Source organism: Raphanus sativus, chromosome 3, assembly GCF_000801105.2.
Source record: "Raphanus sativus cultivar WK10039 chromosome 3, ASM80110v3, whole genome shotgun sequence".
Taxonomy (NCBI): Eukaryota; Viridiplantae; Streptophyta; class Magnoliopsida; order Brassicales; family Brassicaceae; genus Raphanus; species Raphanus sativus.
Genome location: NC_079513.1, coordinates 748069 through 814703, shown reverse-complemented (window position 1 = coordinate 814703; position 66635 = coordinate 748069). Strand labels below are relative to the sequence as shown.

At 36.4% G+C, this 66635-nt stretch overlaps 14 protein-coding genes, 2 long non-coding RNA genes and 1 other non-coding gene across 30 annotated transcripts in view; 4 read left to right on the top strand and 13 right to left on the bottom strand.

The window, feature by feature from the left end:
• LOC130509784 (NAC domain-containing protein 74-like) overlaps positions 1 to 556 on the bottom strand; it is a gene marked incomplete at its 3' end in the record, with an annotated part of 4190 nt that extends 3634 nt beyond the window's left edge. Inside the window, exon 1 of the mRNA XM_057005976.1 lies at positions 523 to 556. Within this exon, the coding sequence (XP_056861956.1) occupies positions 523 to 556 (34 nt within the window). The remainder of the gene's footprint in view (positions 1 to 522) is intronic.
• A 10192-nt stretch (positions 557 to 10748) lies between these two features.
• LOC108845767 (uncharacterized) lies at positions 10749 to 11749 on the top strand. Its single transcript, XM_018618942.2, has 5 exons — positions 10749 to 10878; positions 10963 to 11010; positions 11086 to 11146; positions 11221 to 11316; positions 11398 to 11749. Exons 1-5 carry the CDS (start codon positions 10802 to 10804, stop codon positions 11626 to 11628), a joined length of 513 nt encoding a protein of 170 aa, XP_018474444.1. The 5' UTR covers positions 10749 to 10801; the 3' UTR covers positions 11629 to 11749.
• On the bottom strand, positions 11568 to 17315 carry LOC108845755 (protein translocase subunit SECA1, chloroplastic). The gene is made up of 20 exons (XM_057006023.1): positions 16780 to 17315; positions 16614 to 16686; positions 15915 to 16121; positions 15737 to 15839; positions 15463 to 15643; positions 15138 to 15356; positions 14957 to 15070; positions 14766 to 14879; positions 14370 to 14537; positions 13992 to 14167; positions 13750 to 13816; positions 13518 to 13664; positions 13341 to 13436; positions 13187 to 13255; positions 13011 to 13112; positions 12683 to 12934; positions 12463 to 12530; positions 12268 to 12385; positions 11950 to 12189; positions 11568 to 11876 (listed from the first exon to the last, which is right to left on the bottom strand). Exons 1-20 carry the CDS (start codon positions 17200 to 17202, stop codon positions 11751 to 11753), a joined length of 3063 nt encoding a protein of 1020 aa, XP_056862003.1. The 5' UTR covers positions 17203 to 17315; the 3' UTR covers positions 11568 to 11750.
• Positions 17316 to 18267: 952 nt separating this feature from the next.
• On the bottom strand, positions 18268 to 20516 carry LOC108845760 (S-adenosylmethionine synthase). The gene is made up of 2 exons (XM_018618936.2): positions 20359 to 20516; positions 18268 to 19612 (listed from the first exon to the last, which is right to left on the bottom strand). Exon 2 carries the CDS (start codon positions 19599 to 19601, stop codon positions 18420 to 18422), a length of 1182 nt encoding a protein of 393 aa, XP_018474438.1. The 5' UTR covers positions 19602 to 19612; positions 20359 to 20516; the 3' UTR covers positions 18268 to 18419.
• Positions 20517 to 25948: 5432 nt separating this feature from the next.
• LOC108810372 (uncharacterized) lies at positions 25949 to 28463 on the bottom strand. Of its 14 annotated transcripts, none has more exons than XR_008943756.1 (5): positions 28326 to 28463; positions 27960 to 28095; positions 27627 to 27836; positions 27477 to 27548; positions 25949 to 27369 (listed from the first exon to the last, which is right to left on the bottom strand). It is a non-coding gene; the product is annotated as an uncharacterized LOC108810372 (long non-coding RNA). The 14 variants fall into 14 exon arrangements; XR_008943759.1 differs by having other exon boundaries at positions 25949 to 26424; positions 26497 to 27369; positions 27960 to 28417; XR_008943754.1 differs by having other exon boundaries at positions 28259 to 28416.
• Positions 28464 to 31137: 2674 nt separating this feature from the next.
• Positions 31138 to 31210, bottom strand: TRNAF-GAA (transfer RNA phenylalanine (anticodon GAA)). Its single transcript has one exon. It is a non-coding gene; the product is annotated as a tRNA-Phe (tRNA).
• A 50-nt stretch (positions 31211 to 31260) lies between these two features.
• On the bottom strand, positions 31261 to 33521 carry LOC108845756 (uncharacterized). Its single transcript, XM_018618931.2, has one exon. It carries the CDS (start codon positions 33379 to 33381, stop codon positions 31426 to 31428), a length of 1956 nt encoding a protein of 651 aa, XP_018474433.2. The 5' UTR covers positions 33382 to 33521; the 3' UTR covers positions 31261 to 31425.
• Positions 33522 to 34464: 943 nt separating this feature from the next.
• LOC108845758 (uncharacterized) lies at positions 34465 to 36622 on the bottom strand. Its single transcript, XM_018618934.2, has 9 exons — positions 36493 to 36622; positions 36356 to 36421; positions 35977 to 36282; positions 35663 to 35897; positions 35527 to 35584; positions 35361 to 35447; positions 35160 to 35270; positions 34944 to 35079; positions 34465 to 34856 (listed from the first exon to the last, which is right to left on the bottom strand). Exons 1-9 carry the CDS (start codon positions 36576 to 36578, stop codon positions 34604 to 34606), a joined length of 1338 nt encoding a protein of 445 aa, XP_018474436.2. The 5' UTR covers positions 36579 to 36622; the 3' UTR covers positions 34465 to 34603.
• Positions 36623 to 40055: 3433 nt separating this feature from the next.
• On the top strand, positions 40056 to 42059 carry LOC108844809 (polygalacturonase At1g48100-like). Its single transcript, XM_018618103.1, has 6 exons — positions 40056 to 40493; positions 40593 to 40760; positions 40958 to 41005; positions 41092 to 41302; positions 41385 to 41469; positions 41549 to 42059. Exons 1-6 carry the CDS (start codon positions 40056 to 40058, stop codon positions 42057 to 42059), a joined length of 1461 nt encoding a protein of 486 aa, XP_018473605.1.
• A 1215-nt stretch (positions 42060 to 43274) lies between these two features.
• On the top strand, positions 43275 to 43993 carry LOC130509076 (protein NIM1-INTERACTING 1-like). Its single transcript, XM_057004646.1, has one exon. The coding sequence runs from the start codon at positions 43332 to 43334 to the stop codon at positions 43722 to 43724; it is 393 nt and encodes a 130-aa protein (XP_056860626.1). The 5' UTR covers positions 43275 to 43331; the 3' UTR covers positions 43725 to 43993.
• Positions 43994 to 44040: 47 nt separating this feature from the next.
• On the bottom strand, positions 44041 to 44470 carry LOC130509077 (uncharacterized). The gene is made up of 3 exons (XR_008943218.1): positions 44348 to 44470; positions 44164 to 44247; positions 44041 to 44096 (listed from the first exon to the last, which is right to left on the bottom strand). It is a non-coding gene; the product is annotated as an uncharacterized LOC130509077 (long non-coding RNA).
• A 98-nt stretch (positions 44471 to 44568) lies between these two features.
• On the bottom strand, positions 44569 to 45316 carry LOC108845762 (plant UBX domain-containing protein 9). Its single transcript, XM_018618938.2, has 3 exons — positions 45066 to 45316; positions 44884 to 44945; positions 44569 to 44806 (listed from the first exon to the last, which is right to left on the bottom strand). Exons 1-3 carry the CDS (start codon positions 45147 to 45149, stop codon positions 44668 to 44670), a joined length of 285 nt encoding a protein of 94 aa, XP_018474440.2. The 5' UTR covers positions 45150 to 45316; the 3' UTR covers positions 44569 to 44667.
• A 251-nt stretch (positions 45317 to 45567) lies between these two features.
• On the bottom strand, positions 45568 to 46658 carry LOC108845769 (uncharacterized). The gene is made up of 3 exons (XM_018618945.2): positions 46411 to 46658; positions 46252 to 46326; positions 45568 to 45850 (listed from the first exon to the last, which is right to left on the bottom strand). The coding sequence occupies exons 1-3, from the start codon at positions 46540 to 46542 to the stop codon at positions 45689 to 45691; spliced, it is 369 nt and encodes a 122-aa protein (XP_018474447.1). The 5' UTR covers positions 46543 to 46658; the 3' UTR covers positions 45568 to 45688.
• Positions 46659 to 53179: 6521 nt separating this feature from the next.
• On the top strand, positions 53180 to 55183 carry LOC108845766 (nitrogen regulatory protein P-II homolog). Its single transcript, XM_018618941.2, has 7 exons — positions 53180 to 53451; positions 53528 to 53573; positions 53661 to 53688; positions 54441 to 54528; positions 54610 to 54677; positions 54750 to 54819; positions 54900 to 55183. The coding sequence occupies exons 1-7, from the start codon at positions 53253 to 53255 to the stop codon at positions 54989 to 54991; spliced, it is 591 nt and encodes a 196-aa protein (XP_018474443.1). The 5' UTR covers positions 53180 to 53252; the 3' UTR covers positions 54992 to 55183.
• LOC108844810 (UDP-D-xylose:L-fucose alpha-1,3-D-xylosyltransferase MGP4-like) lies at positions 55042 to 57010 on the bottom strand. The gene is made up of 4 exons (XM_018618104.2): positions 56573 to 57010; positions 55910 to 56071; positions 55608 to 55823; positions 55042 to 55542 (listed from the first exon to the last, which is right to left on the bottom strand). Exons 1-4 carry the CDS (start codon positions 57008 to 57010, stop codon positions 55330 to 55332), a joined length of 1029 nt encoding a protein of 342 aa, XP_018473606.1. The 3' UTR covers positions 55042 to 55329.
• Positions 57011 to 59481: 2471 nt separating this feature from the next.
• On the bottom strand, positions 59482 to 61285 carry LOC130509165 (UDP-D-xylose:L-fucose alpha-1,3-D-xylosyltransferase 1-like). The gene is made up of 4 exons (XM_057004868.1): positions 60747 to 61285; positions 60401 to 60562; positions 60118 to 60324; positions 59482 to 59932 (listed from the first exon to the last, which is right to left on the bottom strand). Exons 1-4 carry the CDS (start codon positions 61245 to 61247, stop codon positions 59720 to 59722), a joined length of 1083 nt encoding a protein of 360 aa, XP_056860848.1. The 5' UTR covers positions 61248 to 61285; the 3' UTR covers positions 59482 to 59719.
• A 1908-nt stretch (positions 61286 to 63193) lies between these two features.
• LOC108845771 (nifU-like protein 1, chloroplastic) lies at positions 63194 to 64709 on the bottom strand. The gene is made up of 3 exons (XM_018618947.2): positions 64268 to 64709; positions 63658 to 63794; positions 63194 to 63568 (listed from the first exon to the last, which is right to left on the bottom strand). The coding sequence occupies exons 1-3, from the start codon at positions 64626 to 64628 to the stop codon at positions 63380 to 63382; spliced, it is 687 nt and encodes a 228-aa protein (XP_018474449.1). The 5' UTR covers positions 64629 to 64709; the 3' UTR covers positions 63194 to 63379.
• Between the last annotated feature and the right edge of the window lie 1926 nt (positions 64710 to 66635).

Below are 66635 nucleotides of genomic sequence, written 5' to 3'. Positions count from 1 at the left end.
AACCACCACATAAACAAAATTAGCATTCTAATTGTGTGACAATTCAGCAGTGTACTTTTTAATTAGTACAAATTACATATTATAAAATTTTAAATGTTTCTCTATTAATATATAGGGGATTAGCTACTAAATTGTTATTACTTTTTTCTTCGGTTTAATTCGCGGTGATGAAAAATATTGGTAGCATTCATACATGGCAGATCTGATCACAATCCATAGAAAAATTAATTTTGACTTCTAAATTTTTTGGAAGTTATATATATAGACATAGGTCTCTAAATTATGGAAAAACTCTTTATCATTTTTTTAATAAATATTTATGACTCCAAAATTTCAAATATTGTCTTGCATTCATACAATGGTACTGGTGACGCAACCAATGGGTTAAAAGAATGTTCTTGATGATGAACATTGAAATATAACATTGGAACCATGTCTTATCTCGTATATTGATGAGCCAAGGATGGGGACCAAAGTACTTATTCTACTCCTCATTCAAGGTTTGATTTAGTATATTAGAACCTTCTGAGTTCCGAATACCAACTGTCAACGCCATAATTGATGGTTTTGACTTCATAGTATTATTTTGGATGCCATATAATTTTGTTACATAACTACAAATAATGAGACGATTACATATTAGCACACATTATGAGTTTCTCTTACACTATAACACACATATGACATGAGAGATACTTTCTCTTGTCTTTTTCTGTGTGATATGACATTAGTGTCCCTACTGTCGGTTTTGGTTACTAATGTTGCTTAAAGCTAAACCGGTTTGGATGAAAAGCAAAAAGCTAAACCGTTTGTCGTATAAAATACATGAGCTATATTTGATGGATGTGTTTAATTGTAGACCATTGGATGAAAAAGGTGAGCTTTCAATCGTAAGGTCGAAAACAAAACTTGTGTAGTAGGTCAGTAAGACAAGGACGTACCTTTATTATGCTGTGTTTTGGGGAGCTAGCTAAAGAACTCATTTTTCTTCCATTGACGGAGGTGTTTTGAGAGGAAACTGTAGGTAAAATTTGTTCCTTTTGTTGTGTTAGACAGTAGTAGATCCATATCGTTTTTGACTGTCTGTATGGTGGTGTTGCAGGTGGATGCGATGGAGGACCAGTGCATGGTAATGTGCGGCGAGTGGGTTTTGGGGAACGGAGGGAAGTGGGATTTTGTGCTTGACAAGAGTCAGATGGTGCGACTTGTACCTCTGTACGAAGGAATCAGCCTGAGGGAGCTTCAATGCAATGTCTTGCGAGAGTTTGGCGTGGAGGAAGATTTGTTTGGAGCTGCTTTAAGCTACTGGCCTCCGACGAGTTTAGAGCTTGCTACAGGGGTAAGAACTCCTCCGGTCCTACTAACAAGTGATGGATCCATACGGTACTTTCTGCAGCACTTGAGGGTGAAAGGGGCTATGAATTTGTTTGTTAGATTTGAGAGGAAGAGTTCAGAGAACACCGACTATATAGATGATTCGGGGATGGGATTTGTAACTCCTGCTAGCGCTAAGAAAAGAGCATCTCCAAACGTTTGTTCTGGCTCGTCTAGGATTGGTAACTTCTCAGGAAAGGGGTTTGTAACTCCTGCTAGTTCGAAGCCGAGTGCATTTTCAAACGCTGGGTCTGGGTCGTCTAGGAGTGGTTTCGTGTCGACAGAGACTGCTGAAGATCCTGTTTTGAATCTGGAGGATGTTGAGTTCGTGCGTGAGGTTGAGAGAGTTGAGGAAGAAATAAAAGATGGGAACTTGTCCACAAAGGAAGGAGCTTTAGGTGAAGATGATGTGGACGACATAGACGTGACACCTCGAGTTGATGATGAGGTTGATGTGAGAGACGTAAGACCTCGAGGTTATGACAAAGACTTTTGGAGTCATCTCCTTAAGGGCGACTATGGTGGTTCAAATGCTGTCAATCTTTGTTATAATGAAGATGAAATTGTGGCCAACTTAATGAAGAAGAATGGTTCATACCGTTACACTGAAGTGGGTGGTTCTAGTAACGTGAAGACGGACTATGGCATCCACAAAGAGCAGCTGGTTGGTGGGAGCACTAGCAATCCGTGGACGGGGGTAGCGCGCAGAATCCGTGGACGGGTGGCATCCACGATAATAAAACTGTGAACGAGGGACGCTCTGTTCCAACAAGAAAGCTCGATGAGGTGGATGATGAAGAGTTCGATATTCCACCGCTTTTCGATGACACCAGCTATGCTGCAGCGGAGATACCAGACATGGATTTGGACGAAGGTGATGGAAGGATCTATGTTGGGAAGGTGTTTGGTAACAAAGAAGACTGCCAAATCTCTCTAGCTATATACGCTATAAGGAATCAGTTTAGATTCAAGCAAACAAGGACAAAAGTCGATTCTTTTGTTGTCGACTGCCCTGATCCAAGATGTGATTGGCGTGTGACAGCCCATGAGATAAAAGGGTGTGGCTATTACGAGATCCGAAAAGCACAACTAGAACATAGCTGTCCAATTGAGTTTAGGCAAGGTTATAAGAGTAAGGCAACATCACGGGTGATTGCAGGTGTTTACAGATCGAAGTTTGGTGATCCTGGGAGAGGGCCAGTGCCTTCGGAATTGCAGCAGCTAGTGCTAGAGGATCTTTGTGTAAGTGCTTCATACATGAAATGCTATAGGGCTAAAGAGAAGGCTTTAGTTGATGTTCATGGGTCTGAAGAAGATTCATATTTGAAACTGCCTGAGTATTTGCATATGCTAAAACTTGCAAATCTTGGGACTGTAGCTGATATTGAAACAGAGGCGGATGATGATGGTGATCAGCGGTTCCTTTATCTATTTCTGGCCTTTGGGGCGTCTATCAGTGGTTTTAAGAAGCTTCGTCGTGTGTTGGTTGTAGATGGTACACATTTAGGAGGGAAGTACAAAGGTGTATTACTCACCACAAGTGGACAAGATGCAAATTTCCTGATTTTTCCTCTTGCTTATGCTATTGTGGACAGCGAGGATGAGGAATCTTGGACTTGGTTCTTGATGAAGGTGGAGAGGATATTAGGTGATTCCCCTACGCTTGCAATCATATCGGACCGTGCAGTTTCCATTGCCACAGCGATGAAACGAGTGTACCCATCTGCTAATCACGGGTGTTGCATTGTTCATTTGGCCCGAAACGTCAACTCTCGCTACTCAAGCAAAAATTTGGCAAAAATGGTAACTTCAACTGCAATGGCTTACCGTCAACGAGACTATAGGGATCTGTACAGCAAAGTAAGGGCTCAGAAAAGTGAGTGTGGAGAGTATCTAGGCAGGATTGGTTCAGCTCATTGGTCTAGGGCAAATTTTCCTGGTGATCGCTATAACATAATGACTAGTAATATAGCGGAGCAGCTCAACAATGCTCTCTCGCAAGGGAGAACGTCCCCTATTATGGAGTTGGTAATTTTTATTCAGAGGATGATGACAAGGTGGTTCAATGCCAGAAGGAAGAAAGCTGAGAAACATAGGGGTATGGTTAGTGTGGAGGTAGACAAGGAGATGACGAAAAACATGGCCGCAATGAAGGGGAGTAAAGTGAATTCTTCAACTGAGTGGAGATGTGAAATCATTGGGAAGTTTGGTGGAAAAGAACGTGTGCACCTTGCGGATAAGCAGTGTAGTTGTAAGTACTTTGATAAAATCAAAATACCATGTGGCCACGCTCTCATGGCTGCTGACAGTTTGGGAGTGCCTTATGAGACTTTGGTGGGTCACTGCTACAAGACAACGACCTGGAGGGAGACGTATGCGGGCGTAATCAGTCCAGACGGAGATCCTCGTGATGTGGACGTCCCTGAGGAAGTGAAGAATATGGTGTTGTACCCCCCTGTAACCAAAAGACTGCCTCGTCGCCGAAAGCAAGCGAGGTTTCCCTCTGTTGGTGAATTTCCGGTGAGGTTAAGCAATACACTAATATCTGTGGGATAATGCAGAGTTGCTAATAACTTGTGTTTGGTTTCAGGTAACAAAGAAAACAAAGCTGGTTAAGAACAGGTGTGGGAGGTGTCGTCAGGTTGGGCATAACCGCACCAATTGCACAGTCCCAATATAGCTCAGGTTGCACGTTATCTTACGAGCTTCTTGAAGAGAAGGCATGCGGGGAAGTTCGTTTTTTGAGATAAAAGATATTGATCGGATTAGTGTTTTTCGGATTAGTGTTTTGTTTTTATTCAGAAGACCTATTTGTTTTGTTGGATGCTTTGTTGGAGATTGTTTTGGTTGTTTGCAGTTGCTACTTTGATTTGGCTTGAAGTTGCTATTTTGATCTTCGTTTTGTTAAGTGCTAGTAAACGTTTCTTTTGCCTATATTGTTCATCTGTATCAGCAACAATCTAGTCATCTTCATAGTCTTGTGGACATTTAATTTCGTGGATGGTCGTATAATACAAACTGTGGACGGAATCTAACCGTTAGCCGGCCAACAAATCTAATCCGGTTATCTTAAATAACCGGCCCGATAATCTAAAATGTAAATTAAATCCCAATCAAACCAACACGAACCAATACTCATAAACTGCCAAAAATTCCGATAGGACTTCTTTGATTAGGGTTTTTACACGACAATCGATATTGACGACACAAAGCAATCATATTTCCCGAGCAGTTCCTGGCAGCACATACCGATGAGCAGTTCATCCTCCACTTCCTCCCGTCAAGCATGCCGTAGAACCGTGTACGGTGTGCCCAGTAGATGTTGGTGTGGCCAAACCCTCGATACCTGGGTCTCCGAAACAAAGGAGAATCCTTACCGCAGATTCTACCGATGCAAAATTGCTCTACAGGTTCGTCTGTATTCCGAAACTTAATTTTAACTCTGAACTGGTAATTCCTGTTATAAACATCACCCTCTCCGACAGAACAAAGCAGAAAACCATCTGTTCAAATGGATAGACGAAGCCCTCCTTGAGGAGATACGTATTGTAGACGCCAAACATCAAGATCTACTCCGTGACTTGAAAGCAGTAACGGAAGAAACCAAGAAGGAGGTTGACTCCCAGAGAGATTTAATTGTGCAGATGACTAGATCTATAGAAGAGGCAACAAGTAAGATGAAAGAAGAAATTGATGCAAAGCTCAACACTGACATAAACGCAAAGCTAAACAGCAGTGGTCCTATGAACAAAATTGCAGCACTGGTGGCAATATGCGGAACTGTGTATTACATGTATTGGAAGCACCTCTAAGTAGATTCATCTTCCTTTTCTGTCAATGTAGACCAGTATCAGTTCCAAACTATCTCTAAGTGTTAGTTACTGCTTTGTTACTCTGTAACTCTCTTAATGTTTGCTTTGCTTTTCTGTAACTCTTAATGTCTAGTTTGCTACTTTGTATCTCTTACTGTTTCCTTAGCTATTGTGAAACAGTTAGTTTGAAGTTTAAGCCTATATCTTCAGACAATATAAAGACCAAGCGTCTTGGCAATCAGAACTTAGTGTGGAGATTTTGTTATGAAAGTGATTCAATGTTGGAAGAACAACATATTTTTGTAGTCAACTTATTTGTGGACAGGTTTTCCAATTGTGGATGGGGACTGATTTATAGTATGTCGTCGTAGTTTTATCTGATCTATTCAACCCACCAATGCAAATGCATCTTAAAAAGTTTTTAAAATAAAGATGCAACCTGGTGCCGAACGTTTGCATATTACAAAGCCTAGTACTGAGAGTTGTGTTTGACATTTTACATGGGCGTATGCAACCCCAAAACAGAACACAATAATAGAGAAAGTAAGTAGAGCATAGAAGGTGGACTGTAGAGAGTCAGGAGGACACACAAATGCAACCGAATCATTCTTTAGGTGGAGCATAGTAAGCAGGCATGACGATGGTCTTGTAGATGTCAAGTGCGTACTGTCTGCGGAGATCATCAACCATGCTGTCTGTGATGCTTGCCATGTGAGGTTCAGGATCCCCGTGTGCATGCATCTCCAAGAAATTGACAGTAACAGGTCCACAGTCACCTGACCTTTCATTGACGTAGAGTTCTGGAATTCGATGCCATGTGAAAGGTTGAACACCGCGGAACTGGGTTTGCTGGTAGTTGGCAATTTTCTTAACAAGGAACGGTAAAGCCTTGACGACTGGAGACATGAAACGATCTACCTTGTTGTCGCTGTACAAAGTGGGGTAGGGGTCTAAGATTTCAACACAACCCAAGTCCAGGTTAATCGCGAGACCAACCCAGTGTCTCTCATCCCATAACATGGGTGTGTAGACTGTCACCACATCTTCCATCCATCTCTTGCCTTGCTGGAGCACAATATCTGTTAGGTCTTCGTCCCATTCGAAGTTTTCTCTCTTCCTTTTCCTGAGGAACTCTTTCGATACAGCCTGGATCCCACCGGTTAGGTGAGGTGTAGTAAAAGCAAGTTTCTGATCCTCAAGAAGGACCTTGTGCCTTTCAGCTAGCATGTGCATTAGCAACTCCATTTGCTGAAAAAAAGAAGGAAAATACTAACTGTGAGCAAACGATCAGACAAGAGAGACATGTAAGAACAAATATCTTTAAATGTAGGTGATGACAACTTACCAAAGTTGTTGTCCATTGTCTAGGCTTGGCTAGCTGTAGTAGTAAGTTGTTGGAGAAGTTGAATTTTGAGGGAGTTATATGGAACCTGTCGGCAGTAAGCAAAATTTTATTATTTTGCTTTGATGCTTCTGCCCAATAAATAACATAGAGAGTTTGAAAGACCATACGCTGTTTAAACTTGTCAATAGTCTTCTCGAAAAGATCCCACTGAATTTGAGGTAGTGGGCTGATAGGAGCCTCGGCAGGGATTGATTTGCAGCGTAAGAGTTCTTTTGCAAGGTGGTTTTCCTCAGGTGAAGGCATGTACCTTTCCCTCTCTCTAGAAGGGGAACCGTCGCTGAGCTCAACAACATCGCTGAGTTCGCCTACATCACCGTCACTGACTACCGTTTGTTGTGTCTGTAAAAAAGAAAACATGCAATAAATAAACTGCATTGACAAAGCAAACCAAGAAAGAAGAGCAGTGACGAATGGGCTGTGTAACCTGGATATTGGATGAGATTGTGTTGGCTACATGAATAGGATTGGAAGTAGCGGTGGCAGAGAATGCGTTCATTGCAGACGAGTGGGCTATGAAACCTGGGAGACTGTCACCACTCTTATTGGGAGAAGTATCGGGTGTGAAACGGAGGGGTGACAAAGCCAAGACCCGTCTCTGTGAAGCTTGACCTGCTGAAGAGTCGTATTTTGGTTGGCTCAGAGCAGGGGGGTCGGGGCTAATGGGTTCAAAGATTTTTTTACCGTCGAATAGGATGTGGTGGAGCTCAGGGCTATTAGGGTGGGCACTAGCATCGTAGATGACTGAGGGGAGACGAAGAGAGGGAGGAGTAGCTAGAGTTGGTGCGAAGGGGTTTTTGATGAAAGGGGAGTTATTGACAGGTGATGTATGGACGGGTGTTTGGTGGATAGGTGATTCGTGGATAGGTGATTCGGGGACGGGTGTACTGTGGATAGGTGACTTGTGGACGGGTGATTTGTGGATAGGTGATTCGGGGACGGGTGAACTGTGGATAGGTGACTTGTGGACGGGTGAGTTGTGGACAGGCGATTTTTGGACGGGAGAGGAGCGGGTTGGGGAAGTGTGTACTGGTGGAGACTGATTGCTAGGTCCATGTTTGCTGTTTGAGGTTGAGCCATGAAGATGTGCCTCATATTGGCTGACGACAAGAGAGGGCTCCAGAGGTTGATCTTCTTCCATATGCTCCGGAGACTACGACATGTATAGTGGATACAATCAGATTATTTAGATATAGCGAAATGTAATGAAAGCTAACAATCGGAAAAGAAAAGTATAAGACAAAAAAGCAGACCTTGTGGTGAGATAAATCAGGGGTATCTTCCTGTTGTTGATCAGTCTGACAACCTCGGTGTGAACGGTTGCCTTTCTTTGTGTGATCAAGCAGAATGTGGAAAGCAGAGGACTTGTGATGCCTCTTAATTTTCCTGCTGGTAACCAACTTCCGTAGCTGCTTCTGATTTTTTTCGATGTTTGATACTTTGACTAGAATTGCAGAGAGGACTTCAAGTATTTTCTCGTTAGAGTTTGGAGAAGAAGCAGGTTTGCCGAAGTAGCTGCTGATGCGTCTCTGCTTTCTGGCTGTGATTGACTTCTTACATGTCCTCCTAGGCTTTAGCGCTTCTGAAATTGGATCCGACTTGAGTTTTCTTTTCAGAGGTGCTTTCGGATGGAGAGGTTGATCCTTGTTGGTAGGATGGGGAGCGGTGAGCTTAGGTATATGTCCACCAGGCCAGAATTCCTTCTTGAATTCGTACTTGTCAACTATGAGTTGCTCCATGTACGACAAACGATCGTCGTTGTAGACATCAGGCCAAACTCCCCATCCAGGTTGGGGTTGGCTGTGTATTGGGGTTGGCTGTGTATTGGAATCAATGATGTCACCTGAAGCTGGTAATATGCAGGAAAATGTGTTAGTTCTTTAGAAACTTTTTTATAAATGTCTAGTGCATAATTTTCAAAGGCAGTAGTAGAAAAACTTACATTTGGGTGACACTCAACATTTGTAATGTCGAGCATGCTTGGAGCTGTATAAAGAGGAAGGTGAGGCACGTCGAGGTCCATGATTGTAAGATTGTCAACAGGGATTGGAATCGTTGACTGCAACCTTGGAACGGCCTGGTAAGCAAGCAGTTGTAGCGCAAGGGGGAATCCTTTCAGAGCGTAAGTTTCCTGCTGAAGGAGCGTAACCAGTGTTCCGATAGGGTCTTCACATTTCTTAGGGACGAACTTCGGAGGTTTCATGCAAGTAATAGTCTTCAGAAAAGACTCTCTACCCCAAGGATGTAAGCAGAAGGTCTCGACGTCTTCAACCATTCTAACGTACTTAAGAGTAGGCCTCGTCGACTGTTGGTGAGCAATTAGTACTCCGTCGACAATGATTAGTAAAGCAAGCCTCAACTTTTGTCCTCCCGACAATGTTGTGTCTGTCTCTAGCTTGTGACGTAAATCAGCAATAGTGGGAAATTTCTTTTTCCCGATCAGCTGGATCCAATACGGGTCTTTATGAGCTTTAGACTGGTCTTCTCTCTCAGTGGTGTAGCCGACAGGAAAAGCTCCACAAGGCAGACCTGTGATGGTGCCGAACTCTTTGAGCCCGAACTTGATTGGATCGCTCCCGAATACCGACCAAAGTGTGTGTTTGTCGTCACAAACAAGCTGCCTGGTCAACATAGCATGTATCAGTTTACACGAAACTGGACATTGACGAGATAGGAGGTCAAACAATTTCCCGAAGCATGAATCTCTGATAAACTGCAACTCTTCGGTGTCACGGAGCACATGCCGGATGAAAGCTAAATGGTCTGGCTTTGAGTAGATGTTGAGACGTCCATTAGGGGATTTTCCGGTAGCGAAGAGCCTCGGTGGGAGACGGTTGTCAGGTTCGTTGTTACCTGGGAAGAACATCATGAAGTAAGAACATTTACATGGTGTTCTGGGTAAGAGAATATGAAATCAAGTAAGAGGATGAGAGAGAGAGAAACAAAACCTTGCACGTCGATTGGAGAGTTTACGGTGGAAAGAGAGGCAGAGAGTTTAATAGTTTAATGAGGCGGAGAGTTAGACGGGATGAAGTCGACGAGAGCGGTGGTGGAGAGAGACATGAAGAAATCGATCTGAAAATAGGGCTTCGAAACTGAGAGACCGAGAGTTCACGGTTGTGGAATGAGAGAGCGAAAGTTCACGGTGGGGAGTTGCCGCAAACGGTGGTAGATGAGAGGCGGTGCGTTTACGGTGGGAAAATCGCCGCTAATGATGGTGGAAATGAGGCGGAGAGTTACACGAGGTGAAGTCGGCGAAAACGGTGGTGGAGAGAGACAGCAAGAGATCGATCTGAAATTAGGGTTTCTAAACTGATTCAAAATGAGTTTGATACAGAGTAAGTCGACATGTTAATTGATGGTCTGGTTTAATGAGATCAATGGTCTGGTTTGCGATTCGGTTTATTTGGTTCAATTAATTGGTTTATTTTCGGTGGAAAGAGGGTATTTATGACATTGACTAGACAAAAAGAGTGTCACATGTGCAAAGTGTGTTAAGGTGTAAATGTAAAGTGTGTCTGAGCGTAATTTTTTCATAAATAATCCCTAGCCGTGAGAAAGGGAGATAAAATTTTTCGTCTAGTTCCTGTGTATGTGGATTAATTTGCTAGTATTACATTTTTCTTGTTATTGGCTTTATAGGATTTTCGAAGATATTTTTGTTTTCTTTGGCTTTGTTAATCGGAGGTATATCGGTCTTGATTCGATCTTTGTTGTACTAGTTTGCATATTGTTCGACGGGTTTCAAAACAAATTTCATGAAAGTGGCTTCTTTTGAAACAAATTAACCATAAATTATTTTAAAATGTATCATGTAAACAGTAAAACGATTCAAATGTGACTCAAATCCATTGTGATACGAAAATGCATTTCGATATTGTCAGTGGAACAAAACCGCTTATAGTATCAATATATTGGTAAAAAAAACTCAACCTCAATTTGGTGTAGAATCATCATAAATTTTGGTTGAAATTATATTTAGTAAATCATATTTCTAATAATTTAGATGTGTTTCTAAAGAATTTATTTTAGCTATAATCTATCAACTTCTTTGCTATTTTTTTTTACTTCTTTGCTATTATTTTTCACATATTTTACTAAAAAAAATTTAGACAGGAAAAAAAAGAAAAAAAAAATATATAAAATGTGGAACCCAGAAAATATCTCTGAGAGTACTTCCGTCGAACGGTTTGTATTTTCACACAACACACCAATGAAAGACGTCGCACCTATTATGATAAACCCTGGGAAGAAGATGGAAGGTGCTGCGACTTCCGTCAAAGAATCAGAGTAACTTAATTCTTCTTACATCTATCAATCTAATTATGTTTCTGTGTGTCTGAAGATTTCGATTTTATCTGGTTCGAATTGTAGTTACTACGAAGGCGAACGTCTAACTCATCTCCTCGGCTTGGTTCAAAGGTAACCACCACTCTAAACCCTAAAATCGAAAATAAAGAACATCACTAATCTCTCTTTCGTCTCGCGAACTTGAAGAGGAATTGAGACGTCCAAGACTTCGAATGTGAACCCATTGCCCGACAAGATATGGCTAAAGGTAAGTTTCAACTACTTAAAAACTCTTGCTTCTGTTTTTGTTTCTTTTCTCAGATTCGTTTCTGATTCAATCAGAAACAAATAGCGATTGGTATCAACGAAGTCACCCGTGTTCTGGAGAGGATGAAACCAAACCCTAACGACACTAGACAACCTCCTGTTCAACTCCAGGTTACACCTTAAGCACTCATTACTATCTGGGGTTGTGTAAAAAAGAAAGGCCTTTTAGGAAGAGTTTTGTTTCTGTCACAGGTAGTGATAGTAGTCGCAGATTGTAAACCGAGGATGCTAACCAAGCATATACCCAACTTGGCTGCTTCGAGGAACGTCCCGGTTATCTATATCAGAGACCACAAACGAGCCTCTCTCAGATTAGGAGAGCTGGTTAAGCTCAAGACAGCTCTAGCTATTGGCGTCAAGGCGAGAGGAACTGATCTCAACCTAATACTCAAACAGATTCTTACAAGAGATGATAGTTCTTGATCTTGTTTTTGTTGCGTCTTTTTTCTAAGTGTGTTTGTTATATACATTATACAAACAAATTTTTGAGATTCCCCAGTTTTGGTCCATGTATCCAAAAAGATTTGCTACTGTTTACCACACTCTTAGGCACTAGCAACTGAGGATGGCTCATCAGCAACACCGACTTGATTAGGCTTATCCACTTGTTTGCTTGGTTTCCCGTTCTGAGACTTCTTGTCTTGATCCTTCTTCACCATCACTGGTTTAAACTGTTTGATAAAAAAACACAAAAGTGAATCAGAAAAGGTGAACAAGTACTGTAAATGTGAGATAGTAGAGAACCTGATATATGGAGTATATAACGTTTCTTCGTATCTGAGCCATCATTTCCAGAAATAGATTGTATCCTTCCAGCTTATACTCGATAAGTGGATCACGTTGCGCATATCCTCTTAGCCCAACAGCTTGTTGCACGAACTTGAGTGCTTGAAGGTGTTCTTTCCATAACCGGTCTATATTGCTCAAGATTAAGAAACGTTCAGCATCTTTCATTAACCCTGGTGCTTCTTTCTCCACGATTTCCTGATTATCAAAAACAAAGCTTTAATAAAACAACACAGCTTGATGGAAAAAGAGACTTTAGAACCATATAAAACTTACTCTTTTCTGCAAGTATGCATCGCGGCCACGAGCACGGAGATAATCTTGCAATCCCTCGTAAGTTGATCCTTGACTTCTCAGCAAATCCGGAGTGAGATCATTCAACAGATAACAGTACCTGATAGAGGTTGGAATGAGTGAATGTATGTGAAAGAAGTGTTTTCTCTTCTCTTAAGAAAAATATATAACTATTACTGCTGAACTTTGGCGATGAGCTTTTCAAGATCCCAGCTTTCTTTTGGAGTATCCGGGCCAATATTCGCCTATTAAATGGTACAACAGAGTTTAAACCAATGTTCAAGAAATTATTTTAGTTTTCGGAATTTAGTTATAAAATGAATTATCTATATAAAAAATTAGATATAAAAAACAAAAAAAAAATTAGACAAATTTGTGGATATAAACAACGATTTACCTCTAGAATGTCATCCATTGTTAACTCAGCATACTCGATAATCAGAGGCTCAAGGCTGTCTGACACAAGGGCACGCCTCCTCTCTGTGTAAACACGATCTCTTTGGCTGTTGAGAACCTCGTCAAATTCGAATAGTTGCTTTCTGATGTCAAAGAAGTAATTCTCGACTTTTCTCTGAGCTTCATCTAGAGCTTTAGTAAGCATCTTGGATTCGATCGGTAAGTCTTCAACCCTGAATGCTCTCATCATACCCTAAAGAGTTGAATGGTAACTATTATTTAGGCGAATATTGACAAGAATGATCAAATCGTAAGATATAAACAGTCACCTGAATCCTATCTCCCCCGAAGATGCGGAATATGTTGTCTTCAAGACTAAGGAAGAACCGGGAACTTCCAGGATCCCCTTGCCGTCCACTTCTCCCACGCAACTGTATGAAGGAAGCAAACCAATTTCAAGAAGAGTTATTAAACAGGAAATAATGAAACAAACATTTTAAGGAACCTGATTGTCTATTCGGCGTGATTCATGCCTCTCTGTTCCCACCACGTGAAGTCCACCAGCTTCCACAACCTGTAGCAATCCAGGAAAAAAAAAATTGATCAGCAACAGACACTTGACACAGATTCACATACTGCTCTGATGTAACAGAACCAACCTTTTTCCTTTCTTCATCTGTGAAGCCCTTATATTCTTTCGCTATTTCAAGAAATGCATTCCTTAGTTTACCAATGACTTCATCCTGGACAGGACCCTGTGGAAAAAGAGCAAAGATCGATGACTAAAGATAGTGCTTATGAAGAAGATAAAGTTACAGGATTTCTCAGTTGTTCACCTTCTCACAAGAATAAGATAGACGTTCCTCTGCTTCAAGCTCAGTTAATGATTTCTGACCCCAAGCCTCTACAGCTGATTGAACAGCTTCCTCAGCTAGCTTCACTTTCTCATTTGACAATTTGCATGGAAATAACTTCTCATTCACCTACAAAGTAGAGCTCAGTGTAAGTATAACCATTAGAATCCCATGCTTTTTAAACCAAAACAAGAGACGCTCAAAAAGGCCAAACCTTCCACGTCCTCTTGGGAGGGGCCTTCTTCACAGATACGAAAACACCATCAGTAGGCTTCACCACTCTGCAGTAACAGTCAAAATGTAATGAAACTTCAGTTAAAAAAGAAACTATGAACTCCATGGTTCTTCGAAAAACAATCTACATAACCTGTAGCAATTATACCAAGGGTGCGTAAAGGATCACGCTCGCAGTACTAGTAATCTTAATAACATCTTAAAATGCTACATGCATAATACCTGGGCATAAGCATCTCACGGAGCTTCAAACGTGCCATAAACTCAGCGTTTCCGCCGAGGATTATGTCTGTCCCACGCCCTGCCATATTTGTGGCAATTGTTACAGCCCCTAAACGACCACTTTGTGCTACAATTTCCGCTTCCCTCTCCACATTTTCTGGTTTGGCATTGAGGACCTTTTTGTACAACATATATATAACATCATCTGTCAGTTTTCTAGCACAGGGAATATCATGTTTCAATTTTTCAAATTGGTTTTTCTTTTTTAGATGACATAGATTTTATTTTTAAACTAATTACTAACGGAGCATAAATTTTGAATTTATTTCTGCATAGACACAAAAAAAAATATTTCTCAAAATGACACGGAAGCATTACCTCATGAATTATTCCAGCTTCCTGCAAAAGTTGAGAAAGCTCGTCACTCTGCTCAACGCTGGTTGTCCCAACTAGCACAGCTCTACCAGTCTTATGCATTCTTGAAATCTCCACTACCACTGCCCGCCATTTTCCATTGACTGCCTTGAAAACCACATCTGACTCATCCTGCAAGTGATTTAACAAGGAAAGATGACACCTTCTGGTTTGAAAAGACAAAACACCAAAATTACTAGTACAACATACAGGTACTTTCAGAACTAGAATGTATGCTTAACATTTTCTCACTTCAATATATCTCGTTAGAAGACCTACAAACATGCATTTTAGGAGGACCAAATCCAAAGAACCACCAGTTTTGAGGTGTAAGTTCAGAACTTAAGATACGAGACAAACCTTTCTTATCATGGGCTTATTTGTGGGTACAATTGTAGTTTTCAGTTTGTATATGCTCTCAAATTCCGCACTCTCGGTCGATGCAGTACCAGTCATCCCGCAAAGTTTTGGGAACTACACCACAGCATAAAGTAAGCATTACGATCTCGAAGTGACTTTATTCAAAATGTTGAAAGTAAAGCATTACCAACCTGCAGAAAGAAATTCTGATAACTAATTGATGCCAGTGTAATAGATTCATTCTGAATTGGCAAGCCTTCTTTTGCTTCAACTGCTTGATGTAGTCCGTCACTCCAGCGTCTTCCCTGCAGAAGACATGTTCAGCGGGTTACTACTACGTCATGTTTAATTAGCAAATGATATAACAAGTACCTGCATTACACGACCAGTAAACTCATCCACGATAAGAACCTCCTTTGTTCGGATGATATAGTTCACATCTCTGAGGAAAAGTTCTTTTGCCTTAATGGCATTAAGAAGATATGACGCCCATTGTTCACGAGGATCATACAAATCTTTCACGTCCAGGATTTCTTCTGCATCTTCATAACCCTGTTCCGTTAGTAAAACAGTCTTCTGCTTTTCATCAACCTGCAACACCAAAAAAAACTCAGTTAGCAGTTAGAATTTGGAAGATGAATGACCAACTCCACCTAATAATTTGACACAGCATAAGAATAAACTGAAAGAGTCTTACAGTGTAATGTATATCCCGCTCAAAGGCTGAAGCAATTTTTGCAGCTTTGTAGTACTGGTCACTGGGTTTCTCTGCAGGTCCAGAGATAATGAGAGGAGTCCTTGCTTCATCAATAAGTATGGAATCAACTTCATCAATAACACAATAATTGAAATCCCTCAAGACGAGCTCCTCCACACTCTGTACATTCAGTAACTAACTACTCAGCAAAGACATCCAAAGAAAACTCGTATAATCCAGAAACAAAAGAGAAATAAAGCAAGAATTACTTTCCGTGGCAAGATTATCTCTCAGATAGTCGAATCCAAGCTCACTGTTGGTTACATAAGTGATGTCGCATAAATAGTTTTCCTTTCTTTGTTCAGGTGTCATATTCTCTGCCAAAGTAACAAGTTAACTATTTTTTTCCTATTAAGAGAGATAAACAAGTGAGTTCAGAGGAAGAGACATACGTTGGATCAGGCCAACCTTCAATCCAAGGAAGCGAGGAACTTGACCAACCCATTCACAATCTCTACGAGCAAGATAATCATTGACTGTAACCACATGAACACCTTTCCCACTTAATGCATTCAAATAAGCAGGTAAAATGGCTACAAGCGTTTTCCCTTCACCAGTTCTCATCTCTGCTATCTCTCCTTTATGAAGGACCATACCACCTGCATATTAAACCAAAACAAATGCGAGAAAATGATGAATAAACATGATAAGTAAATCAACGTGGTTCACTAAATCGGTTGTATTATTAGAGGCGATTTCAGATTTCAGAGTACAAGCAGATATACATATGTATATATAAGTATCCGGCTTGTGCAATAAAATGTGACTAAACAGAAGACTGTGGCGCATATAAGACCATTATCTCCAATGTATTTTGCTATTTTCCTCTAAAATAGAGAATTATATTAGAGTTTGCTCCATTTTATTCTCCTATAATAGCATTGGTCTATATATATAGAGTAAAATAGTAATTCTTCACCAAACAGTTATATAGAAAATAGTATCCAACGTTGTTCCCCTTGACCCCTAACTCGCTGACAGGGAAGTAAAATCTCTGTGCTGACTAATGCTACTAGCTCACTAACGTTCAGAACAAATTCAAGGCACATCAACGAAAGTAAAGAGTGACAGTCCACAGAGATTGTGTTTACCTATTAGTTGCACATCAAAAGGACGGAGTCCAAGGACTCTCTTGGAAGCTTCTCTAACAACAGCAAACGCCTCCTGAAAATTAGAAACCTCACAACAGTTTAATCAAAACACAATTGGGCATCAAATCACAAAACTGAAACGAAGGATTTTGATAAAAAAATTTACAGGAAGAAGTGAATCCATGGATTCTCCTTGTTGAGCGCGTTGCTTCAACGCATTAGTCCTCCCACGCAAATCCGAATCCGAAAGAGACGAAATCTCAGTCTCCAATCGGTTAACGGAGGCGACGATCGATGCGTACTGTTGCCTCGTGGACTCTCCGTTATCGGAAGTCTTGAAAATCCCGCTGAGAAGACCACCTAGTGACGCGTTTACACTCGTGCTCCTCCTCCTCCGAAGACGAGAGAAGCTACCGCTACTACTACATCCTGATAAACCTAATTTGAATCCTTTTCCCAAGAACGGGGAAGAGTTGAGAAGACGGTTATGGCGGATGAATTTTCGATCAGCGATCACGGAGTGGGAAGGTGTAGGTGAGATCGAAGGGCGGTGGTTTAGTAATTGAGAGTCGCAGAGTGGAGACACCATATTGCGACGGAGAGCCGGGAGAATTGCCGGCGGGGAGCGACAAGTGTCCGGCTAGGAGAGAGCTTTGGTTTACGGGTTTCGTGTGTCGTCGAGTGAAGAGCACGAGAGCGAGCATTGAGACGTTGAGGATAAGGTCCTTGAAATTACATTTGTGTCCTCGAACCTGATTCTTGGTGGATAATTTTTGGTTTGCCACGTCATCGAGCTTCTATCATCTTTCCTAGCTGCTGCTGCTACGTACGCGTAAATTTCATGACCGTATTTTACGAATTATTGTCATTTTACATACGATTGTTTTTTTTCCTTTTGTTTAACATGGGGTATCCGGACCTATAGAAAAGCCGAGACTGATTCCCAAGAAAAAATGTAACCCACGGATATACCTTTTCTCCGGATATGCATATATTTTACTTTGTTTCTTTTTTCTTTTTTTGTAACACACATTTTATTTTGTTTCTCTCATTTTTATGTTTGAAAGAATTTATGAAAATATAGATTAATTACTCCAACTTTGATGACAAAAACTTAAAACAGAATTTTCTTTTTTTATTTTTATTTTTCAGATGAATTTTAAAACCTTTTGTTATTGCAAAAATATCACTAAGAGCTCCCGCAATAGTGTTACTTATTGAAATCCTTAAAAAAATTTATTTTATTTTTTAATTATTGTTTTTTCTTTTTCAGATTTAAAAAAAAATATCAACCAATCGCAAACCGCCATGTTTGGTGGAGACCGACCTCTATTGCAAATGCCCTAATAGGCTAATAGATAGACACTATTATCCTACTAGGATTCTGACCAGAAACTCTATGAACTAAAACCAAATGTACTAGTAATGAAAGTGTATCGAATTTCAGTAATACTAAAGTGTACTATTCTTTAGTGGTCCTGAACAAACCAATAGTGGTCCTGAACAAACCATCCGCCCTACTATATCCTTCAACCCACCCACTATCTTCGTCGGCATATCTATTATTTGTAGCAATTGTCAAGTAGTACATCTCGTAGTCTTTGACTATGATTGTGGTGCTTATATCGTCGTCAATGAAGAAAACATCATAAGATCAGACAAACCAGAAACTTTCATTCAAAAATACAGAAAATAAAAACCCAAAACAGAGGGGTTAATTATTGCTCAAAGCAGATGTTTAAAAGTGAAAAAGGATAGAAACAAGCATAGAAAACACTAAAATCATGATAGTAATAATAAGAATCCTTAAGCCTGAGGTTTGTCCCACTTGAGTGGCTTCACGACCTCCCAGGTGAAGTCAGGGTCGTCTCTTCCGAAATGCCCATACGCAGCCGTTTTCAAAAACCTTCCATTGCCTCCTCTCTTCAAGTCCAAGTTGATCGTCATCATCCCTGGTCTGAAATCAAAGGTCTCTTTCACGATCTTCAGTATCTCCTTGTCTGGAATCAACCCAGTTCCGTAAGTGTCCACGAAGACAGACAACGGCTCGGGAACTCCAATGGCGTAGGAGACCTGGACAAGAGCCCTACGAGCCATTCCATTAGCAACCACGCTCTTCGCGGCTTGCCTCACGATGTAAGCTCCGCTTCTGTCGACTTTGGTCGGGTCTTTCCCTGAGAAAGCACCTCCTCCGTGAGCTCCCCATCCTCCGTAGGTGTCGATGATGATCTTACGTCCGGTTAAACCGGCATCACCGTGTGGTCCACCGATCACGAACCGGCCTGATGGGTTGAGGTGGAATATGGTTTTGTCATCTAGGTACTTCTCTGGGATGATTGGTTTGATCACGTGCTCCTTGAGGTCACGTGCGATCTCGTCGTTGGTCACGGTCTCATCGTGCTGGGTTGAGATGAGGACGGTGTGGACACGGACTGGAACCATAGCGCCGTTGTCGTTGTAGTACTCGACAGTGACTTGGGTTTTGCCGTCTGGTCTCAACCAACGGCAAGTTCCGTTCTTTCTCACTTCAGTAAGTTTAGCACCGATCTTGGTAGCAAGGACATGGCTGAGAGGCATGAGCTCAGGGGTCTCGTCAGTGGCGTACCCAAACATGTGACCCTGGTCACCAGCACCAATGTCTTCTGGTCGCTTGGTGAAGTGACCGTGAACACCTTGAGCAATGTCAGGGCTCTGTTGCTCGATGTTGACAAGGACTTTGCATTTGTCAGCGTCGAGACCAACATCATCAGAGATGAAGCCAATGGAGCGGCAAGTGTCACGGACGATCTTCTCGTAGTCGACGGTGGCCTTGGTGGTGATCTCACCGAAGACCATGACCATGTTGGTCTTGGTGCAAGTCTCACAGGCGACTTTGCTGTCGGGGTCTTGCTCGAGGCAGGCATCGAGGACTGCATCAGAGATCTGGTCGCAAAGCTTGTCTGGGTGTCCTTCGTTCACGGACTCAGATGTGAATAGGAAAGTCTCCATTTTTTTCAAAGCTAATAAATAACAAAAGAAAGACTGAATCAGCAAACCTTTATTTGTATGTTACAAACAAGAAACCATTAAAAAAAGTTAAAAAAAGAATCAATTGATGCCACAACACTCAAGTTGACATAAAAAGCTAGAGAGATTCCAAATCATTGCTCAGCAACCGCAAAACAGAATAGAAAAGATGCATCTTATCCTAACTGATTCCAATCTTCTGATCCTCACAGATTGGATCTTAATAGTTTATAATGCAATCATTAACTAGGAAGACACTCATTTATGGCTTAGACTTAATGCAGGTAAGAGCTCAAGCATAAACTTTGACTTTATACAGTTCATTTAAACCTAAATATATAGTTTAAAAAAGAGCAAACTTCAAATCTGTGCAGATCTGCTATAAGAAATGCTGAATCGAGTTCGAAAATTAACGAAAGGACTCGAAAACGAACAGATCCAGATCCGTTTACTAAACCTAATACTCCAAATCTGTATATACATAAACCTAATCACATCCCTCGAAATATAAACGAAACACTTCAGAATCTCATTTCTAAGCCACGCAATCGCAGATCCAGTTAATAAATAAGGTTTTAAACGGTTCGAAAATTTTCAAATCTGAGCATACGAAGCTGAAAAATCAATAAAACCCCGACGGATCGAGAGAACTAACACGCAGAAAACAGAAGAAGAGAACACGAATCGGTATTCGATACAGAAACGAAGAGGAAGGAGAAGGAGAATAGAGGAGCGATACCTTTGGCGATTGCGATAAGGGCGAATCAGATCTCTGACTTATGCCTCTCAAAGCAAATCTGATACCGAAGGAAACGACTCGGGACGATTTGTGGCTCTAGACGCCGTTGCTATTTATAGGGATTAAACGGTGCTGTTGACTGGCTACCGGATCTGTAGGTTAACACTGCTCTTCGCTTTGGACTTTTTTGACTTCTTTGGCTTATCCGGCTTACCTCTGTGGTTTTAGTATGCAACTTAAAATGTATTAATAATATTATTTGCCTGTTAATATTTGAACAAAATTTTAATATTTATTGAACAACAAGATTAATAACCTAATAGTAGAAACATAATAATTTATTAAATATATGTAAATCTTTTATAGATAAGTTTGAGTAATAGCAATAACTTGTCATTTATTAGACTTTCCATATTGACCTAGCATAATATATTTATAAAGAATAAAATTTAAATATGAAAAAAACAGAATAAAATTAAAATGATTCGCTATATATATGTATGTATTATGCAAATTGTTGAGGTACATTTTTGTCTTTTTATTTTCTGCAACATTATTTTTCTGTATTTAAGTACATGCCAAAATAAAAGAAAAAGCTGATTTCATATTAAAGAAAATTTAATTAGTTTCATGACTGCAGAATGATACAAATTGAAAGACGTGTTTACTAAGAATAAGGTGGAACAGAAACATTCACCAGTGATAGTGACAGTTTTGGTAGGTGGAAATATTATGAATATTGTAAATAAGCTATGTCGTTGTTGAGACAAAATGATGACCATTAGATTTCTCGTTAAACGGTTGGATTTAGATGACTGTTTGGTGACGGAATTGTGCTACTTCACTTTCAATATTCCTTTATTTTTTTCTACATATTATTTTTTGTACTTTTAGTTTTGAGAAACTTAAGCAACTTTTTCTAAGATGAGATTAACTTATTTGTCAATAACTAGTAAAACTTTAACAACTTAAAATTCAAAATATATATATATATATATATATTTGCTGATTTAACTATAATTGAAATTGTAACCGGTATGTTTATTGCAACAAAAAAAAATTATTATAGTTAAGTACAGTTCTTGACTTTATAGGATTAAATTTTGGAAAATTGAAAAATTATAATGTATAACAGAAAAATTTTAGTCCATATATCGAATTAGAATAATAAATTATTATATGTTATTTTCAAATTTTAGCAATCAAAGCTAAGCTTTTGGACAGATATACTATTATAGTCATAGCAAAAAAAATTAGTTATTCATAACATACAAAACAAATCACAAATATCTATATCCATCCGTGTCCAGTTTTAGGGATGTAAGATATTAATCTAGTTCGACGAGGTAAAAAAAAAGAATAATAATTAGCAGCCGGGAGGCGCCACTAGCTCAACAAATGGTGCAGGTTTCGGAAGGTTCACAAGAGCCTGCTACACTAACTTCGGCTCGATTCAGCTCAGCTTAACAGCTGATTCGTGTGTAGTTTGTTCATATTTCTGTAGTGGGGGTTGGTACCTCTTTTTTTGACAAAGGGCTTTTATGTGGGGGGGTGGTTGGTACCTTGCCATTTAACTCTGTTACAATTTTATTTTAAGCTAATTTGACGATACTAATGATTTTACGATGTTTCTAAACTATTATGCTAGGGTTAATGTATATAGAAGAAGTCATATGATGTTGATTAAATTGTTTAATATTGTGCCTTGTGGCCAATATATGCATGTATGTGCAGCATGTGTATGGTATAGTAACATAGGTTCGAATATGTGGCATTTTTTTTTCTTTCGTGTATGCTAAATAGAATTGGTGAAAGTTATTCTGCTAGAACAAAACAATATTCTTTTCTTTTTCACAAAAGTGTAACTTTGACTTTTTTGTTTACACAGAACTACTATTTTAAAATTTTAATATAATTTATTTTCACTTTAAATTTATATATTATTTATAAAATATATTAATATTAAAATAATTTTATTTATTTCACATATTATTTATTAAATATATATAATTATATCAAATTTAAATATATTTTATTTATTTATTAATCTGTAGGAAAAGTGTTAAAACTAAGCTATTTATAAAACAGAGGGACTATAAAATATTCCAAATAGTCAGTGATATACTTATATGAAGTCATTGGATGACAAATGTTTTGTGTGTGTGTTTTTGGGGGATAATTACAGCAACTTATTTTTATAAATGATTAAACTAACTGAGCGGTCAACTTTGAGTGCTAATAAATAAATACAAGTCCAAAAACGTAGAAAATTCTTAGTGTAAGGTAGTTGGTAGATTGTATGCTGCATGCTAAACTCATGCACACAAAAGTTAGTTTTGACCAGTGTTGGCAATTTTGTAAGTTGTTATTACTACTCTTTTAGTTTCAAAATAAAGCATATTTTAGAGTTTTTACGCTTATTAAACAACCACTAAAGTTCTTATAGTAAATGCATTATTTTATGTGTAAATATTTTTTATAATTTGTAATCAATCAAAATTCAGTAAACATAATTAATATCTTTAAAGTCTACAATTTTCTATTATTACATACATTGAAAATATAAAATATAGATTTCAAAAAAAAAATTCTAAAACATGGATCATTCTGAAATGGAAAGAGTATTATTTAGTCTTAAAATATATATTATGAGCAACATTTGATTATATGAAATGTCATCACCCATCGGATAAAAATAATACATATATTCAAGCTAATTGGAGCACAGGATTATATTCTATGATCAAACTAACATCAGACTGTTGTTAGCTTGATAAGCTCTTTCGCTAATTAAAGAGTTTCTTTGTTTGAAAATTCCAATGTTTTTTTCTGCAAAAACTCAGTTTTGAGTAATATCTACAATTAAATGATACAATTTCTCTGAAATTTTATTAAGTTCACTGAATTATCACAGTTTAAACCGACAACGTAATCAACAGAGAAAACATATGTTACTACAGCCACTATGAAATATACCATTTATCTTACTAAAACAAAAATATTTTTGTTGGATCCAACTTTTATATGCTTTTAATTAAATCTTTTCATCTATTATATATAAAGTAACCATGAATACAATATTATACTATTATCTATATTTTAAACAACACAATAATTAATTTTATGTCCAAACAATATAAAACATTATAATTGACTAAAATATTCAAATAATTAATTAAAAAAAACAAAATAAGTATAAATTATTATTGCAGTCTAGATACTACAAAATAATTTCAATCAATATCAAATTAATTAAATTAATATATTATTTAACTTATAGTTCATAAAAATACATTCATTTAATTTTAAATGAACTTTCATATTAAATAAAATATTGTACATACGTAAACGAAATAAACTAACATCAAATAAATTTTATAATTAAAAATTTATCAAATTATATCATCTAGTTAATCAAATAAACTACAGAAATTTTATTGAATGTTTATAATGAAAAGACCTAAAATAACTAGAAATTGAATTATATAACATCTTAACAATTTCATATTTAATAAATACAAAATAATATAATTATTTATATAAAAAATTAAATAAACTAAGATAAAAATGTAAAACATTTTTATTTCTTAAATTATATTTTGTTGAAAGATATTTTCCCGCTTTAAAAATCTATTAAAACAGTTTTATGATTGGAATATTGTGTAGTCGTGTGAGTCCAATATAAACAAGAAAAACACAAAAGGATTACACTAATATTTATTTGTTGTTCGCAGTGAAAAAAATTTGTTATGTGATGGACGTCGATATAGAAATGGATAATTAACAAAACTAGAGCTTTTCCCGGGCTACGCCCGGGTTATTTTTCGAAAACAAAATATTTTAAAATGTTATGTTATTATATTTAATATATAGTATATGTTGGAACTATGATAAATATAAATTACTAAAATAAAGTATACTTTATTAGAACGCAAAATGTATAGTAATGATAAAATAAATTATTTAAAATATATCACAGTAAGAAAATAGGTTAAAATTTCAATCATTTAAAATGTTGATTTTATAACTCCTTTGTTCATTCTATCTTTTGATTCATATTTTATATTTAGTGGCTAAGAGTTTATGTTCTTACCAAAAAAATAATCTTTTTAGAAGTATACATGAAAAATAAAATGGGGGTTACCGAAGATTTTCTTCCAATTTCTAAAATGTTGGATATAATAAGTATTTCTTTTTGTAAATACCTTGATTAAAGGTAACATTTAATTTCTTATTGAATTTTTTTTCTGAAATTTCATGAATGTTGAAAAATATACAATAGTTTTCTAAAGTGATTGGTAAGTACTCTGTATGCTTCTCATTCTTTTTTCCACAACTAATTTAATTTACCAATCGTGCTCTAAAAAAATAATTTAAAGATACAGCAAAAGTTAAATTAAAAATTATATTGGCTTTAAAAATCAATTCCAAAATTTTATGTTTACTTCTTTGATAGCTATTGATATTGATCTACATCAACTGATTCTATACAGTAGAAAAATTTACAATTTATATTCTAAAGCAAAGTAATTAAATCCACAGCTTCTACCAATCAGACACTTCATGAAGTTCTTATGTTATAAAGACTAAATATCTCTGCTAAATATTATATTATATACGTAGTTCCCCGCTAAATATCTTCTTAAATGTTATTAGTTTCCATGAAGTTCCTATTTCCAAGAGTGAAGATAGAAGACATTAGCGTTGATTGTATATTTGTGTACGCTGATACGCGAATCCTCCTGTTGACCCCAATTAAGCAAAAATACATGTTAATCAACATCTTGAATGATACAATCGAAATAGATTATTAAATATAAATCAAATAATATTTTGTTAAAAATAATAATTAAGATTTGGTTGTGATTTTTCATCCAGTTAGTTTTTTAAGAATTGTTTTGTATTAAAATAATGCAAATGTTTGTAAGATACTTAAAACGATCAAAATAGGATTCATGTGCGTATTACATATTTAAATGTTATTAAATTAGAGGAATTCTAATTTTACCATATTGTACTCTGTTTTTTATTGTATAATAGAGTAAAAAATAAATTCACTCTATAAATAGAATAACTCATTTATTTTTCATTCATCATTTTATATTTTATTCTAAAATATATTACTATTGGAGTAGATTTAATTTTATTATAGAACAACTCTGTTTTGATGAAAAATATAGTGAACCATTGATAATGGTCTTTGTAAACATCTCATAAAATATCTCAACGATAATAAAAAATCTAAGAATTCGAATAATAAAAAGATCAAACGAAATGAAAATGAGAAGAAAAATAAAGTGAGAATAAAAGAGTTCTACTACTTTGATGAAAAACTCATTTGGTAGCTGTCAATTCTTAAAATATTAAAATCATATATAACTTTTGTTTGGACAAAAAAATTTTGGACAAATTAAAATAACATAATAATATATAACTGAATTCGTATTTGGCTTGTAAAAGCTATTTTAGTGAGCTCTTGAGCATATTCTATTTTAATTAAATGTTTGATGTTCCAGAGAACAAATATGATTGGGTAGCACAGCAACGTTGTTTGTCAATCTTATGTTATTCAGAAACGACGAAGATACAATATCATGAAATTATTTATTAATTTTTAATTCCATAAACAGTTATATACAGTATGTTCATCAAATATGTTTTTTAAGTTCTCGGTCAAGAAATGGAAACAAATATAACTGTTGAAACTAATTTATACCATTATCCTTGTAAGACCACCAGCAACATTCTTCAACTTGAAACTGCATATTCAGACGTCCTTTCAGATCCTATGGAGAGCGCATACGTAATTGGTTGATCTTCCAACACATAAGCTCAGCAAACACTTATATGCAATGACCTTCACCTCTCTTGTTTTCAAAATCCTTCAACCTTGGTGCCTTAGATCATTGAGAAAGGGACTTCTCTTGTAATCTTGCCTATCAAATGAATTCAGAAGTCGCTTAGGCTTCTCCGCAAACTTTGCAACTGTACAGGAGCCTTTGATTTTTCCAAAGAAGCTACGTGAATTAAGAAGATGAACTATGGTGGACTCGTTCACTTCTCCATCTGTCACATTCCCATGATCCTGCTGTAAATTTTCTCACATATAACAAAATAACCACAATAAGGGGTAGGAACCTCTGAGTTCCTGGAGAAAGAGGGGATAAAGGAGAGACTGCAACTCAGTCATGTGATACACTGGCTTATGTTACTGCTTTCTATTCGGGTCCAGATATTGCTATCATCAATAACAGAAGAGTGTAAGAACTTATCAATCATAACATTGCATTCTCATCTTCACCACCACTTGAACAGCAAAACCAAATACATAACACGAACGAACCATCCACACAGATCACAGTCAATGAGCGTATTCCAAGAACCATTGGAAATCTAAAAATATTTGTGAACTAATCTCAAGCTTATCTTAGGCTACTTAGTATTTAATTCGATGAATGGGTCCCTACGGCTTGAAAATTGATGGTTAATTCCAGCAATGTGATATGTTTGAAGTCTAACGGGATAGATAAAAAGCGTACTTGTTTAAGCATCAGGTTCTCGTTCTGCAAAGTAGAAAGTCTCCCTTCAAGTTCAGAGTTTCTGTTCTCCAAGTCGTTCACTCTGTTTTCCAGTTCACCCAAGTAAGCTTTCTTCCTCTCTGCTGTGCTGAGACTCTGTTCCTCAAAACGTTTTTTATTCACAAAAAACTACCAAACAATCCCCATCACGCAACCAACCTTTATTTACCACCCTCTAAACAATAATGGTAAAAAGTGTAAAAAACTGGGTACCTCTTTATCTGCTTGGTCTCTTCTCAGCCAGAGTCCTCACTCGCTTCGTTTGACCCTCTCCTCCGACCGTTATTTGTGTCTGGTCCTGACCGGTCCCGATCCAGATTCTCGTCCCGAAATTTCTTTCCCGGTAGCTTCTCCACCAAACTCCGGAACTCTCCGTATCTCCTCATCGCTTTCATGAAATGCCATGACCATAACACTCGGTTTTGAGTGCTGCCTATTATAAAAGCTCGTTTTGTGAAAGGTTTGAGTTCAAGGGGAAACGCAGTATCTTATTTGTTGTAAAGATGTGGGAATTCACTTTTTAATAGTTTCAGAGCTTACTTTTTCCTAAGAGGTTCCCCTCTAGCCCAATAGATTCTCGCACCACTCGGTGCTCCAAACACTCTAAGCAGCCTAAAAACAGACGAAAGTAGAATTAGAAACCAATGTATATCTAAACACAAAAACCTTGTAAAGAAAACAATAGCTCACTCATTCACTTTGTCACTTCATTGGCATTTAACGCACAAACATCTGCGAGCTTCCTTTCATTAGCTGTCATGCTAGATCGGGCTGATAAGAGCTCAGGCCGCTTAATCCCTTCTATTCTTGTAATATCATCATATTTTAAGCTCAAACCAGAAAGGCAGACTTTTAAAACGGATTGAAGTTTACGGATCTTTCTCGGGGCAGACTAAAGATCTTCTGACCAAAATTGATAAAACCAATTATAATTTACTTAATATCCATTGCATGAGGCTAAAAATCGATAAAATCAAGCGTCGGAGAATCAAAAGTCGAATTTTCAATTGATAATTATTTTACCTTCTTTGATCTCCAAATGAGGAGCAGAGCTTGAGGATCTCTCGCTGCTGGACGGTAGAGAGCTTGCATCAAAGTAGTCTATAGAGAGCTATTATCTGTCTACGGTAGTTCCAGAGATTGATATCAACTCCTGATTCTACCAACACAAAAACCATTAATAGATATAAACAACAAAGTGACATTGGAGTATTATATATAGGTTGGAGAGGGGAAGTCGAACAGTAATTTGTGGAGTTGTTGTCTTCGATTTGATGAATGTAAAATTTAGTGGGAGGAGGAGAATTTGAATGGTGATTTACAATTGTAAGGGAAGCTGAAAGGGGATGAAGATGAAGGAGGAAGCGGAAAAGGCCAGAAGTTGTAAACCTTACTGCGACGATCCGTTGAAGAAGATGAAACGATGAAGATGGGAGATCATCGAAAGGATTCAATGACGTGTTAGGGTTATTATTTGATTGGGCTTATGGGCCAACTAATTCATTTACGGATCAATAAGAAAGACCAATCCACACTGGTGCTGATGTGGCAAAAATAAAGATTTCTCATTGGAGGATTTTCCAATCCTACGTGGACATGCTCTCCATTGATCTTATTAGCCTTTTAGTATTGTATTGATTTATTGGGCCAAATCTCTACTTATATCATATATGTTTTTTTAGTCAATGTTTTTCAAACAAATCATAATTATTTCATAAAAATAAATTGAATATTATATAGCTAGTTGAATAAAATTTACATACATTTTAATCAATTAAAAATATTAATTTTATATTATAATTGAAATATATAGAGCATAAGAATATTTATATGAAATGTAACTAATATGATATACATGAAGGGCTTCGGATGTCACCACATTTTAGATTCGATCCACCTGCCATGCGAAACTAACTTACATTTTCCTGGTCACCTAACACGGAGGTTAGGTATATGTCTTTAATAGACATGGGTTTAACTCTTTTTCAGTAAAAAAATGTATTCATATATTATATGTTAACAATATCAGTTATTTTTGTATTCACTAGTATACAATATTATAATACATTATATACACTATATATATATATATATTTATGTAATGCTATTGTTGAATTATTATGTTACTTAAAAAATATATAATTTTTTATAGCAACTACATTGTACAATAAAACAAGATATTTTTTTATAGCAACTACATTGTACGGATCGTGATCTAGTTAGTAAGTTTTAAAACAAGATTAGTACTGAGTTCGTTGTTAATAATAAAAAGGAAAAATAAATAACAAGTTAATATGTTGTTATATATGTAATGATGTATTATCTTGCTAATGTTGTAGAGATTTCTATCATCAAAACTACATACATACTTCAATGATTAAAACATGAAAAAATTAAGAATATTTTACATTATAAAACAGATAAATATATTCCTTATGTTGAACTATTGAAAAACCAACAAAAGAAAATAAATATATAAATGATCACAGATTCACAGATCTGGCCACCAAACACTAAATTAGTGAGTGAACGGACAAAGCCGAAGCCGAGCATGATTGATTAGAGGTAGCTCGATCCAGCGATAATAATGGATTCAATATAAATAAACAAGGAAGCACATGTTCTCTTGATGGTCTTGTTAGCTATCTAGAAGCGCTTGGGTGGGGAGTTAATTTTGATATCTCATGTTCTAAAATGTTTATTAACTCAAGTTCACCATTGTTGGCAAGCTTTGAGTTAATCTCCTTGTGTCTTGGGGGCTTTTTTAAACTTTTTTTGCGGCTCCTAAGATTCAGAATAGCTGTGAAGCAGAATCTGGTTGCGATTCAATTGTAACCAAACTTTCATTTTGATTAATGATATTTACAATTTAGCAAAAAAAAAAGCACATGTTCATTTCGATAAGTGAATATCGAATATTATTAATCTATAAAAACCATCCACTGAGAAATACAAATGAATTTAAGCTTCATGGATGTATTAAGTAACCGAACAACAATCCGATAACAATTTAGCATAGTGGTTAAAGGTTTTAGATTACCCACTACAGATTTTGATGATTGCATTTCCAAATATCACTAAAGAAAATATTTTCTTAAGAAAAGTTAATTTATATAGATTACATGATTTTTTGGATTGGCATGTTCAGTTCTACCAGCGTCGTGACATCAACGGAGCTCATCTTATAGCCACTAGTGTGGTCAAAGAGGATCGATTTCAATCTTATATTGCAACTGGATTCCCACATTGGTTAAGGCACCTTTACCAATAGCTCTCACTAGCTCTCATCCTTGTTGTAATATCTTTCAGATTATCTTGGATCCTCTATTTTTGTAGCTCCATCTTTGTAAAGTTGGTAATATATAATATATGCAAAGCGTTTAAAAAAAAATATAGATTAAACTTTTTTTTGAAAAAGAATTATAGTTTAAACTTCGTCAGTATATTTTACATGATTACACGGCCTGAACGTAGCAATCATTCAAAAGTATAAAAATAAAAAAATTACCAGAGGTCAAAAACAAAATAAATTTTCAATATATTTTTGTCTCGAATAAAATTTCGATATCTATACGTAGATTTGGACGGGTTGTACTGCTAAAATGGACACACAACTACACAGGTATCACAAAAGGTTACTTTCAAATAAATCAAATATGTGACGATATAACGATAAATTAATCGTATTTTATTGATAAGAAATTGAATAAGGTCATTGTCATGTGTAACGTTTATATATCATCCATAAAGGTATCACATGGGCACAATTCCCATATACAGATCTTAAGCAATAATGTAACTATCAAAGTTTGGTTCAGAACATGATACCACAATTTAGTACCTCACCGACAAAAACACATTTCTATTGTTCAAACATAAAACCAGAAATTAAAATCCGGTTTACTCTGACCAGCAATCAAAATTGGTTTGGTACAAATTACAGGTTTTGTCGCACAGGATCTTCAAGCTTCAAAGGTTGTAAACAAATTCTAACAGAGTTCGAACCGGAGAATTCAACCATTTGAATTCCACGTTCAGCAAACAGCTATGAGCTGAGCTTTTTAAAACTAGGCCCAATGTCCTCAAATTTTATTAAACAAAACAAATAGTCAAACTTCCAAATGTCATCCAAATATTTGAGCCGAATATATTTAAGATTAAAGCCCAATGGGTTTAAACTAAAAATTAAAAAAAAAATATTTGCGGTGAGCGTGGATCGAACACGCGACCTTCAGATCTTCAGTCTGACGCTCTCCCAACTGAGCTATCCCCGCATTACGATACTCATTTTGATTGGTCTATAACATTCTAAACTCTTTCAACGGAATTAAATTAGAAAAATAAAAATGCGGTATATATGAACTCGTCACGATTTAGTTTAGGACATGTAAATTAATGCAAACCCATTTAACATGTTTTATTCAGTGAAAAATATATTACATACGTATTCTCTCCAATGGACGAGACTTTATATTATGATAAAAAAGATTCAGATGTCGCAAGTAATCCACAGCGGCTCTTCAAACTGACCCTCAAGCTTGTCTCCATCTTGACCGTTCAAACTCAACCCACTCAGATCCAAATCATCCACAGTATGCCACGTGGGAGTTCCATCTTCATACCCATTCCACGTCAGCCTCCTCAGCCCCGTCCCATCCAACTTCACAACATACAAATCTCCATAAGGCTGAAACTGATTCGGCATCGCCACCGGCTCCGCCGTGATTCCACAGAGATTCGCCGTGAAAACTAACCAATCACCATCCTTGTTAAAACTCACGTGATTCACCCTCTCCCTCGCCGCTTCCTCCGATCCCTCGGGCCCCGCGATCTCGATCCTCCTCAAACCAGAACCGTCGGGCCTCACCACGTAAGCACCAAACGCCGCGTCGTTAGACGGATCGTGCCGGTTCGACGAGAATCCGATGAGATCTCCTTTCGGTGACCAGCAAGGCATAGTGTCGATCCACGGCCCTTCCGTCAGCCGTCGTATCCCCTCTCCGCCTTCAGACTCTCCGTTAACGGCGTCTAAAATGTAAAGATTCTTATAACCCGATCTTCCCGATCGGAACACGACGGACTTACCGTCGGGAGAGCAAGACGGGAAGGCGTTGTTCCCGGTGTTATCCAGAGTGAGAAACTTCACTTCGCAAGGAACCTCATCTCTATCGACGGTTAGAACCGACGGTTCGAATTGAATACGCGCGATCTGAACCGAGATTTTCGCGGGACGGAATATCGGACCGAGAGACGCGTAGATGACGTGGCCCTCAGTGGGGCTCCACGAGTTGTAGAACGCTGTGCGGTCTTTGATCAACGTCCATCGTTTTGAGCCGTCGGATCTCGCGATTTTAATCCCACCGTTGATGTCGAAGTCCGAGTTCAGCGCGATCAGGTCTCCGTCTGGGGACGACGACGGGAATGATCCGTTTAGTCTGAGCAAGCGGAGGGATTTGATCGGCGAGACGATGGATTCGAGGTTCGGGACGGTTGACTCGCCCTGAGTCGACTCGCCGCGGAACCGGTGGTAGCCGAGGAGCTCGGAGTTTGCAGAGACGAAGGGGTTGTAATGGTGGAAGCTCGGATTGAGCGGCTCTGTAACCGCCTGGAACGTTTTGTCCTCGAGGTGGAAGATCTCGACGTGACGGTGGTTGACGCCGCGGCGGCGAGTCGCGACGGCGATTCGTTTCCCGTCGTGGAAAGCTGCGGGAGTGAAGCAGTGGAGTCCAGGCGGAGTGACTCGGACCGGTTCGACCGGAGAGAGATTTAAATTCTCCGGTTTAATATCGAACCGGTAAATGCTCCACCAACCGTCTTCCGCTTGGCGGTGGAAGAAGACGGTTGAGTCGCCGGACCAAGTCGGCCATCCGCCGCGTTCGCAGACCACGACTCTCTTCTCCCGCGTAGATGCTTTGAAGACGACGATGTCAGTGTTGATCTCGTGGAACTCGCCGCCCCATGAGCGAGATCCGTACGACGCCACGGCGAAGTACTTTCCGGATTTAGAAACGGCGGGGCTGTAGTCGGCGGTGTCTGGTGGAGTGACACGTGTGACTTCTTTCTCTTGGCTGTTGAGTTTCACGGAGTATAGCGCTGTCCAGTTCTTGAAATGGCGATCAGGCTGCTCGTGAGCGGAGATGAAGTAGAGAGTGTTGTCTTGAGTGATGATTGGACGGTCGTGGAAGAAGCTCCCCGGAGCTCCGGGAAGCTGCTCGGGTTTGGAGTTTCCGGGTCGGGTTCTAAATATCCGGGCAGATCCGGCTCTTTCCGAAACAAAGACGATATCGTTACCGTTTTCGTCTGCGAACTGAGCGTTAAAGTTAACGGAGATACCGTCTGTTAAACGGCGTTCGACGGAGGAGGCGATGTGGAGAGAAAAAACGTCGAAGCCATAGTGAGTGCGACCAACAGTGGTGAAGATGATAGTGCCACTTGGAGTTTCCATTGCTGTGTTGTTTTGATGAATATGTAGTGGTAACTGGTAAGCAAATGGAGTGTATTTATAGAGAGGGTTGATGACATGGCGGAAGTGTCTGACTGTGTGTGAACGGAACAAAATGATCCGTTACGAGCGTACGTGTGTAATGACGTTGCAGTCTCCTTAGGATCTTTATCCTTTTAAAATACGTGGAAAATCGAAGCAGAAGACATTTGTGTATGTCAAGAGTGAGCAAGAAAACTAGCTCTATGTACTTGACAGATAATGGATTGATTGGTCTCATACGGCGGCTGGATAATTTTACAGATTCTGATTGGTAAATATTTATACTTCAAATTATTTATTTTCTAGTAACAAGATTGATGCTTGATACAAATTACGCAGAAATCAATCATTTGGAGTTTACTCGTTGCACAAGTTTTACTTTTACTAACCTAAAGAATAATTTTCACTTTTCAGGTATGGACGTTTGCACCAGAAAAATGTATTTTCGAGAACATATCCACTGGAGCTAGGGTAAAGCTTGTAGAGTAGAGGATTTGATGAACAATGTTCTAATTAAAATAATAATTAAATAGATACTTGAAAATCCGAATTAATACCTTATATAAATAATTAAAATCTAAATAACTGACTTAAGTTTCTAATTTTAGTGTTTAGTCATATATTCTTCAAGTCATATGTTTACCTATCAATTTGTTAAGAAGTATTTAACTTAATATATAACAATATTTCCAAGTTTAAAATGCAATGTTAGATTATTTATTTTGAATTTTATGAATGTTTTGAATCCAAATTGAATTTGAAACAAATTTGAATTAAGAATTAATCTTAAACAAAATCGATCCAAATTCAGAATATTATCACCCAAAGTCGACTGAACAATATTTAAAACATGATTGAAACCTAAAATGTTAAACCTGAAAACCCAAACCAAAACCCCATGTGACTTTGCAGCAGATACTTAAATTTACTTGGGATTCTTTTCCTTTTTTCATACGTTTCACTATTCTTTGATATTTTTGTTCCCAGTGGCAAATATGAACCCATTGTATTCTTCTAAGATTCGGTTTAGATAACAACAAACACAAAGTTGAAACATCGTAAGAATTTCATAAAATAGATGTTTATGAATCAAAATTGATGACTTCAATTCAACTACAGTATCTAACCAAATAGTCTTCACCTACCAAATATTAAGTATCGTGTCAACAACAACAATATAATGTCAAGCCAGAGAAGGACTGGAGTTGCCGGCGATCAGTAAAATATTCTCCGGCGAGATGCTTGCCGGAATATATTTCACAAGCTTTGAATCTAACCCATGTTCCTTAACCCACTTCATCCTCCCTGCATCGATAATCTGCTTGCACTTAAAACCTAAAGCAGCTCTCTCCATGGGCTTCATTTTCTTCACAACTTCCTCAACGCTGCTCAAAGAATCATCTTCCACTTCTTCTCCTTTTTCCTCCTCCTTTGCACTGCATCAGAAGAACAATCAAAATGAAATATAACTCATCTAAAGTAACTTCTTTATAATGAATGTTAGAAACCAAAGTAAAATTTACTTTGAAGCAATTATGTCAATGTCTTCAACAGCAGGAACTTTGGAACCATGATCATCATCTACAGCCCAGCTAGTGAACCAAGTCATGGCATGGAAGTCATCTTTCGAAATCCCCAGGCTAATGATATATTCTTTATCTGTGAGAACAAAAAAAAAAAGAACGGCATAACAATATACTCTGATAGACCAAATAAGAAGCAAGTGACTGAGAGCTTACTTATATAACTTTTCCATTGGCAAAGATGATGACAACAAGTAGCGATAGCTAGACCTCTTAGAACAGGGCTTTCACCATCTTGTCTAGATAGACAACATCTCAAGCTTAAATCTAATTATCACATTAGCAAAAATCACTCATGTTAAAGTGGAGATCTGAAAAATTATATGATATAAGAGATAAGCGTGTAGTGGTGTTAACCTGTTGCAGGACCACATAGATGTTTCCCAACAGCCACATAAGGAACACCTTGTAATGATTCGACCGCATTAAGGTTAAAATCTTCAACTGAAACACACACAACAAAGGTTACAAAACCAGGAAAAGGTATAACAAGAAAAGGATACGAGGTTTAAAGAAACCTTACTGTCGATTCTCATACGCTCTAATACCAAGTTCTCCTTTTGCCTCAATGACCTATCAGCCTACACGTAGTAAAAAACCAAAGCGGTTTGAGAAAATAAGTTAACGGAGTGAACACAAAGGAGGAAGCTAAAACAAACCTTAAGCTTATAAGATTTCCTTTCGACTAAATAGACTTTCTTGACGCCGTAGCAATCAGCTAGCATCTGCGTTAAGTATCCTCTCCCAGCTCCAAACTCAACAACAGCAGGCACATCATCATCTTTCTCGGAACATTCAACATCTGTGTTACACCTCTTCAATGCACCAATCTTTTCCAAGTTACCAAGAATAGAACCTTGTTGCAAAACATGTTTCTCTTGAAACGGTAACTTCCTACACCAACAACAATCAAAACCCATCAGTAAAAAAAAAGAACTTCACCTCTCACTACAAACTTCTCAACCATTATTACCTATCTATCTCCTTGTTAAACCATATGTTACAAGCTTCAGGTGACAAATGCGAATCTTCGATATCATTACATATAACGCCATGAACCGCCTCAATCTTCTTAACAAGCTGATGAAACTTAGAAACAGTCATACTATAAACCAGATTCCTCTTCATCTCTGAAGTAAAAACAGAGTAACAATCTTCTTCTTCTTCGTTTCCAGCATTAATACCCTTCTGGTAAAACAGTTGAGCAGACAATGCAACGTTCTGTTTCAACAAAGGACATCTCTTTACATGACTTTCGAGATTCTCCTGCAACACAGAGCTAAAAAGAATCCAAATCAAAACCGGTTGATACAGTAGCAGAAGAATCAAAAGACATTTGATTGAAAACTCACTGAGAAGGATCAATAGGGCATGGAATCCATTGACCATCCGATCTCTGGCTATGGTTCCCACAATACCTGATTACTTCAGAGAATTAGAAGAAGAAAAAAGGACGAAACTTTACACTTGAGAGAAACTTTTCACTTACAAGGAGCTCTCGATTCGAGTGTTGGCGCATGATCTTTTCTTCTTCGGAAGCCAGAAATTGCATCGACTGCCACTTCTCGCCGCCATTCTCTCCGATTTTTTTTTTCCAGCGAGTGAGACGAGGAGGTTTTCTACCCAAGATGGGCTTCATTTTCTACCCATTAAAGCCTTTCTCAGCCCATTTAATCTTTAAAATATGTATTAACTAATGCAATTTTCATCGGTTAAGCTGGACTAGACCGGGAATTCAATTTAGAAGTTCAAGTAAATTTAAAAGAATTCAAGTTTGCGTTGAATTATTTAATTTATGTATTTTATCAATTTTCTGTTATTGTGTTATTGGGTTATATATTTCAAATATATTTTAAATTTTAGTGTTATTTAATTCACTAGTATTTTTTTTTATTTTAGTAAATATTTGTGTTATTCGATTTTTGTGAATTTCAGGATAACTTTATTTTAAAAAGATAATGAAAAATGTATTATAAAATGTAATGAACCAATTCCTAAATTTCAAGTTATGATTTGAAGAGAATTTTTTATAAGATATGTACGTCATATTGATACAATATATTTGAAAATTTAATGTTCGCTATCATTTTAATATGGATTACAACATTATATAATATTGATGTTAAAATAGTTGGCTTTTTATTTTTATTAGTAGTGTTTTGTTCCATTTTTTAGAATGTCTTTGTATATATGTGATATGGAAATGATCATGGTTTTATTTTTTTCTCAATAACTTTTTGTTCATTTTTGTATATTTTAAACAAAAATTCAAAAAGAAAATTAGATGAATTGGTTTCTATCAAATTTATTTGTATTCCTTTAAATTTTAAAATGAAAGAATTAGATAAATACATTAAAACATTCGTCAGATTCATTTAATATACTTCAAAATCTATTATTTATGTCTTCAACTGAATTGATTCAAAACCAATTAAATTCTTGAAACTAGTTAGAGTGTCATGAGTGAAATGATTATATCCTCAAAATCTGTGTGTTTATTGATCAGAGATTGTGTGATGCTAATTTGTTTCCATTTTATCACTTTTAAACTCCTAGTTATCTTCTAAGAATCTTATAACTTGTACTTTGTTGTTTTGATTATATGGCCTAAATTTCACTAAATGATTGAAAAATGGTGTGGTCCAATCTTGAAATATTAAAGTATTTGGTCAGTATCTGAAACTACTGTATTCGTAATAACTCCATCATTCTTGTTCTATTTTTAGAATATATTCTCACTAATTCATATTATCTGATGTTTTGGTTAGAAGTACAGAAATCAAGAAATTTATTTTCTAAATAATAAATTAAAGTAAGTTAATTAGTCATAGCTAATGCAGTAAAATATTATCAGTCAACTAATTTCCAATAAAGTTAAAACTATCTAAAAACCAAAAAAATAAAAAATAAAAGAATATCAAAATATTTTATATTTTTGAAACATTAAATATTTTCTAAAACATCTTACACTATAAAATAATGGATGGAGTATTTTTATTTATTTGTTCTAAAAATATTTATAAGAAATGAACAGCTTCGGTTGAGTTTGCATTGATCTCTCAATGACAGCTTTAATGCTCTTTGATTGGATTTCACATTTTCTGTTTCATGCAGCCTCTCAAGAACCAGAAAATACACTGGATTTCTCTTGAAGGCCTTTCCAACAGGTAACACAACTGTAATGAATCAGTGAGACTAAACTTTCTTCTCTTGAACCGTGCTTGATGTGAAGGTCTTGCTTCTTTTAATATTTTATGTACATGGGCACTGTTCGGTTCTTCCTGCTCGGGCCTTTTATCATTTCTGAGTTCTTCTTTTGCGGTGTTTGCAACAGTAAGCACACCATTTGCAACAGTAAGCATTCTTTATTCTAACCTGCAAAATTGTATCAATATTTTGGTTTAGAGAGTAGAATGTAATCAATTTATATCTTCTGGTAATATATTTTTTTTTTTTGACTAAATCTTCTGGTAATATCATTTGTTTTTCTTCAGCTTCAAACCGCTAGTGCAAGGATTGATCAAGAAATGTTTGGAGCAATTCGCAGAAACATCAAAAAAAACACAAAGAACCTAGTTAAGAAATTACAACACTACAGAATAACGTATCCACAGTACACATATTACCCTATTGTTCTTACAAGGGATTTGCACAGATGATCATCGTTGTGGCAGTTACAATATTGATTTTTCATACATGTCAACCAAAGACTTACATATTAGAATGAAAACATTTTAATCTTGGTCTAAAGGCTCTGAATCTGCGTTAACAAGAAGAAAGTAAACTGTTGACAAATGAAGGACAGTTGACAATTTGGGATGTGGTGGATTCTTGAAGGAGGAGAACAAGAAGATGGCTAAATTGTTATACAATATCAAACTCGTAATAAACCAGAGACCAAAGGTAAAACCGTAATGTAGTAGTAAACCCATCCAATTAAAGGAAAGAAGAAACAGCAATAGGTTGAGTAAGAAAATAAAAGTGTCTAGAAAAAATATTTTTATACTCTCCTAATGTGTGTTGACAATAAGCTTAAAGTTAACTTAGAAACTAAGTTATAAGAAATCTAATGAGTTTAGGAAAAATGAAAGAGTGTTTTATAATGAGTTTAGGAAATATATTCTCTATATAAAGAGATGCTAATCATGTGTAGCAAACCTTAAGAGTTATAAGATTGTTTGTGTGATAGCTTAAGTTTTGAGAAAGTTTCTTAAGCATTAATAAAGTGAGTTCTTTATTGAGATCATACAATCTTTGAGTTCATACCTTTGAGTTAAAACAATAATAAGAATATAAATACAAAACACATAAATTTATATAGTGATTGAATAAACATATAATTTCTTAAATTAATACAGAAATAATATATTCAATATATATTTAAAATAAGTTCAATGTTGTCAATTTTCAAATGATAACCAGTTACTCAGTATTCATCTAATCTCGAAAGAGCCCACAGAATGAGACACATGTAGTGGGGATGCAACAAAATAGTTAGCTATTCAAGAATCCTAAAAACTTACGTGTCCAGAAAATAAACATGCAATATCTTACATATCAATGTATATACATACAGAAAAGATGAAACAAGATCACAATGACAAAATCAGTATCATTTGCACGTGAAATGGTACCTTCACAAATCATAATCTTCTGCTGGAATATATGAGCACATGAAATAATTCAACTTAGTCAAACCTTTAAGTTGCAAACGATGTTATAATGTCTAAATAAGAGCATTGTTCAATAGTATCAGTAATATATATACAGTTTACTTTATGGCAAATGATTTCCAACAAATAAGGGTTTTGTCTGGAACATGAGATCACCACATATTCACTCTGAGCTGTCCCATAATGCAGATAAGCTTATCAGCATTATGTCTAAATGGTTAATTAAAATTTACAGAAGTTAAAAATAATAATCGATTCAATATCAATATATTTGTGCAACCAAACATCTCTATCTTCTGCAAAATATATCCAAAGAGCAAACAGAAAGGGAGTAATCATCACATTAAAAGAAAGTTTGATAAGTACCCTACAAATCTAAATGTTAAAAATGTCTCGTGATCCTTTTTCACGTTTCACTACACTAATTCTAATTACATCCTATATCTTCTCTTATGAAACCGAAGCAAGGCTACTTCATGACAACGATATGCACAATCTCAACTCAATACCAGAGCCACCATCTTCGTCCTTCTCTCAATCTCAGCCTCCGTTTATTTCTCCAAACCCTAATGACCCGTCACAGCCTCCATCTCCTTGCCAAGATCTCGACCAAGAAGTAGTCCACGACGTGAGAAACTATGGTGCGGCCGGGGACGGTATCACAGACGACACTGACGCGTTCAAGACAGCTCGGGATTCTGCTTGTAGCAGTGACGAGGACAACAATGTCTCCGTATTGCTTGTGCCTTACGGTTTCACTTTCATGATCCATTCCACTATTTTCACCGGTCCTTGTCGCTCTTACCAATACTTCCAAGTACATTTTTCTTCCAATATCAAAATTCTTTACAATACTATCAAACTTTGGCTGATATTCATGTGTCTAATTTATGGCGATTTTCTGTGAATTAAAAAGGTCGATGGGACCATCGTGCCTCGGGATGGACCAGAATCATGGCCGAGCGGTTTCAACAAAAGGCAATGGCTCGTCTTTTATAGAATCAATGGAATGGCTCTAATAGGCAACGGGGTTATCGACGGTCGCGGACAAAAATGGTGGGATCTTCCATGCAAACCTCACCGGGTAAACATTACAGTCCAGTTATTACAAAAAAAAATAATGTAAAAAGATTGATATAAAATTATATCATGTTACATTTCGAAGTTCATGCAAATTTAATATTCTAAACAACCAAATGGGCTGGTAATAGTAATACATTCTACATGTGACGTAAATATGTATCACACCTATGAATGTTAATATATGTTATGTTCAAACAGAATGTCAGCAAAACGACTGCACTTACTGGTTCATGCGAAAGCCCTGCTGTAAGTAAACACATCAAATATATATATTTTCTTAACTTTACAATATGTTTTAAATAATATACATATGACGATGTTGGTGAGGAAAGGCTTTAAGGTTCTTCATGAGCTCAAATCTAAGTATGAAAGGTGTGACTATTAAAAACAGCCCGCAGTTTCATATGACATTCGACGGATGTCATGAAGTTCACATCAACTCCCTTCGAATCACATCTCCACCGTCAAGTCCCAACACTGATCACGGCATCCACATAGAGAACTCCAAGTCCATTGAAATTCATAACTCGTTTATCTCCAACGGTATGTACATTCAATATGCACTAGCTATCTTCAATCATAGTGTCAACAGACTAATCAAAAGATCCTTAAAACCTTTCCTCAGGAGATGATTGTATCTCAATAGGATCCGGATCATACAATATCGATATACGGAATCTCACTTGCGGACCAGGCGGGCATGGAATTAGGTGAAAATAAAAGTTACTCGTCACTATAATTCAATGCTATATAACATGAACATTATAATATAGTTTTGTAATTTTGTAGCATTGGGAGTTTAGGCAACCAAAACTCACGTGCATGCGTCTCCAACGTCACGGTTAGAGACTCGTTCATTAAATTTTCCGACAATGGTGTACGGATCAAGACATGGCAAGGTGGATCTGGTTCCGTTTCGGGTGTAACGTTCGACAGTATCCAAATGGATAATGTCCGAAATCCGATAATCATAGACCAGTACTATTGCACGAGCAAAAACTGCCCTAACAAAACAAATGCGGTTTTTGTGAATGATATTGTATATCAAAGTATAAAAGGCACATACGACAGACGTAGTCCTCCTATACATTTTGGATGTAGCAACAGCGTCCCATGCGCAAATTTAACACTCTCGGATATTGATTTGGTGCCTTCAAAAGGTGTAACGGTTGTGGATCCGTTCTGTTGGAATGCGTATGGGGTCGTGGATGAGTTCTCTGTTCCTTCCATCTCGTGTCTAAAATCGGATTCTTCGACGTTATTGTTAGGCGGTCTTTTAGGAAAATGTGGAATATTGTGATTTGATTCGGTTTTGATTATTATATGAGTAGAAGCTGCGTTTGATGTTGAATTGAACTTGCATTATTTAAGCTAGAGAATTAATTAATAACATTCACTCTGATAGGTTAAGATCGAATCTTTCTCAGGCCAGTCTTACAACCAAACAAAAAGTAAACGCGCATTGACGCATAACTAACAAATCAAGTTCGATTGTCTTTCTTTAGACAGGAAAACAAAAACAAAATTGAAGTGTAAATTTAAAAAAAATATGACGTGTGGGTGACTTGGTAGGGTGTTAAAATAGTACTTTGTCTATGACTAAAAGAGGAATAATCTTTTTGACTTTCTTGCCCCTGGTCACGTTTTTCGCGATTATAAAATAAATAATTAGAGAACTTTTGGTTGAAATTTCAAATAGTTGATCACCGGACTTTTATTAAATAAGTGGAAAGACAGTTGCGAATAACTTGCTTTGATAAATTATTTAGTTAGATCTAATAAATCTGTAAATTGTAATCAAGTCAAACTCAACAACGAGATCTATAGATTTTGAAAAACTATATGTCATCTGATTTGATGAGTAATCTTTAAACAAAAATCACCAAAATACTATTCCCTCAATTTTTTTTTGTCATACTCTCTCAATTTTTAAAATATAAATTTTCTAATGTTTTCACATATATTATGAAAAGAACGCAAATTAAATGGAAAGACAGTTGCGAATAACTTGCTTTGATAAAATATTTAATTAGATCTAACAAATCTGTAAATTGTAATCAAGTCAAACTCAACAACGATATCTATAGATTTTGAAAAAACTATGTCATCTGATTTAATGAGTAATCTTTAAACGAAAATCACCAAAATACTACTCCCTAAATTTTTAAAATATAAACTTTTTGGTGTTTTCACATATATTACGAAAAATGCATTAAATCACTATAATAAATGTATTGTTTTTTTTAATTTTCAATTTTTAACAGCTTTTAATCAATAGTAATCTAATAAAATTAATTAGTTTTCTAATTCTTTCATAGAAAACATAAAATATATATTTTTTGATACAAAATATTTTTCTAAATCATGAATTTTTGGACCGGAGGGGAGTATAAAATATTTATTGTCCTTTTTTTTTTGCGCAACAAAATATTTATTGTCCAAAATGGTAAAGAAAGGGCGATTTGGTCTTTTGGATAGAAAAGCCTCATTACCTGGTATCATCCCATCCTCTCACTCGCACAATAAAATGTTACTCACACACAAACCCTAAATCACACCTTCCCCCCTTGGAATGGCGATAAGGAACAAAGAGACAGAAGAAGAAGAGAACAAGAGAATCAACAACGAGATCGATGTCCCTGAAGAAGAAGACGAAGACAAGAAGATGGAGATGTTCTTCAACCTCATAAGAAACTACCAGGAGGCGAGGAAACGAAGGCGACAAGAGCTAATCGAAGATTCAGGCGAAACTGTTCCTAATCCGACCAAGAGATCCGACAACGGAGAGAAAATCGGCATTGCTCCTCCTGTGTTCCGCGCCGAGGATTTCACTCACTGTATAGACTTAAACTTAAAGCCATCAAACTCAATTCTCTCCACCGAAGAGGAGAAAGAAGAAGAAGAGGAAGAAACAGAGAAGGAGACAAGAGAAGAGAATGTTTTAGATCTTAATCTCGCATTGTAATAATAATATCACTTGGCTGCTTTTGTTTGATATCGTCACGCTTGTCTTGTAACGTAGAGCTCCCGGGCTTCAAAGTAGAAAGGTTTTAGTTAGCAGAATAGGTTAAAGAGTTTCAACAAAATTAAATCAAAACTTAGTATGTAACTGTCTTCCATATTATAAACTGGTGAAAATGTAAAGGGAAGCATCCCAAACCATACCAAGGGGCATGCGTATATACATATTATTCGATAGCTTTGTTACTAGAGGATATGAATTGAGTTTTCACACCTTATATCTGTTACTTTCATTTGTATACGATTGACGCTGGTCCACGGAGGGAGACATGAGTTCAGCTAGTTGCTCTCGCATTACACTCTCTTGCTCTTCCATCTGAAAGCCATTCGTTGCTAATTAATGTGTGAGAGACAAACACTTAGATCGGAGCAGATGCAAATACCTCTATTGACATAGAAATTGCACGGGCAATGTCCTCGTCTTCCTTGTTAATAGCCTCTCTCGAAGATAAAACGCTAGATGGAACCTGCACCAAGAAAAATAAAATAAAAAGAATTATTTAGCTCATTCAAAAAGGAGGTAGAAAAGGGGTGAAAGGGTATAACAAGAGTATACATTGTTACGACCCTCTTGAAAATCCTTCTTGGAAGCCTCAATAGCAGCTCTGATCATCTCATCTTCTGCATCGTTGCCATACACAGGCGATTCAGCATCCCTATGTGTTGTTGAACCATAGACTTGAGATCCGTAGGTAGGTGAATGTCTAGCATAACCGTCTCCTCCGAACTCTCCAAGTCCAGGAGGACGAAAGTGATTATTAGCAGGGAAGCCAGTGACTTCTGCCGTGTGAGTGTGAGGTGCTGATGGAGGGGGGCTACTGATTGCAGAGCCACTGAGCTGCCTAAGGAGACTTCTCCTGTAGTTGGGATCAAGAAGCAAAGAGGGTCTAAAAGAGCGAGCGGCAGAGAGGAGAGATGGAAGTCCGCCTAGAGTTATCTTCTACAGCATTGTATTGTGGACGAACATGACTGTTATCTTCCACAGCATTGTACTGTGGACGACGACTATCTGAGCTTGGATCAAGACTGGAAAGGATAACCAAATCAAGAAAGAAAGAGGAGGTTTAATACAAATTATACAATGAAGAAGAACAAGAAAGTACATGCTTCGTTCGACATCCCTGAAGTGAGAATTGATGGCTTCAGTGAGGTTATTGCCATGTTCCTGATCATCATAAGTTAGCCATTACTCAGATCCACAACTCTCCAGAATTCCAGATTCCAATTGCATTTCAAATCTATCCGAAATCAAATGCAGAAAAGAAAAGAAGGGGGGGGGGGGAACCTCGAGTGTTTGAATGGCGAGTGACTCATCAGCGCCGGTGATGCTCATGTATGACTGAATGGCGTCTCTCGATGGTCTCATCATCTCCGCCCGTGGCTCACTGTGTCGGTTCGACAAGGAACAAACTCGAATTATGGAAGCAAACCGGCCTTCTTTCTTATTCTTATCGTGTTTGATTTGTAATCAGTTTCAAGATTTGTTCAACTGATTCGAACCGCCGCTGATGAGTCTACACTCTACACCAAAGTGACATTTAATTGCTTTTTTCTTTTATTTTACTTTCCCTCACACGTTGCCATCTAATTTCCATTTTCCACCATCCAGCACTTACATAGTTACATATGTTTTTCTCAATAATTCCATTAGAAAACTAATTAATTTTATTAGAAAACTAATCATGATTCTCTCTGTTTTTTTTTTTTTTTGTTTGGTGAGTTTTTAAATTGTTACAATGCAATAATTAATTATATAGTTAAGGATCATCAGGTGAAGAAGCTGCAGGTGAACAATGCGAGAGCTAGTTAATTATATAATAACAATTCTCTCTGTTTAATCATCAAGTGAAAAATGCAATACATAAAAACCACAGTGAAGTGATTATTATATAGGAAGGGATAGATACATCAAGTGAAGAAGCTGCAGGTGAAGTTGCCGTTGGTGAATGTTAGCTTCTCAGCTTTGACGACAGAATCTAGAGGAAGTGGAGCAAAGCTTCTGTCTGGACCGTAGAAGTGAGGGAAGCTATTCACATCATCCACTGCTTCATAGATCAATCCATCTCCAAGCTGCAATTTTTTTACACATGAAACAAAACACTGTCAGGCTGTAACACTATAACCTACATATATGGATTAAAGATAACTATTAGAAGTTTACAACATTGTCCATCCTTTCATAATCAAGTACTGACTCTGGTACAAACTCCACGTGAGAATTGCCTAAGAGACATAACTAAGTCTAGCATCAAACTCACACACGATGACAAAGACAGCCTTAGGAAGATTGAAACTAACGTTTTATAGATCAACCACTCACCAAATCACGTGGAGCTAACCACACCAGAAACTAACGTTATAATTGATCAACCACTCACCACACTAGACGATTCTTTAATACAAAATAATCACACATATAATCCCACATGTATGTGTCATATTAAATGATATATGTAGAGTCAACAACAAACCTTCTTAGGATCGATTTGAAGAAGGTAAAGATCCTCCTTAGCGTTCAAGAAGAAGTTCTGCAATGTCATTTGCACCTGTAAAATCGAATCGGACAAGTAATTTTCCATCATAAAAGTATTGAATTTTTTTGACACAGAGATTAAGAAGAGATGGATAACCTGATGGAGTTTGCTGAGATGAAAGCAACCAGTTGACTTATCGAGCTCACCACCAAAAGAAGATCCGTTTTTCTGGAACTCTTGCCACTCTTGCTCCGTACTGATTCTGTATATGAAATCTTCATTAGCCATTTTCTTCCAACTTCCACCGGACCGGAGATATTGTATTTGCCAAGAAGAAATCGAAAACGCGAAACAGTCGAGGGGATGAACACAAAAAAGGATTTTTGATCGAGACCGATTCAGTAAAGTTGTAAACCAGTATCAGCTAAACCGACTCTTCTTCAACTTAGATATGTAAACAAACCGGTATCAACTAAACCAAAATGCTATCAGCTAAACCGTTTTTTCTTAAATTCAGTGTGAAAATAATAATTTAATATTTCAGTGAATAATACTCTACAATATCCTTAAAATACATTTTGTTCAAAAATGCACAAAAATCTAAAATAGTACTAAAGAAAAAAGAATTTTTTTATTATATTCTATTTGGCTAATTTAGTGATTAAGATTTATAGTTTATTGTTTAGGAAATAACATTTAATTTAAAGTTTCTGAATATATTATTTAAATTTTTTTTCGTCAAATGAGTGATATTTCTAAGAAAATATCACTAGATGATTATTTTGATAAAATTTAAAATAACAATTATATAAAATTTTAATGTATATTTTAAATAGTTAGTCGATTCTGATTTGATATTTAAGTTTTTTTTTTTTTTAACAGCAATTCTCATTGATTTTATGATAGTGTAGCATCTTCATGAAGAAGATAAGTGATACAATGGGGAATATAAGAATGAAATTTGAACAAACAATCTTGTAATGTTATTTTTGCTAGTTTATCAGCAGGTTTGTTGGCTCCTCTTCTCGTCCATTGAAACTGAATAACTTCAAAATGTTGGCTCCACCATTTGATCTCTCTGGTCCAATTATACATTCCAAAGTTCAGCTTTCCATTCCTCAAGATATCAATAGCTTTCTGACAATCGCTTTCCAAGATTAGCTTAGTGAATCCCATGCTCCAGCTATGTTGAATAGCCATTAATATTGCTTGCATTTCACTCTCTAAAGGACTCTGTACTTTGTTTCCAGTAGCTTGAACTGCACCCTTAAAAGTTCCTCGTTCATCTCTATATATCCATCCTGCTTGACTTTGGACCTGATTAGTTGTATATGCGCCATCAACATTACATTTCATCCATCCTCTAGGTGGTCTTGTCCAATGATGATCTCGTTGAACAGATGTAGAAACAGAATTCCACTTGCCGTACTCATTATCTCCTCCAATCTGCTTCCATTCCTTAGCATCATTTTTAGCATATGCCAATGTTGACTTCCAGTGAATAGCTTTTTGCTGAAAAATCAGTGAATTTCTGCTCTTCCATATTCTCCAAAGCAACCAATACGGTAGTTCTTGAAAATGTACCAGCCTTGTTGATGTACAAATCTGAAAGCAGGCAGCAATCTTCTCATCTAAAGTAGAAGTAGAGCTATTGATAATAAAATTTGAAAGACCCGAAGCCCTCCAAACTTGCTTGGCATAAACGCAACCAAAAAAGAGATGCTCCTCTGTTTCCTCTGCTGCACAACAACGCTTACAAACACTGTCTCTTGTAATATGTCTTCGTTGGAGGTTTGAACCAGTAGCCAAACTATTAGTAAGTATTCTCCATAAGAAATGCTTTATCTTAGCAGGAGCTTTTAACTTCCAAATCTGCTGCTTGAGATTGACATTTCCAGGCGTAGAAATTTGTACTCCGTCTTGTGGCAAATGAGATCCTAACCAGTACCCTGATCTGACTGTGTAAATCCCATCCTCATTATAATGCCATCCTAATAGGTCTTGATGAGCTTTTGAACTGATCTTTAGAGTTAAAATCTTCTCCACATCTTCAGCAATAACTTGATTCCTAAGTTTATCTTCATCCCACTTGTTTCTTGTCACGTCAAAGAAAGAATGAACCTTAACACCATCGATTCTTTCTCTGATAGGTTGTGGTGGTCTAGGTGGATGATCAGGTATCCATGGATCATTCCACATGTCTATAGTTTCTCCATTTCCCACAATAAATCTCATACCTTTTGTAATAAGATCCCGCCCATAAAGGATTGACTTCCAAGCGTATGATGCTTTCTTCTTTAGTGTTGCTTTGAGAATATCTCCATCAGGGAAGTATCTAGCTCGTAGGATTCGAGCCATCAAACACTCAGGATGTTGCATAATTCTCCAAACTTGCTTACTGAGCAAAGCTTGATTGAATGTTTCCAAATCTCGAAATCCCAAACCTCCTTCTCTCTTTGGCTTACTAATTCTGTCCCATGAGAACCAATGCATTCCTTTTTTATCTCCTGAACCCCACCAAAAGCTAGCAAGAATTCCATTTATTTCAGTGCATATTGCCTTCGGTAGTCTAAATATATTCATGGAATATATCGGTAGCGCTAGAGCAATAGACTTCAACAAGACTTCTTTACCTCCTTGCGAGAGATGTCTTTGTTTCCAACTCTGTGTAACTCCTCTAACTTTGTCAATAATATACTGAAACATATCACTCTTCTTTGAACCAATCTGTTCCGGTAGCCCCAAATACTTCCCTATGCCACCTTCATTATGTATACCAAGAGCATTGCGCATCCTATTCTTCACACCAGGAAGAACCTTAAGCCCAAAAGTAATAGAGGATTTGGTAAGATTTATTGCCTGCCCTGATACACGCTCATAGATTGAGAAGATCTTCTTCAACTTCCTTGCTGACCTGATGTTTGCAAGCGTGAAGAACAAAGAATCATCTGCAAACAAGAGATGGTTCACAGATGGGGCTTGGTTGGAAATTTTCACACCCAATAATGATCTTTCTTCTTTAGCTTTATTCATAAGATGTGAAAGAACTTCAGCACATAATATGAACAAATACGGAGAAAGAGGGTCTCCTTGACGCAATCCTCTCTTTGGCGTGATGAATCCTTCTGGTGTACCATTGATAAGAACAGAGTAAGTGACTGTAGAAACACATGCCATGATCCACTCTATCCATTGCATATCAAACCCCATAGCTTGCATTGTCTGTTGTAGAAAGCCCCATTCCAATCTGTCATAAGCTTTAGTAATATCTGTTTTAACAGCCATATACGATGTAGCTTGTCGCTTTCTAGCCTTGAGACTGTGAAAGATCTCATGTGCCACCACAATATTGTCAGATATTAGTCTCCCCGGGATGAAAGCGTTTTGATTCTCCGATATGATATGATGAAGATGCTTCTTTAGTCGGTTCACCAATATCTTGGAGATGATTTTATATGAGACATTACACAATGCAATTGGTCTGAACTCCTTCATACCTGTAGGAGGATATATCTTCGGTATAAGACATAGATTCGTATGGTTCAGTTGCTGATCAAAAGCTCCATGTGCAAAGAAGCTAGATATCTCGTTGACAATCTCCGGTTTAATCTCTTCCCAAAGTTTATGATAGAAGACTGCAGTGAATCCATCAGGCCCCGGTGCACGATGTGGTCCTATATCTAAGACTGCTTCTCGTATTTCATCTTCTGTAACCTCACGAGTTAAGTCATTATTCATCTCTGCAGTTACTTTTTGTTGAAAACCAGAGAAAACAGAATTGTAGAGCTCTGTATCAGTCGGTTCTGAAGCATACAAATTCTGAAAGTAATTTATGGCCACCGTTGCTATATCTTTCTGACTTCTATAAACCACTCCTTCTTCATCTTGTATAGAACCAATTGTATTCCTCGTTCTTCTTGCTTTAGTTACTGCATGAAAGTAACTTGTGTTACGATCCCCTGCCCGCAACCACATGATCCTACTCTTTTGTTTCCAAAAGATTTCTTCTTCCAAGTAGGCTTGATTAAGATCTTCTTTGATTGCAGACTTTTCTTGAGTAGATAGTAGAGATGATGTGGTAGCCATATCTAATTTACTTCTTAATGATCGAATACGTTCCTCTGTATTGGTTCTATTATGTCTCTTCCAAGTAGAGATGTGGCGTCTGCACTTACTTAGTCTCTGAACTAACGGAACTCTCAGCAACTGACCTTGTCCCGTGCCTCGCCATCCACATCTTATTGACTCAATAAAGCCTTCCTTGTTGAACAATCTACTATGAAACCTAAACATACGTTTAGGGTTTTCACGTTCTGCACTTATATAGGTCACATTAGGCCTATGATCTGATTCTCCTATTTCCAGGAACTCTGTCTGCGACGCTGGAAAATCTTCAAACCATTTTGAGTTTGCCATAGTGCGGTCAAGACAGCACTGAACAAGGTGTGTACCACGCTGACCCACCCATGAAAGTCGATTGCCTATAGTTTGTAAATCAGTGAAGTCACAGTCTCTCATCATCTGTCTGAAGTCTTGAAATGAAGCTTCAGGTCGTGTCCTTCCTCCTGACTTCTCATGGTTACCACGAATCTCATTGAAATCACCTGAAGCAAGCCAAGCTTGATTTCTTCGAGAGATACCCAATCTGATTAGTCTCTCCCAAGTATGATGGCGTAGAGATGGGTTTGGATGACCATACACAAAGGAGTAATAAAACTGACTTCCATTAAAAGAGATAGTACAATCGATGAGATTTGCAGACTGAGATAAAACAGATAACTGAACTGATTGCTTATAAAATACTACTAAACCACCTCCAACACCATGAGGGGATACAATTACTGAATTCAAAAAACCAAGCTGAGCTCCAATGTCTCTAACGTAGTCATCACTTTGCTTGGTTTCAGATAGGCAGAGTATGTCCGGGAGATACATGCGGTTTATCTCCTTAAGGCGTCGAACCGTCGAGTCTATGCCCAGTCCCCGACAGTTCCAGCATGCTGTCCTCATGGTGGAAGTGGTGGTTCAGGGCCCACCGCGCCTCTCACCTTATGACCTTCAGACTCAGAACCTTCTGCTGGGGCGAGATCACTTTGCTTAGTTGCCCCACTCGCCGCTTTCTTTTTCTTAACTCCAGAGGAACTACTTTCTCCCACTTCTCCTCTCTTGAGAAAAGCTCTGTTCTTCTCATTTTGATCGAACCACGCTTTCCTTTTGAGAGTTCGATGTAGTGGATGTGGCTCAGCAAATGGAGTGATCGAGTACATCTCCTCCATATTAGTTTCATCAGAAAACATGGTTTGCTTGGCAAGTCCATCCCAAAAGATATCATCACCTCCCTCACCATCTGACTCATTTGGAATACTGACCTCTTCTTCATCTTCAGACCCTATCTCTTCTTCGGCAGGTTCATTCACAGCGATTGGACCTCCTGGTGCAGCATCTTGATGTTCTTCTTCCTCGTCATTAATTTCCTCTATGATAACCCCATGATTTGGCACCATAACTTCATCATCATTACCAGGGCCATTGTGATTCTCATCATCAGAGTCATTGCCATCTTGATCACCTCCATCTTCTGGCCCGCCATTTTGGATCAAGCAACGACCCGTATCGTGAGTGATGAGACCACATGTCTCACAGAAACCACGAAGTCTCTCATACTGAATGCGCAACAGGGTGTTTACTCCAAGAACAAACTGGAAGTTCCTTTGAAAACGTAGAGGTTCATTGACGTTCCAGTTGATGCGAACCCTGACAAACTCCAATCTCCCTCCAAGTTCCTCATTGTAGTCCATCTGAATGTACTGCCCCATTGCTCTTGCTACATACACTATCACCTCTCGGTGCATGTATTGTAGAGGAATGCCACGGATCTGAAGCCAAAGTGGAATGAAGTTGAGCATGTTCATGTCCATCATAGGCGTCCAGCGCTGAAGGACCAGCATCCGTTCAGCATAAGCCCAGGGACCACGTCGTATAACCGACTCCATTGCCTCTTCAGATGGAAAAACGAATTGGAACCGGCGATGTTCAATGGTGCGTCCTCTCACCATACCCTCCAAACCCCAGACACGAGGCATTGTGGCAACGATAGCACGCAGATTTTGACGTCTCGGTATGACAGGGCGTCCGATTAGGATGAAACGGTTCTCTTCAGCGGCTTGTCTCACCACCTCCTGTGGTAGAACAAACGGGGGATCATTACTCCCAAGATCAATGTCTTGCATTGCACGGCGAATATTGTCCGTCATTTTTGTAAGTAGGAGATATAATCGAAGAGGGTAAAGGAGTATTGTTGAGATGAACCAAATTATACAACAATGGTTTGCATCTCTGTGGTCATATATAGGGGAATAAGGAGTTCCTCGTATAACTGCATTTTCATCATGGGAAAGTGGTTTTCTCATGGAGATTATGGGCATCATGGGAGGATAGGATCCCAAAATCCTCGCTGTGCCAACAGAATCATCATCAACCACCAGGAACGTGGCGAGAAGGTGGATCAAATTCAATAACCGTTGCAAAATCGCTTGTGGAATCGTCGAAGTAACCGTTTTTTCTCTCATTGGTTTTCACTGTCAATTTTTACGTTTTTTTTTCGTTTCATTTTTTTCTGATTTGATATTTAAGTTATAATACTAATTAGCATAATATAACTTATTAAAAGTAATTATTCATTAAAAATATTGAATAAAATATAATATTTAATGTTTAGCATGGTGAGTAAATGTTATGAGATGCTATATTTGCTTACATTGGATGTAACATTGTTTACTGTGTTATATTGGTTGGAGTTGACCATATATATGTATCCAAATCGGCATCAGCTAAACCGACTTTAATATGTAACCAAACCGGTTTTCCTTAACCGACTCTTCGTCAACTTCGAAGTTCCTTTGCATATTCCTCCGCTTATTTCCACGGTCTAAAATCAGTTGGTAAAAAGAGCCGAAAAACTCTTCACAAGTCTGTAACTTTTACTTCTCTCATCAATCATGGCCGCTTCATTGGCGAAACCCATCTCCACAACTCCTCTTCGTTTCCATTTCAATCCAAAGACCAACATTTCCTTCTCCGATTGCATCTCGATTTCTTCTGGATTCCGACATTCCCCACCGTCTTCCCTCGGTTTGGTCGCAAAACCACCGACCAACACTCGCGTTTCCCATCTCGTTAGAGCCGAAAGCTCTCACGGTAAGCCCAACAATGACGGGTGTCTGAGCTTGCGTTCTGTGTGTGTTCATTGCATTTTTTTCCATTTTTTGTATAGATTATATTCCAGACTCGAAGTTTTACAAGGTTGAAGCAATTGTCAGGTAAGCTTCTATGTCTTTTGTGGTCTATATGTCTGAAAAGGCTTATAACTGATACATTTCTTCATTGTCTTGTATGAATGTTATAAGGCCATGGAGGATCCAGCATGTTTCATCGGTAAGAAAAATTCTCATTGTTCTCAGCTTTTTTGAAATGTGAAAAAAGATTTTGTGCTTTGCTAATCACTTGATCCTAGGAGAGTCTTAGGATAAAAAAAAATTGTCACACTTTGGCATTAAACAAGTATAGAGTAGAAGTTCATTATCAATGCATGCAAAGATCAAACCATATATGCAGCTGAACTCGATAGGACTGGTCATGTCTTGTTCCTCTACTGTTTGCATCTGTGAAAATGGCTTAGGGCTATCATAGTTATTGTAGATACTTGTTTTAACTAGGTCTAGGCATTCAATTCTTTGGGTTGGGGTTGGTTCCTTTCAGGTCTGGATCTTTCGGGTCTTAAACATTTAGACATAAACTAGTTATTTAGAATTTTTTTTGGTTCTGAGTTCGGTTTCTTTGTATCCAGGTCAGTTCGGATCTATAATTATTCGAGTACAGATCTGGTTTGGTTCATGTATTTAGGACCCGAAAACATCTCAACTCTATCAAAAGTTAGCCAAAAATCCGTCATATTTTTATAAAATTTTGTAAATTAACCAAATAAACTAGTAATAATTGACATTAAACGTTTTTAAACTCTAAATTTGATATTTAAAATTTCATATTAATTGAAAATATTACAAAAATAATAATGAACATTGCAAACAAAAAAGACATTACAACTAAATAAAAAAAATTAGTACTAACTAATTTAGAAAATCCAACTACGTAAATCATGACTTTCTCTGTTTTCATAATCACTCAAGGCTTTATTGAAAATCGGGATTAGAGGTGTTACGGTTTCTGATGTCCGAGGGTTTGGTGCACAAGGTGGATCCAAGGAGAGACATGGTGGTAAGCTATTGAGTTCAACAAGAAGTTCACTGATTCTTACTACTGTCAAAAATGTGATACAAAGTTGTTTGAGTTTTGCAGGGTCTGAGTTCTCTGAAGACAAGTTCGTTGCTAAAGTTAAGATGGAGATCGTTGTTAAGAAAGAACAAGTACGTATATATTCAAATAAAACCAACTATCTCTGCAAGTCTATAACCATTTACGTTATTCTTGTTATGCAGGTGGAGTCTGTAATCAACACCATAATCGATGGAGCAAGGACAGGAGAGATCGGTGATGGCAAAATATTCGGTAAAACCATAACAATCACTTTACATGACAATAAAGTTTACTCAGATTGTGATGGTTTCTTTTTTGGTTGTATGTGGCAGTTTTGCCTGTGTCAGATGTCATAAGGGTTCGGACAGGTGAGCGTGGAGAAGAAGCAGAGAAGATGACTGGTGATATGCTTTCGTCATCTTAGGAACAAAACAGAGCTCAAAGAATGGCTCTCTGGTAATAATAAAATGAATGGAGTCTTTAGTTTCCTTTTTGTTTGCTGTTGAGTTGATCGAGATGTGTGTTTAAACTGTACATGAATGATGCAGAAACATCTGTCTTGGTTCTTAGACATCGAAACTCTCTTTTCTTAATAAAAGCATGTAGTCCTTGCCTTTTTGTTCCAGTATTTTGAAACCATAATATGCTTTTGTTCATTCATAATCAACAAGTATCTATCTATGTTATCATTGTACCATGTTCTGTTTTTCATGTTTCAAAAAGTCATATATAACATTCATACATAACAAGCGCCATTTAAATTTACTCTAGTTTTCCCAATGGGGACTCAAGGGCATGATCATCGACTAGCCATAGACCAAAATGTCGGAAACGTTCCATCTTGTTGTTGAAACCAACAATGTAATTGTTGTGGATTATGACATGTTTCCCCTTGGTCTCTTTAGCCCATGTCCTGTTCCTGAAGTACACTCCTCCTGTTGGGAAAGCTGCTTGAGAAAGCAAGTAGACATCCACCTACGCACAGAACACAAGAGAGTTGACACAAGATCACAAAAGAGTTGACACAAGAACAATCATACCTGATGAGCTGTTTTGCCAAGTGCCCAGTTAAAACCAGGCTGATCATTTCCTTTATTATCTTTAGACCAAGGTTGTGCATGAATTTCCTCAATCCATTGCTTCATTAGAAGCTTTGCACCATTAGTGGGACGTAAGAATATCATGCAGCTACATATATTAGTCCTTCCATCTCGAGCATAAGGTGGTAAGTCATGAGAGTGACTCAAAGGCTTAATCTAAACACCAAAACCAACCCGAGAATAAGATACTAAACAAATCGTAAAACATGTCAAGGAGATGTGTAAGTAAGTATATCACATACTGCAGTTTCGTCATCCATGAAGTACACGTCGTGGTTTCCTTCTAGATACGGAAATGGATCTTGTAACCACACCATATCAACATCGTTGTACATAACATTGTAACCTAGCTCCAAAAGTTTTAAGAGATGTTCTGGTCTTCGAGATGTAAAATTGAAGAAACCCTAATCAGATACGTATAATCATCAGTAAGTAACAAGTCCTTTGCACGCATGCATAAAACATGGCATACTAGCTATTACTAAATCCACAAGTTGACCTTTTGTAGGATCCTACTACAAAAGTGTATAGGGACCAACAAAACACATTAAATTTCGTTTTCAATTTAAAACTAATTGGCGATAAATGAATTGGTATAAATCTTTTATATATTACCATTGTCCCATCGAAACTCTCACACAAGAACACTAGTATATAATATGCATGGGCCAATCCAGAGATGGTCTTGAGGGAATTAAAAAACCCAATACGGCGAACCCGGGTTCAAACTCCACCGGCCACATGGATATGAGTTATTGCTTTCAACTCATTTGAATGCCCAGGAGAAGGTCTATCCGTGGGCTGTACCTCCACCCGGGAGTTAGGCTTGTGTCATCATTGACCCGGGTTTAACCTTTCTTTTAGCAAAAAAAAAATAAAAAATTCCAGAGATGGTGAAACTATACCTGGGAACCAAAGTTGTGTGCGGTTTGAGAATCAAGAGCTGGAGGAATGAGAACGGCATGACAAGGCCACTTGGAGTTGACTTTGTATAGAGTAGCGTAATCCTCAGCGATCACGAGAACCTTGTCCTGATGCTTCTGCCTCGAGACACTAATCAACCAGTTATTGAGGAAAGGGAAGAAGGGATAGCTTACGGTGCAGACGATCAAAGTACCATTCTTAGCGACGAATTTGGCGGCTCTAGCAAGGGAATAGTCGTTCCATTTGGAGGGCAAAGAAGAAGGAGAGTATGTGTTTGGAAACAGGAACAAGGGTAAGAACACACCGAGGAAAACGAGGAGAGAGACAAAAAGGAGGAGACCATTGCGGCTGAGGATGGAGGTTGAAGAATGAGAAAGATGATAGGCCGAAGAGAATAGCTTTTGCTTTTGCTTTTCCATTGTTGCACTTGCACCAGGAAGATTAACAGAAATGGAGACAAGATGAATTGTTATGATTTATTTAAATCTGTAAATAGGGGAATATATTTAAATATGGTAAAAAATCTTAAAATATTAAATGAGTTTTAATTTGATTAAGTGATTAGGATTTTATCTTATATATATATACACACTTTAGAGTTTAGATTCATAGATGACTATCTATATTATTAAAACAGAATGCCCTTTTTGAGGTGTCCTTCTGTTTCAAGATTATTTACCATTCTGTGCCACTGAATTATTTTAAACATATGCTTTTTATTTGAATCATAATTAAATTTATTTAATCCTAACAGAATCTATTTAACCCAATAGTATTTAATTTTGAATTTTTTAAATAGTGGAACAACAATAGAATCCCATATTTTAATATCTCTTTATTTTAGGATTCATTTGTTTGTTGTATAATTATTTTGTTCTATTTTGCAAACTTAAAATATTTCAATATATTCTTTACATCCGAAATTAAATAAAATATAGGTGAAAAAAAAAATTTAATATTTAAAAAAATATTTATATGTGTTGCAATTATCATTTAAAATGACCACATAAATGTTATTTTTAACTTTAAACAAAAAACTACAAAGATCACATTTTCTAAATAAATTTTTAAAATTAAGCAAAACAATTTAATATAAAATGACGCCTTTTAGTTGCCATTGAATTGATTTTAGTATTTTCAAGTGTGCCGTTACTTTTATTAGTTATAAACCATTTTAATTATTTTAAAACAAAAATAATATATTTGTATTATTAGAAGATCTGTTAGATATTTTAGATTCCATGATTCTTTTAGTTATTTAAAACTATACCAACAAATGTGGGCCATATAAATTTTTATCCAAATTATTTCCCACAAAACATTACTAAACGAATTGACATCTTTTTATTCTATCATCAATACTATTAAAATAGGAACATGACCTATTAATATAGGTGTATTCCAACATATTGTATAACTATATTTAAATTAACCACTTTCACTAATAATGAATTTTATGCAACCGTAATATTCTTTTTTTTTAGAAGTAACTGTAATGTGCCATAATGTGACTTCATAAAATATTCCTTTGATGATGATCAACTATTCCAAGTACAAATCATTAATATAAATACTTATACAACCTAGATACAAACCTACTTTTAATAGTTTTTGTTAGTTTTAGAAAGAAATAAATATTATTTATTACCTTGATAATATTTTTGTCATCGTTAGCTTTATAATATATAATTATAAATATTTGTTATTACGATAAACAATTACCAACAGTCCATGAGTAAATATCATAGCAAATATATAACTTAATAATATATAGTTTTCAAAACAGATTAAAGTTTAGACCAATACAATAAAAGTTTATGAATCAATTAAGATAAATAATAAATATAAAATAGCTGTTTATAAGAAAATTAAATTATTTAATCTATATGTTCTATTAAATTAAGAACACGATCAGTTGATATTATTATGGAAGTATTATTCATAAAAAAGTATTTTACGGGTTTTAGTTTAATGGGTTTCAAATAGGTTATTCGATTAATAATATTTATTAAATGTGATGTTTACTTAAAGTTAGGGAAGACCATATTAACCTATTATATATATAATATATATATATATAACAAAATATTTTTTAAAAAATCAATAATTTTTCAAAAAATTTGTTCAGTTTTCGATACAGGTTGGATTTGATATAGGTTTTCGGATATAACACTTTAAAAACCGTCTGAGTATATATGCCAGATATAATAGATTATGAGACTTTGATTTTTGGATCGATTCCAAATCATTTTTTGGATACGAATATTCTTTACTAATTATGTTAGGTACCTACTAAAAAAATATAATATATTATAAACTTTAGAAATAAAGTTTAAAAATAATTTCTGAAATACATATGACATAAGTGTATAAAAAAAAAAAAAGTGTATAGTTATGCAACTTGACATATTTAATATAGTTATAAAATATTATATTAAAATATTAAACATAAATATGATTACAAAAAATAACAAAAATATAAAAATTAAATTTCTCACAAAAATTAAAACAGAAAATATATCCGCCCTCTAGTAATCTAGTAACTAATTAATTACGGTAATACATGATGATAGGAAGGATCTTATTCTTCTTTTAAAAAAAATCTTATTCTAAAGATAATATGTACATATTCTACTATATATATGTCTTCAAAAATAAATTGTTGTGAGTTTGAAAAGTTAGCATTCGATTTACGTCTTAAAAGATTTCACGTAGTTAATGAGGAAAACAAAACGGTATACGTTTCGTTTTAATTGTGGTATTTCACAAATTCTATGCATTAATATAAAAATACCGAATAATATACGTTGTATATTAATTGTATATCTTTTGTTTTCGACGTAATTTTTTCTCGGTGTGATGTTTCTGATATAGTTTTAACTTGTTGTAATGAATCATATATGCATAATCACATTGATTTAAAGAGGAAGCAGGAGTCGGGTGAAGACTAAAGAGGTAGATGATACATACAAGGGAACGCTGTTCTTCTGTCTTAGAGTGACCTATTATTGATTCTGGTAATGTGGAGACATACATCTCTGAGTCTCATTTATTTACCTATGTTTTGAGTTAGCCACATGCTAACAGTCACACATAAAAAGCCATTCTTGTTTATAGGTGTGATGTTTTTAATCTAATTTTCCCAGTGGGAACTCAAGAGCATGATCATCAACTAGCCATAGACCAAAGTCATGGAAGCGTTTCATCTTGTTGTCATAACCGATAATATAGTTGTTGTGGATTATCACATGTTTCCCCTTCGTCTCTTCAACCCATGTCTCGTTCGTGAAGTACAATCCTCCTGCTGGAAAAGCTGCCTGAGGAAGCAAGTACAGATCTACCTGAAGAAGTCAAGATTACCAAAGAGTTGAGTTTGAATTCAAACTAGTGACACTTTAAACAAAACCATAGTCGAGCATTCATAAGTAGATATTATAAGTAGTTAAAGATGGTGCCAAAATGTTGAGAATGTTAGACAGTGAACTCCTAACTGAAAATTACGGTACAAACCGATTGAAATCAATACCTGGTGAGCTGTTTTGTTAAGTGCCGAGTTAAAAGCAGGCTGATCACCTTCATATGCTTTAGATCCAGCTTGAAGTTCCTCAAACCATTTCTTCATCAGAAGCTTTGCGCCATTCTTGGGACGCAAGAAAATGATGCCGCTACATACATAAGTCACACCGTTTTGATCCGGAGGTGGTAGATCATGTGAGTGATTCAAAGGCTTAATCTGGCAATAAAACCAAAATAATATTTACCAAAAAAGGAATAAAAACACTCTATAACGTGAAGGACAAATCACATACTGTAGTCCTGTCATCGGTGAAGTATGCGTCGTGGCTTCCTTCTAAATACTGAAATGGATCTTGCATCCAGACCATATCAACATCGTTGAACATAACATTGTAACCTAGCTCCAAAAGTTGCAATAGATGTTGCGGCCTCCGTGAAGTGAAGTTGAAAAATTCCTAAGTTTTGGATATAATAACTTGGTTATTAAGAAACATGAGCTTAGTAATCTCAATTCTCAAGCTAGATATTTTAAACGGCAGTGTGGTGGCAGAAATAATTTCACACTTAAGCACTAAATGCATTTTTACATAGGGTTTATTTAATAAAAGAAAAATTTGGACCGTAAAGGTGAAACTGTACCGGGGAACCGAACTTAAGTGCGGTCTTAGAATCGTGCGCTGGAGGAATGAGAACGGCGTGACCAGGCCATTTCTTGTTAACCTTGTAAAGAGTAGCGTAATCTTCAGCGATCACGAGAACCTTGTCCTGATGCTTCTGCCTCGAGACACTAATCAACCAGTTGCTGAGGAAAGGCAAGAAGGGATAGGTAATGGCGCAGACGATCACAGTCCCGTCCTTAGCGACGAACGCAGCCGCTTGAGAGAGGGAATAGTCACGCCAGTTAGAGGGCAAAGAAGAAGAAGAAGTAGAAGAGATCCTGTTTGGAAACGGGAATAAGGGAGACCCTGCCCAGGGTAAGAACACACCGAGGAGAAGGAGGAGAGAGGCCAGGAGAAGGAGACCATTAAAGAGAGAGATGGGACGGTTTGAGACCGAAGAGGAATAGAAACTCTTGTGCTGCGCCATTGGAGAGAAAGACAAGAATGTTTCCTTTGTGATGGGATTGGAACATCCGAACATGGGAATAATATGTATACAACAAAATAGTCAAACTCGAAGTTAAGTGACCAAAAGAAAAAAGCCAGACTCGAATTTAAAGCTATTACTTTAACTATTTTCTGGAATCCAAATTAAGGAACTACCTTCTACTTTTTTGCAAAAGTAAAAATTAATTAAGATGAACATTTATTGGGTTGGCTGCCTAACACCACATGCAGACTTGCACACCCTATCTATTCCCTATAAGTGATAGATGAGATAGGGAAGGTGGAGCAAAACATGATGAACTTGTGAATGATGTAAAGGATCTGCGAGAGAGTATGATGGAGCGCTTTAAGTTTCAAGAAACAATAATTGAGAAGGTGGAAGAAGAAGCTATGAGAATTAAGATGAATGAATAGATGATTGAAAGCTATTATATATAGAATATGGTTCTTTGGAAAGGGGTCTAGTAACTGAGATGATCATGTTCTTTATCTAATGAATTTATCTTATGTTTTTAGACTTATGTAAGACTTTTATCTTATGTTTTCAGTGTCAAGATTATGTTCTTCAGTAACTGAGATTATCATGTTTTTTATGCTTGGTTATGCTTGAATTTAAAACATGAGTTGACTTGCTAATGCTCGAAAATTATCAAACAAACATAAGATAAAGAACATAAACGAAATAAAATCGGTTTTAAACTACAACAAAAGACAAACGTATATTTATTGAGAGTTTTAAAGAACAACAAAAGCCATAAAAGTACATTCACTTAGAGTTTGAAAGAACAACAAAACCACAAAAGTACATGAAAATAGAGTTTTCGAGTTTTAAACGACAACAATAGAACCACCAGTCTTGAGCTTAAGTAGATTGAGTAGGCTGTGTAAGTCTGATCTCTTCATGGACATGAGAAGAAGTGCCCTGCCACAAAACCAAAAATGATAAATACATTAACAATTTTCAAAATTTGGTTGATATTATACCTCTTCAAAGGTTTGGTGTGTCTTCTTCATCTTCTTCTTTGGATAGATTTTACAACCGTTAGCGTTATGGCCTGCCTCACCACATGAACTACAATGGACTGTCTGACCAGCCCTTCGATGCTTCTCCACTTCCCTCTTCTTCTTCTTATTCTTCTTTGATGATTCAAATTTGCCTTTTATCTAGGGAACTTCCTTCGCTTCTTCTTGTTTCTCCCAGGTTGATCAGGCTTAGGAGGAGCAACTATCAATGCTAAACTGGACTTCATCCATACTTGTAGTCCTCTAACAGGTTTTAGATCAGTGTTGTAAATATATTGCCACATAAGCGTAGAAAAGAAGCATGAGACATATTCATCAACATTCAAATTTTTATCGATGTTTACACGGAACTCCACCTATTTTCCATTTTCCACATGAACATGTATGCATTCGTGTGTTGACATTTATATTAATTGGCATCTACGGTGACCTCAAAGACTCCACGGGTTGCAGGTGTCGTCACACATTCATCTACAATCTTCTTCCTTCTTTCCAAGCAGATCAGCTACATACTTTGAACAAACCCCATCATGCCCCATCCATATGATATCTCTCTCTCTCTCTCTCTCGGATTTTTTTTTTAATTTCGGGTCGGGTCTTGTTTTAGTTGGGCAATCACAGTTTCTAAACACGTTATTTCGATTTCTAAATTGATTAGGAAAGGGGATCAAAAATGTTTAGGGAAAGATGAAGATAATTCATATTTTTGGGTGGATTGTCAAAAGCCAAGAAGTTTGGGAGGGGGGACAGATAGGGTGTACAAGTTTGCATGAGGTTTTAGGCAGCCAACTCACATTTAGTTCACCTTTGCCACTTCAAAAAGTTTGGCCGAGTTAACATTTCTATAATGCTCTGGTCTGTATAACGACATAATTTCTTTTGTTCTTAAAGATTGACATAACAAGACTTAACAGATCCTTTCAAGTCTGTGGCACTATCCAGAAGCAAACAGACATCTTCAAGTAAAACAGTGTTCTTTTTATTTTCTGGTGACTTGGAGAACAACTTGCTTCTTTGTCTACACACTGTCCTTGATCAACTTTGCAAGATAGCTCTAGGGGACTACTAGTGATGTGGACATTACAAAATGAAATAAGCTTAAACAAAGAGCAACTTTGTGTTTTTTTTTTACATATACAGTTTCTAGCTTGTAAAGGTAACATTAGATATGTCCTTGAACTTTTCTTTAATCGCTGCTTTAATTCCCATTCCAATCGATTCAGGTCCAACGTACTTGACAACACAGTCTTCACCTTCAACTGATAAAACTTCCACGCTTCCACCATAGTTCTTGATCGCTGGTCTCAGTATATCAAGATGAGCATTCACTGCCTGCAAACAAACAAACAAAAATCCCTAAATATATCAAATAGAGTAATTAATACTAAAATTTTCTTAAAAGGGTAGCCTCACACACTCACATCCACGGTTATATGCTTAACTTCTTCATCAAAAACTTGTCGAATATCTTTCAAAGCATCTCCAAACTTCTCTTTGAGTACCCTTTCGATTCCCATAGTCATGGTTGTTGAAGAACTCGGACAGCTAGTACATGCTCCTGTAAAGACACAACACAAGTCAACATAAGCTCAATTACATAACATGTGAACATGATGATTGCTCCAACAGACCCAAAAACCATGAAAGAAACAGTTCAGATGTAAAGGATTCATAAATGATTATCACTACGGCTACTACACTCCCACATGACAGCTGCAAATTTTGAGTTCCACTACTGCCTAAAGCTGTTGTAAAGATGTGAGACTGATTTTTTTTTTTTTTTTTTTGAGATGTGAAACTGATAAACCGTAAATTAACAGAAACAATAGAGAGAGAGAGATAGATAAAGCAGAACTAAAGACTATAGCAAGAACAGCATACAAATGTCTCTTGTCCGAATCTAGAGTTCAAGAGAGTCTGGCTTCATCATTATGCAGACGAGCAACCTTTCTACATGACCCTTTATTACAAGCAACCTCTATACAAAGAAAGTTCAAGTCTTGTCAAACGAAACTCAATAAAAAAAGTAACCTTGGAGTTTGAGAGAAACGACGCCGTCTTCAACGGAGACAACGTCGACGTTCCCACCGTCGGAGATAAGGAACGGCCTGACATCTTCGAGGACCAAGTCGACATTTTGAGGAGTCAAATCGAAAGTCTGAGCAGAGTATAGACCCGGTGGTGATGCAACGGACGCGAAAGGTGAAGCCTTTGTTTCCTCTTGGCTCGAAGCGTGTATCGCCGATCGGGGAAAGATCCCACCTTTAGAGATCGGTCTAGCAAAAAGGAAGAAGAAGACTCTCGAGTTGGGAAACCCTATTCTCTTTGAAGATGATGAAACGAGAATCTTGGAGGTTCCAGCTCCGGCGATGGAAGTAGCGAGAGAAGCCATCGTCGTCGTCGTCGTGGGGATTCTAGTGATTAGTTTTGTGTTTCTGTGGCCACGAAAATAAATATAAAAAATTGCTGATTTGGTCCTTTTAGTTTAAACGGTCTTTAGTCTGTTTTTAAAAAGGAAATGGTGGATCCAATTAATGGGCCGATCAACTTTTCTTATGGCCCAGTCCATTAACTAGAGCACACATTTGTCAGTTTCGTCCCCGCTTTTTATATTGAGTATCAAATGGTTGTCACTCAACATAGGTTCTCAATAAAAAGCTACGTATGTATATATGAAACACAAATATTTAATTACAAATATTTTGATACAAAATTTTATGATTTTAAGATAAAATTATTTTAGTATATTTAAAATATTTGATGAAGTATTTTAATGAGAGGTTCTAAACTACTAAAACCATCGATTAAAATAAATAACTAATATTAAAAGTATTTTAGTTGATTTTTCAATTTTTAGTAATATTAGGTGGTTTAGGATGATCTGAATATATTAAAATAAATATATCTATCTATAGTATTATTTGCGAAGTAAATTTTTGCAACGGAGCTCTCACGTTGAAAGTTGGAGTGATTAAGATATTACCCTTAATGAATATGTTATATATAATATTAAATAATTAAAAATGAAATTTGTATTAATAATATTAGATTTATCTGTTACATTAGATCACTGATTTTAAAAACATTTTTTATTAATATTATTATAATTTTTTAAATAAGATAGTTCATATATATTGTGTTATTATCTTAAAAAAATTCAATTATAAAAGCTAGAAAATAACATATAAACTATTTATAATTAAATATTAACCAACTAAAACCATTTTGTATAAATATAGTTTTTAAAATATTTAAAATATGTGAATGTTTTCTTCTAAAAATATTAACACAGTTATAAACATGAATGTTTTTGTTATATATATATATATTTGATGTTTGATATTTTTTCAAAACATAAATAATAAATTATCATTCTGGGTTTTCGCAATGGAGCTTTGATGTTAAAAGTTAGAATGGTCAAAGTCGATAATATCCTTAATGAATTTTATATGTAATTAATTATATAATCAAAATGAATTTTATTAATAATATTAATTTTTCAAAAAGGATAATTCTTATGTGTTGTGTTGTTATTTTAAAATATTTTTCAATTATAAAAGCTAAAAGTTAGATATAAAACAATTTATAATAATTAAGTGGTTAAAATCAATATTACCTTTAATGAATTTTATATATAATTAAAAACGATTTTATTAATATTATAATTTTTTTAATAATATAATTCTTATATATTGTGTTGTTATCTTAAAAAAATCAATTATAAAAGATAGAAAATAACATATAAACTATTTATAATTAAATATTAACCACCTAAAACCGTTTTGTATAAATATAGTTTCTAAATATTTCTAATATGTGAATGTTTTCTTTTAAAAATATTAACAAAATTATAAACGTGAAATATTTTTGTTATATATATATATTTGATGTTTGATTTTTTTAAAAACATAAATAATAAATTATCATGCTGGTTTTTTGCAATGGAACTTTCACGTTAAAAGTTAGAGTGGTCAAAGTCGCTGATACTTTTAATGAATTTTATATGCAATTAATTATATAATCAAAACGAATTTTTATTAATAATGTAATTTTTTAAAAAATAAGATAATCCTTATATAGTGTGTTGTTATCTTAAAATAATTATTTCTGTTATAGTGAATAAGTTTGGTTATGATATTGTCTTTAGAATATTTTAACTATTTTCATTGTAATGAAATAAATTATCAGTTATATCACTAAAATTATTTATTACTATTAATAACTAAGCATAAAATATGAATAAACCTATAATCATAGAGAGCATGATAGATAAATAGATTCACTTCTCAAATCATAAATATATATTACATAAGATAAAATTAATTATTTATCTCTTGCAATAAATTTTTTAAGACAATTAAAATCACTCATTGTGATAATTTCTGAAAAAATTCGCAAA

Bases quoted from the DNA above. Each gene is read 5' to 3' on its own strand.
- LOC108845755 (XM_057006023.1), bottom strand. From the start codon at position 17,202: ATGGTGTCTCCACTCTGCGACTCTCAATTACTAAACCACCGCCCTTCG. The intron at 16,122-16,613 runs GTAAACACAATC...TTTAATATGCAG, and splicing joins TTTTGATGTGCAACTAATAG to GTGGTATGGTCCTTCATAAA. The intron at 12,386-12,462 runs GTAATAGTTATA...AACCTCTATCAG, and splicing joins CTCATCGCCAAAGTTCAGCA to GTACTGTTATCTGTTGAATG.
- LOC108845760 (XM_018618936.2), bottom strand. From the start codon at position 19,601: ATGGAGACTTTCCTATTCACATCTGAGTCCGTGAACGAAGGACACCCA.
- LOC130509076 (XM_057004646.1), top strand. From the start codon at position 43,332: ATGGCGATAAGGAACAAAGAGACAGAAGAAGAAGAGAACAAGAGAATC.
- LOC108845766 (XM_018618941.2), top strand. From the start codon at position 53,253: ATGGCCGCTTCATTGGCGAAACCCATCTCCACAACTCCTCTTCGTTTC. The intron at 53,574-53,660 runs GTAAGCTTCTAT...GAATGTTATAAG, and splicing joins AAGGTTGAAGCAATTGTCAG to GCCATGGAGGATCCAGCATG. The intron at 53,689-54,440 runs GTAAGAAAAATT...TAATCACTCAAG, and splicing joins GGATCCAGCATGTTTCATCG to GCTTTATTGAAAATCGGGAT.
- LOC108844810 (XM_018618104.2), bottom strand. From the start codon at position 57,010: ATGGAAAAGCAAAAGCAAAAGCTATTCTCTTCGGCCTATCATCTTTCT. The intron at 55,824-55,909 runs GTATGTGATATA...TTTGGTGTTTAG, and splicing joins TCATGGATGACGAAACTGCA to ATTAAGCCTTTGAGTCACTC. The intron at 55,543-55,607 runs GTATGATTGTTC...TTCTGTGCGTAG, and splicing joins TTGGCAAAACAGCTCATCAG to GTGGATGTCTACTTGCTTTC.
- LOC130509165 (XM_057004868.1), bottom strand. From the start codon at position 61,247: ATGTTCGGATGTTCCAATCCCATCACAAAGGAAACATTCTTGTCTTTC. The intron at 60,563-60,746 runs GTACAGTTTCAC...TCCAAAACTTAG, and splicing joins CACTTAAGTTCGGTTCCCCG to GAATTTTTCAACTTCACTTC. The intron at 59,933-60,117 runs GTATTGATTTCA...TGACTTCTTCAG, and splicing joins TTAACAAAACAGCTCACCAG to GTAGATCTGTACTTGCTTCC.
- LOC108844809 (XM_018618103.1), top strand. From the start codon at position 40,056: ATGTTAAAAATGTCTCGTGATCCTTTTTCACGTTTCACTACACTAATT. The intron at 40,761-40,957 runs GTAAACATTACA...ATGTTCAAACAG, and splicing joins TTCCATGCAAACCTCACCGG to AATGTCAGCAAAACGACTGC. The intron at 41,470-41,548 runs GTGAAAATAAAA...GTAATTTTGTAG, and splicing joins CCAGGCGGGCATGGAATTAG to CATTGGGAGTTTAGGCAACC.
- LOC108845756 (XM_018618931.2), bottom strand. From the start codon at position 33,381: ATGGAAACTCCAAGTGGCACTATCATCTTCACCACTGTTGGTCGCACT.
- LOC108845769 (XM_018618945.2), bottom strand. From the start codon at position 46,542: ATGGCTAATGAAGATTTCATATACAGAATCAGTACGGAGCAAGAGTGG. The intron at 46,327-46,410 runs GTTATCCATCTC...TCGATTTTACAG, and splicing joins ATCTCAGCAAACTCCATCAG to GTGCAAATGACATTGCAGAA. The intron at 45,851-46,251 runs GTTTGTTGTTGA...AAAAAATTGCAG, and splicing joins TTCAAATCGATCCTAAGAAG to CTTGGAGATGGATTGATCTA.
- LOC108845758 (XM_018618934.2), bottom strand. From the start codon at position 36,578: ATGGCGGCGAGAAGTGGCAGTCGATGCAATTTCTGGCTTCCGAAGAAG. The intron at 36,283-36,355 runs GTGAGTTTTCAA...GATTCTTTTTAG, and splicing joins TGCCCTATTGATCCTTCTCA to CTCTGTGTTGCAGGAGAATC. The intron at 35,080-35,159 runs GTAAGCTCTCAG...TTGTTCTCACAG, and splicing joins CCAATGGAAAAGTTATATAA to ATAAAGAATATATCATTAGC.
- LOC108845762 (XM_018618938.2), bottom strand. From the start codon at position 45,149: ATGATGAGACCATCGAGAGACGCCATTCAGTCATACATGAGCATCACC. The intron at 44,946-45,065 runs GTTCCCCCCCCC...TATGATGATCAG, and splicing joins TCGCCATTCAAACACTCGAG to GAACATGGCAATAACCTCAC. The intron at 44,807-44,883 runs GTACTTTCTTGT...TATCCTTTCCAG, and splicing joins AGGGATGTCGAACGAAGCAT to TCTTGATCCAAGCTCAGATA.
- LOC108845767 (XM_018618942.2), top strand. From the start codon at position 10,802: ATGAAAGACGTCGCACCTATTATGATAAACCCTGGGAAGAAGATGGAA. The intron at 11,011-11,085 runs GTAACCACCACT...GCGAACTTGAAG, and splicing joins CTCCTCGGCTTGGTTCAAAG to AGGAATTGAGACGTCCAAGA. The intron at 11,317-11,397 runs GTTACACCTTAA...TTTCTGTCACAG, and splicing joins AACCTCCTGTTCAACTCCAG to GTAGTGATAGTAGTCGCAGA.
- LOC108845771 (XM_018618947.2), bottom strand. From the start codon at position 64,628: ATGGCTTCTCTCGCTACTTCCATCGCCGGAGCTGGAACCTCCAAGATT. The intron at 63,795-64,267 runs GTTACTTTTTTT...GTGTCTTTACAG, and splicing joins CGTTTCTCTCAAACTCCAAG to GAGCATGTACTAGCTGTCCG. The intron at 63,569-63,657 runs GTGAGTGTGTGA...GTTTGTTTGCAG, and splicing joins TTAAGCATATAACCGTGGAT to GCAGTGAATGCTCATCTTGA.